Source organism: Cricetulus griseus, assembly GCF_003668045.3.
Source record: "Cricetulus griseus strain 17A/GY chromosome 1 unlocalized genomic scaffold, alternate assembly CriGri-PICRH-1.0 chr1_1, whole genome shotgun sequence".
Taxonomy (NCBI): domain Eukaryota; kingdom Metazoa; phylum Chordata; class Mammalia; order Rodentia; family Cricetidae; genus Cricetulus; species Cricetulus griseus.
Window position 1 is genome coordinate 166,492,549 of NW_023276807.1, and position 72,089 is coordinate 166,564,637.

Here is a 72,089-nt window from a genome sequence, read left to right on the forward strand (position 1 = left end):
ATGGTGGTTTAAGACTGCAAAAGATCTACCCCTACCTGACAAAGGAGATATCCAGGAATTGTTAGGAAGAAATGATAACTACATCTTCATCATTGGAACACTCCATCACAAACTTTTAAAAAGTCAAAAAGGTAACTTCTTGTATCCTGTCAGATGGCAATGGAATTGGAGTAAAAGTCACCCACAAGAGAAACTACAGAAAGACATGGTGATTGAGCAGTATGTGTTTTATGCAAGCATGGTTCCATATATGCAAATTAATAAAAGAAATTAAAAACATAACATAGTCAGGGATAAGGATGGAGGAAGTCTGAAAAATTGAACTCTATCAAAAACTTTACAAGCCCAGCTTCTAGGGTTTGCTCAGGGTTAAAAAAAAAAAAAAAAAGGGAACTACAAAAATCTGAGGGAAAAGGAATTGGCTCACAATTGCTCCTCTGCATGTTTTTTATTCTTCTGCTGCACTCTTTCTTTCTTGCTGATCTGTTTCTGTCTATCTCTGCATTTCTTTGTCTCTTGAATTATTTTCTTTCCTCAGTGCTTGAGGGTACAGGTATATATACATTTTCAACAGTAATTCTTTTTACAATATAATGTGAGGATTGAGTTTCTCTGGGTCAGCAAAGCAGATAAGATTTACACACAGAGTAATAAACTACAACTGCTAGAAGAAACTTTTAGCATCAATTGCTTAGGGCTGTAGGTCAAAGAGAGGGTTTAAATTTAATTTGCACAATAAACAAAACCAGATACCTTCCAGTGCTCTAGCTTCAGTGGTGGCACAGGCCTTCAGGAAATTTTCTTTTCCTTAAAGATGTGCAAATGGGCTGATTACCTTTGTCTTTAGCTCCTCGGGGGAAACAGGAGGGAACAGTAAATCTCTGTGATAAAATTTTGAGTTAATAAAACAAGAAGTTTATGGATCTTTTAGTGCAAAGTTAGTTTAGGTTTTTGCTTCTCTATCTGCCCGTGAGGTAAAATGAGGGCATGCTTATTTTTTCTATCCATATAGGCAACTATGAATCAACAACTTTGGGTGTGTAGCAATTGTATGTCCTTGAATATCTGGGGATGTCTTAGATGGGATGCTTTTACCTGGGCCCTAAACACTGACCAAATGTCTGTTAATAAGGATAATTGCAGGAAGGCAGATCTCTGCAATTACCATAGAGAGGGGAAGAAGGACCTTATGGTGGGAAACAGGTCTCATACATAGCTAAGGAATGTAATCAGTAAACTAGGACCTGTTAATGGAGGACAGTTATTTACACATAGCTAGGGAGTGAAATCAGTAAAACTCCAAATGCATAGGGGAAATTTGTACCCAGCAAATGATGAGATAGTGCTGAGCTGTGGGAAGTATATCCCAATTTGTTACAGAAAGGAATAAGCTACAGGAAGAATCTACAGCAAGAAACAGAGAATTCATTCATAAGATTATAACACCAAAACATAAGATTATAACAGCTTTTGTACTGGCTTCATTCATCAGGAGAATCCTTAATTCATCTGAGTTATCTCATGATTCATGGCTGTATAATTACTGTGTGATCTTGTGGTTTTTAGCAAAACTCATTCTTGTTTACAACTTGAACAAACCTAGAGGAGAACGCTCACACCTGCACATAATAAAGTTCACTGTGATAATCCTACCAACAGCCTTATACTGAATAAGTAAATTTGTTCCTCTAAATACAGGATAGAGCCAAGAGCAGCCATCCTTTATGTATTATTTAGTATGGAGCTTGAATCCTCAGAGAAATAAGACGAGAGAAGAAAAAGTGACCGAGATATAACAGGAAAGAAAGACGCCAAATTACCCTATAAGTGGATGAAATATTTAAAATCCCACAGAGCTGGCAGACTTTGCATAACATATGCAAGTCTCTGATTTGGTCCTCTGAACCACATACCAAGAAAACAGGTCTGAAACTATCCAAGATTCAGAAAGATGTCTCTGCAGGTAAACTTGCTGGCTGTACAAGACTGGAGATCTGAGTTCGATCCAAAAACACCATGAACGAGAAAATACAGTGGCATGCCTTTGAAATACCAACACAGCGGAACTGCCTGGAAGCTGAAGGGCAGCTCATCAGGAGTGCCCAGGAAAGATCGCTTCAACAAGTTGGAAGAACAGAACAAACTCTTCAAAGGTTTTCCTGTGATCTCCACACACAGTGTCCCCTGCCTCCCCCCGCCCCCCCAAACCCTCCACACACTGATAAGACCAAGAGAAGCTGTGGGAAAGCATTTCTGCATTTAAATAAGCAGGGTAGTTTATGGAAACACGCTTGCACACCCCATGAATATATCCATAGCTACAAATCATGCACTGTAAGTCGGTGAGGTATGTAATGTTAATTATACTCTAAGAAAGTTATTCCTGTTAGCAGGTACTCACTCCTGTCAGATGCAGGGGAAGAAGAGTCACCAGCCTGCTGCTCAGCTTCTCAGCTCTGCTTACATTGGGGAACTTCAGGGAAGACAGGCGAGTGAGCCTGAGCTGCCCTGGAAGGAAGGAGTGGAGGTAGCGCCACCTGGTGGTGAAGTCAGGATTCGTGCGTACTCTGACGTCTGGGAGCCTCTGGTCTGCACTGGGCAGTCTGCACTGCTCCCTAGGTCAGGGCCATATCAGTGCTGCATGTTGGTGAGCCAGTCCCTGGGAAGAGAAAAAAAGAAAGCAAAGACATCTGTCTGTCTGTCTTTTCTTTCTTTCCTTCTTTCCCTTTTCTTTAATACATTGGTAGTGGTAATAAACAGGAGGTGAATATATGCTTAACACAGAAAGGGACAAACACGGGAGTCCGGACAGCCGAGGATATGGCTTGTTAAGCATCCAAATTTTAATATAAATTGACTTATAGATTTATTTATTATCTAAAGAGACCAATTGAGGAATAATTTATTGTTCCCTATTGTAACTGCTGTAAACTAGAGACTGAGATAGAATGATTTGGAGTTTGGGTGCCTGAGCTAAATATTGAACTCTATTCCTAAAGAATAATAAGGGGCCATGGGACTAAGTGAAGACTGTTAACCTAAGGTGAGATGGGGCAGGGTGTGCAGTATAGGACTCTTCATAGACCAGAATGTTAAATGCTGAAAAGTAAGTCCATTTCCTACTCTAGTCGTCTCTAACATTCTAGCATGGGTTGAGGACGGTCACTCAAGCCCTCTCCCCTCCAGCTGAGGAGCTGTCGGTGGTTGACACTGCCAGGACAGGGCAAGACAGTTTTCTTTGGGAGTGTGGTCCTTTGTATGTTAACTATCCATGGGATTGCCCTACTCCCATGGGCACAGGGGCATCACTGACTGGACTCTGTGGGTTATTGAAGAAGGGGAGGAGAGGAATGGGGAGGGAGGGAAGGATGGGAAGAGAGGATACGGGAGGCAGTTGATGGGAGGGGGACTTTGGGGGAATTCTGCTGTAGCAGTGGAGGGTGAGTGAGGCTTAGTATGATTAAATTCATCCTATGTATGAAGTTCTCAAAATTCTCAAATAATAAAAGTTGTAGAAGATTTTGATGACATTAACTTTTATCAGAGTACAATAGACATAGAGAAAGTTCAGGCTGGGCAGTGGCCCCACTCTGTAAGCGTGAGAAACTGAGTTAGATCCCCAGCGCCAGGTAAAGAGCCTGGTAGTGGGAGAGGGAGGTAGGGGGACCCCTGGGTCTTGCTGACGAGCTCTTATAGATAATCAGAAACCCTGGCTCATTCTTCATGTTTAGTGTGAGAGTGAGGATCACACCAGTGTTTACCTCCACAGGAATGCACACCCATATACAGTCACACATGCACACACATACAAAATTATAGAAAATCATTTCTGGTGCCCTGCTTGGAGCCTCCTGAGGCCTGGGGACTGCACACTAGGCAACCCATCCAGGTGGTCCAACCCAGCCAGACTGCCAGCATCCTAGCCTGTTTCCAGCCCACCTTCCAATGCACTGCAAGAGCCTTCTGAGGCCTGGGGACTGTGCACTGGGGAGCCTGTCCAGGCAGAACTGCCCATCCAGAGTCTACCAATGTCCCAGTACTAGTCCTGCCTCCACCCATGGGAAGAGGAGAGCCATCGGAGTATTGGACCTGCTTGAAGCCACCGGAAGGGAACCTTGGACCCATACCCACCAGGAGAGGAAGAGACTCCACCTGCACCCACTGGAAGAAGGGATGGGAAGAAGACAATAGAAAAACACATTCAACACCAGAAAAACCAATATGACACCACCAGAGTCTAGGGACTCTACACCAGCAAGACCTGAACATCCCAATACAGATGAAGCAGAAGAGAAGGACCTTAAAAAATTCAATGCAATCCCCATTGAAATCCCAACATAATTCTTCACAGACCTTGAAAGAACAATACTCAACTTTATATAGAAAAACAAAAAACTCAGGATAGCCAAAACAACCCTGTACAATAAAGGAACTTCTGGAGGCATCACCATCCCTGACTGCAAGCTCTATTATAGAGCTTTAGTCCTGAAAACAGCTTGGTATTGGCATAAAAATAGACAGGTAGACCAATGGAATAGAGTTGAAAACCCTGATATTAACCCACACACCTACGAATACCTGATTTTTGACAAAGAAGCTAAAATTATACAAAGGAAAAAAGAAAGCATCTTCAACAAGTGGTGCTGGCGTAACTGGATTCTGGCATGTAGAAGACTGCAGATAGATCCATGTCTGTTGCCATGCACAAAACTTAAGTCCAAATGAATCAAAGACCTCAACATCAATCCAGCCACACTGAACCTCTTACAAGAGAAAGTAAGGGGTACCCTCAAACTAATTGGTACAGGAGACCGCTTCCAGAACATAAAACCAGTAGCACAGACACTGAGATTGATAGTTAATAAATGGGACCTCCTGAAACTGAGAAGCTTCTGTAAGGCAAAGGACACTGTAAAGACTACAAAACAGCAGCCCACAGAATGGGAAAAGATCTTTACCAATCCCACATCTGACAGAGAGCTGATTTCCAAAATATACAAAGAACCCAAGAATCTAGTCGCCAAAACACCAAATAATCCAATTAAAACGTGGGGGTACAGAGCTAAATAGAGAATTCTCAATAGAGGAGTCTAAAATGTCTGAAAAAACACATAAGAAAACGCTCAACATCCTTAGCCATCAGGGAAATACAAATCAAAACAACTCTGAGATACTCTCTTGCTCCTGTCAGAATGACTAAAATCAAAAACACCAATGACAGTATATGCTGGAGAGGATGTGGAGAAAGGGAACCCTCCTCCACTGCTGGTGGGAGTGCCAACTTTTACAACCACTTTGGAAATCAGTATGGCGGTTCCTCAGGAAAATGGGAATCAGTCTACCACAAGATCCAGCAATTCCACTCTTAGGCATATACCCAAAAGATGCACATTCATACAACAAGGACATCTTTTCAACTATGTTCATAACAGCATTATTTGTAATAGCTAGAATCTGGAAACATCCTAGATGCCCCTCAACTAAAAAATAGATACAGAAAATGTGGTACATTTACACAATGGAGAAAAAAGCAATGGAATCTTGAAATTTCCTGGAAAATGGGTGGCAGTAGAAGGAACCATCCTGAGTGAGGTAACCCAGTCACAAAAAGACAAACATGGTATGTACTCACTCATTTATGAATTTTAGACGTGGAGTAGGGGATTACCAGCCTACAAATCCACACTTCCAGAGAAGCTAGGAAAGGAGGACTCTAAGATAGACAAACATTTTCCCCCAGAGAAGGGGAAAGCAACAAGATCTCCTAAGCAAATTGGGAGCATGGGGGGAGGGGAGAGGGAGTTAGGAGAAAGAGAAGGGGCGAAGAGGAGAGGAGAGGAGAGGAGGGCATGAGGGAGCAGGAAGATTGAATCAGGGGAAGAATAAGGGAGAGCAAGAAAATAAATAGAATAGAGAGAGTCATAGGTTTAAAGAGAAATCTGGCATTAGGCAAATGTCCAGAGATCTACAAAGATGACACCTTCTGACAATCTAAGCAATAGTGGAGAGGTTACCTTAAATGCCTTTCTCTGATACTGAGATTGATGACTACCTTATATGGCATCCTAGAGCCTTCATCCAGTAGCTGATGGAAGCAAAAGTAGACTCCCACAGCTAAACACTGAGCTGATCTCCTGGAATCCAGTTGCAGAGAGAGAGGAGTGATGAGCAAAGGGATCAAGACCAGGCTGAAGAAACCCACAGAAACCGCTGACCTGAAGAAAGTAGAGCTCATGGACCCCAGACTGATAGCTGGGAAACCAGCATAGGACTGTCCCAGATACCCTGAATGAGGATGTCAGTTTGGAGATCTGGGCAATCTATGGGGCCTCTGGTAGTAGATCAGTATTTATCCCTAGTACACGAATGGACTCTGGGAGCCTACTCCATATAGAGGGATATTCTCTCAGCCTAGACACATGGAGGGGCTGCCTAGGCTCTGTTCCAAATGATATGACAGACTTTGAAGAACCCCCATGAAAGGTCTCACCCTCCCTGGGAAGCAGAAAGTGAATGGGAAAGGGTGTCCATAGTGGGCAGGGGAGGAGAGTAGGGAGGGAGAATTGGGATTGACATGTAAACAAGCTGGTTTCTAATTTAAATTAAGAATAAACACAAATATTATTTCAAATGGCAGCACAAAAAATTATACAAAATCTGCCTAGACATCTTAAGGTATATTTACATTGTGACACAGTTGTATTTGTGAAACTCGGATTTTTATATAAAATATTTAGGGTACTTCGGAAGTGCACACCTATAAACTCAGGATTAGGAATCGGGGTACACACCTATAATCTCAGGATGAGGCATAGTACACACATAAAATCTCATGATTCATTGCTTGAGGCTCAAGGTTTGCAAGGTGAAGGACAGCCTGCGCTACACAGAGGTTCCTGGGAGCCTGGGCTACATGATGAAACTGTTTCTGCCTCGTACCTTGAAACAAACAAACAAAAAGAGCAGGAAAAAAAAAGAGAAGAGAGAAGGAATGGAAAAGGACAGAGGTGGGGGAGAGGGGAGGGGTAAGAACAGCAGTGAGACACTAAGGGAGGACTGAGAACCACAGGAAGACCCTCAAGCTGCACCTTGGTCATCCTTTCCAAGGTCACTGTATTCTTACTGCCACCATGTGTGGTCTACTTCTAGTTAGTTTTTATTTCTATTATGTAGAAGTGCTGGTGACCTAACCCAGGGTCAGGCCTGCCCCATGTGTGCACTGACTTACATCCCCAAATATGAGGATTTGATAACTCTGTAATCAAACTTCTAGTTGGTTCTCTTCACCCCTAACCCTATCCTAGCCTTGCTCTAAACCCCAGTGGATCTGAGGTACCTGCCAAACACTTCCATGGCATCTGGAGTCTCCTGGACCAACAACTCATCAGGAGGTGTCCCACATCTCTGCCATGATTTTTGTGTTAAAACCCATGACTCTGGGAGCAGCATTATCCACTCACACAGAGAACACCCTTAAAACTTGTTTTTTTCAGATTATTTTTAAATTGGCTTTAAAAATTGTAGATTTCCATATGGCTTTTCCATACAGACGATCTCCCTTCACCCCCTCACCTCCTTCCCTTCCCTTCCCCCAGTAACCTTCATATGCCAATACTGCCTCTCTTTCTTCATACACCATGTGTTTACTGCTTTCCCTGCAATGACACCTTTACACTGTAGGTATCTAAGGCTAAACATTTCAAGATAGAAGAAACATTTGAGAGACCATTTTTCTTCCAAGGCCTGGATTACCTCACTTGGCATAATATTTTCCAGTCCCACCCATTTTCCTACAGATTTCATTTTCTTTATAACTGAATAAAATTCTTCCGCATACATATACTGAAGTGACTAAGGCAAAGCCATCTTGTCCTGACTCCATTTTGGTCAGCTGAGACATTTCTCAGTCCTCTATCCCACAGCAGTGATATCTGCCTTGGAAACACATTTGGAATTCCCATGATCACCCTGGTCCAAAATGACTAGTGATATATGAACTTAAAATATCCAAAGAAGGTGTAAGTCAAGAGGACTTGTCATGTTGTGTCTTAAATAACTATGTTCTGTCAAAACAGATGATTCAAGGTCACTCTGATCCTTATCCAACATCAGTGAAATTTTAGGTTTCACCTGGAAATGGCTGTACCTCTGACCTTCTGCACCAGGGGGCTATGAGACCTGAACTCACTCTCCATCAATGACCAAAACTAAAGGACTTATATAGCTTAATTGTCTAAATTATGTGTTGGTCTGTTCCTTCCTCACATGGATTAATTATAGTGCCATATTTCCAGTGTGTTCATCACCAGCGCCATCTTACACTGGACATGAGGCTATTTCCATTTCCTCTGTATGACTAGAGCAGCAGTGAACACAGATGGGCAAGTATCTCTGCGATAGGAGACAGAGGGCTTTGGTTACCTGTGGTGGGAGAAAATGTTCTCCAGCTACACACTTGACAGGGGGATAATAGCCAGAATACAGAAAAACCTGAACCCATCAAGAAAGCAAATGATACAACAAAAAATAGGCTATGGAAGTGAACAGAGTTCTAACAGGAGAGAGAGAGAGAGAGAGAGAGAGAGAGAGAGAGAGAGAGAGAGAGAGAGAGAGAGAGAGAGAGAGAGAGAGAAATGACCAATGGATAATAAATATTTTTAAACTGCTTAAATCCTTATCCATTTGAGGAATTGTAAATTAACAATTTGTGGTCGCTTTCAACCCAGTCAGAATGGTTATCATTGTGAAAACAAATGGCAACCAGTGATGGTGAGGATGTGGGAGACGGGGACTCTTACTCTCTGTTGGTGGAAGTGTAAACCGATACACTGCTGTTGAAAACAGTGTGGAAATTTCTCAGGAATTCAACATAGAACAACAGTATAAGTGAGTATATCCTGGTGGCCAATTCTATCTTATTGACATGCATATCTATGTATGTGTCCAGTTTTTAATACTATGGCTCTGTTGTATGTCTTGAAATATAGCATGAGGATGTCTCCAGAATTAGTATTTCTTCCTCACAGCTGTTTTAGAGTCCAGGGGTCTGCTATGCTCCAGTATAATAATCTTAGCATGCTTTTTCTATTTGTGTGAAGAAAGATGAGATTTTAATGTAGATCACATTGAAAAGTTTTGTTTGTTTGTACAACAGCCATTTTCACAACAGTATATTTTTCTATCTGTGTGCATGGGAGATCTTCCTTCTGGTAGATTCCTCAATTCTTTTGCCGTTTTGATGTTTAATTTCGGGCATCATTCATTTTCTTGGTTAGGTTTATTCCAAGGTGTTTTGTAGCTCTTTAGGCTGTTCTGGTTAATACTGTATCCTTGATTACTTTCTCAGTCCATTTGTCATTAGTTATAGGAAATTCCTGATTTTTGTGTGTTTCTTTGTACCCATAGCACTTTACCTAAGGTGTTTATGAGCTCTAAGAATTTTCTGGTGGAGTCTTTAGAGTCTGTTATGTGTGGGTTCCTGTTATCTGCATATAAGGACACTTTGACTTCTCCCTTTCTGCACATCTCTGTCTTTCTCTTGTCTTGCCGCTTTAGCTAAGATCTCAGGCACTGAACTGAACAGGACTGGAGAGTGTAGACTACCTGGGCTTAATCCTGATCTTAGTGGAAATGCCTTGAGGTTTTCTCCATGTGTCCTGATGTTGGTTGCAGTTCAGTAAGTCTGTATCATGCTGAGATATGTTTCCTGCATTCCTATTCTCTTCAGGGTTGTTTTCATGTAAGGGTGATGGATTTTTGTCAAGGATCTTTCCTACACTTATTGAAATGATCATATGATTTTTGTCACTGAGATTTTTTTCTGTAATGTATTACATTTATGGATTTGTGTATGTTACCCTCTCTGTGTCTTTAGAATGAAACCAGGTCATTCATGTTGAACAATTGTTTTCATGTGTTCTTGAAATCAGTTTGCAGGTATTTATGGAGAATGTCTATGTTCCCAACATTTTTTTAAATATTGCTACATTTTTGTCTGGTGTGGTTATCAGTTTAACACCAACTTCATAAAATGACTGAGGAAGTATCCCTTCCTTTCTACTTCAGGAAATCACTTGAGAAAACTTACTATTAATTCTACTTTGAAGACCTGGTAGAATTCTATCCTGAATCTATCTTAGCCTGGAATTTTTGGATTGGGGTGTTACCACTTCTATCCCATTTATATTCTTTATCTCATCTGTATTTATCTTTGTTAAGTCATACATGTCTAGAAAATCATTAATATTTTGGGGGGTTCCCCTCTTAATACAATATAAATTTATAAGATCTACCCTTATTGCTGTGAGGTATTCACTAGAGAAGACTACTTAGACATGGGTTTAAGACAATAGAAAGTCTTTATTAGCTAGCATGTGACTACATTGAGTGTTCTGAATCCCAATGTAGCCCTGAGATCTATCAGAGTGAGATTTAAGCAAGCGCGCGTGCACACACACACACACACACACACACACACACACACACACACACACACACACAGAACCTGATCTTCTGGGTTGACATATTTCAGTTAACAAGAACTGTTCACCAGAAGCAGAACTATAGAATCTGAAAAGCAATGCTAGTACATTTTGTGACTTTCCCAGAACTATATCGACTTTTATGTATTAGGCCTTTGTTTTAATTTTTTCAGGTGGTGCTGAGTCCCATGTAATATATTTTGATCATATTCTTCCCCTTTTACCAACTCCTCACAGATTCTCTCTCACTCTCTCCCTCTCTCTCTAACTAAAGAAGATCAGCAAGACAATAAATACCAAAACAAAAAAAATTAGACAAAGCAACAAGGATTCTGTTTCATGTTGGCCAATTAACAACACAAAATTACCAGCACACAATTACCCCTGGGCATGGGCCCTGCGCTGAAGTGTAATTGATATGATCATTGATATTTTATTGGAGAAAACTGATTTTCCTTTTCCTAGCAGATTCCAATTACACATAGCTTCTGTGTTAGGTGTGGGATTTTGTGTCCACTTCCCCTTTTCAGTGCCTGGATTTTGCCAGGTTGAGCTGTGCAGGTCTTGTGCATGCTGCCACAGTCTCTGTGAGTTCCTATGTGTATTAGTCCTATTGTTTCTGAAGATGCTGTTTCCTTGGATTCATCCACCACCTCTGGCTCTTAAAACTTTTTTACCTCCTCTTCTGCATAGACATTTGAGCCTCCATGGGATGGATTTGATGAACACATCCCATGTAGGGCTGTAAGAAACAAAGTCTCTCAGTCTCTATACGTTGTCCAGTTGTGGACATCCTTGTAAATTACCATCTACTGTAAGAAGACACTTCTCTGATGGGGTTTGAGCAATGTTCTAGTCTATAGATATAGCAATGTGTCAGTGAGAATCACTGTATGCTATGTTTCTTTAGACACATAATAGTAGGTTTTCCCCTAAGCCCAGGGGCCAATGTAGTCTCAGATTCTTGGCCACTTTAGCAGTGTCAGATATAAACTTCATCTCTTATAGTGGACCTTAAACCTATTTTTTTGAAACAGTGTTTCTCTGTATTGTTTTGGAGGCTGTCCTAGAACTCACTCTGTAGACCAGGCTTGCTGGAACTCACAGAGATCTGCCTGCCTTTGCCTCCCAAGTGCTGGGATTAAAGACATGCACCACCAACACCTGGATTAAACCTGTTTTTTAAGGTGGTTACAATCATAAGGTCTGTGCCACTATTGTACCAGCATTTTTTGCATGCATGTTACTGATGGAGGTCCCAGACTTTGTAACTGGGTGGTACTTGTTATTCTCTCCTCTAGGAGCCTTCAAATTGCCTTCAAGCACCATGAATGCTAGCAGTTGGGGTGAAGATTATAACAGGACCTCCTTGACTTTTCTGTGTTCAATGATGTAAGTATGTGGGGTCTTCAGCAATAGGGTCCTACTATCAGGTTTTGTGTAGCCTTTTAAATAATCTGTGGTGTTTGAGACCTATATGAAGTTCTTTGACCAATGGATAACATGATATAATCCATTACTTGCACTCAAGGTGACATGTTACTTGGTGACATGAAATGTCTTGTTGGGGCCTTGTCTCCTCTGTTACATTATGACTCCACTTAACTTCTTTTCATGTGTATATATTTTAGGGTGCTTCTATGGTAGTAAGTTTGTATATAGCTTTTCAAATAGCCTTATTGTTAGGTAACCCTTCCCTTATTCCTTTCACTTACCTTGTCTTCCCATATCCCTCCACATTAAATTCTCCTATTCTAGTTTTCCATTTATCTCTTTATAACACTATACTCTTATTTCTCCTTCCATAATAGATTCTCTCATCATCCCTGGTCCCTTACAAGTAGCTATTTAATGTCTGTTGTTATTCATATTGAAACAAAAATGTCTAAAGCTTAAAAGCTGATATCCACATATAAAATAAAGCATGCTCTTTTTGTCTTTTATGGTTTGGGTTAACTCTGTCAGAATAATTGCTTCTACATGTATTCATTTACCTGAAAGTTCATTTTTCTTAACCTCTGAATAATGTTCCATTTTTCAGAGATACAGTTTCAGTATCTCTTTACTGGTTGTTGAACATAGCGTCTGTTTTCAATTTCGGGTGTTATAAATAGAGAAGCAATGAACATGATGGATGAACAACTATCTCTGGAGTGATATGGAGTGCTCTTTGGGTCCATAACCAAGAGTATTCTAGATGGATCTTACAGTAGATGATTTTTCAGAGTTTTGATAGGGCTGCTGGATTCTGGAGGACACATAATGTGTTGGTCATGTTTGTGTTTTCTGCATTAGGATTTAGGCATCTAGAATTATGATATGCTTTTGGTTGCTATTGCCCACTGTGCTCCTAGCCAAGTGAGGCCAGTTTGTGGGTCCTAAATTCTAGACTGTTGGGAGAGCTGTTCTGCCAGTCAGCAGACAGTCACAGAGGAATAGAGCTTAGCTAGAAGGAGATACTGACAGGGTGGCAGGGAAGAGCTAGGCGATTACTGGGTCATTAACAAAAGACTGGGACCCTAGTGTGATGGGGGGGATATCTTCTCAATATATGTTTGTCTTATTGGTTGATGAATAAAACACTGATTGATCAGGAAGGAAGGATAGGCAGGGCTACCAGACAATTAGAATTCTGGGAAATGTTGGCAGAAAGGAGTTGCCATGTAGCCAGCAGTGAAGTAGCAGTTCCTGGGGTTCTCTGGTAAGGTAAGACCACTTGGAAATACATAGACTAATAGAAATGGATTAATAATTAAGACAGAGCTAGCTAATAAGAAGCTATAGTCATTGGCCAAAAGTTTTGTAACTAATATAGCGTCCATGTGTTTATTTTGGGATCAAGAACAGAGGGACCCAGATGGGCCAGAAAACTTATGCTACATTTGTGGGTGGGGACAGGCTTGGTGTGTGTGGTGGGTCATGTGGACAGGCTAGAGCAGGACTTAAAGTAGGTGTAGAGAGACCAGATTGGAGGACAGGAGGGAGGAGGAAGGTCCCCTACATGTACTAACCTAGTGTGGCAGCTTTGGGTCCCTGCTAGAGAGAGCCTGGGGTCAACAGAGTCACAAAGAAATGGAGATGGGCTAGAAGGAACACTGAAAGGGCCAACAGGAAGAACTAGGGTCACACTGAGTCTGTACCAAGAGCCAATCTGGACTTTTTGTTCCATTGTGCATCACTTTATACGATGTTTAAAACAGCCATATTACTAATAAGTACTTTCCTGTTATGGAAAAGGATTGAATGAAGAACTTATGAATATAAATTATAGAAACCCAAGGGAAATGATTATCTGTGAAGGTGCAGATACAGTCGTATTGTCATAACTTCTGGGACGGCAAAGGATATTGGGAACCAGCAGATCTGGAAGTGGGTAATTATTCCCAGAGGAAGTTTCAACAGATGCTGATGTGTAAGTCAGGACTCCAACATTTGTGTCTCTGCAATGTTCCTAAGGAGGGCCACTTGCAAATTTATGTACCACTGAGTTAACCCCAAAAAAGATCAGAGCACCCCTGAAAAGTCACAAGAGCCATTTCATATCACAAGGACCCTGTCTTTTACTGCTGCTGTAGTGAAAGGCCCCCGTGAAGACTCCTGAGTCATTGCATCACTACAGAGATGTATCCACCTGTCCTGGCTGGTTTTATGACAAATTGACACAAGCTAGCGTCATCAGAGAGGAAGGAGCCTCAGGTTAGGAAATACCTCCATAAGATCTAGCTGTAAGGCATTTTCTAATTAATGATCAGTGGGGGAGGGCCCAGGAACTGTGAGTGGGGCAAGCCCTTGAATGATGATCCCGGCTTGTATGAAGAAGTGGCTGAGCAAGCTGTGATGAGCAAGCCAATAATCGTTACCCCTCCATGGCCTCTGTATCAGTTCCTGCCTCCAGGTTCCAGCCCTGTTTGAGGTTCTGTCCAGACTTCCCTCTGTGATGATCAGTGCTATAGAAGTGCAAGCCAGTTAAACCCTTTCCTCCCCAACTTGCTTTTAGGTCATGGTGTTTCATTGCAGCAACAGGTACTCTAACAAGAAAGACACCATCCATAAATGTTATTTAATGAGCTTCTCAAAGATGTTTTTATGGTCACTCATTATGTGGGCTTTTTTGCTTTATTTGTTTTTGCTTTGTTTAGAGTTACAGTCTTTTGTAGCCCAAGGTAACCTCAAACATACTATGTAGCTTAGGTTGACCCTAAACTCCTGTCTTCCTACTCCAAGTGATGACAGCAAGCATGGACCAACACACCAAGTTCACTGATTTTTTTTTTAATTCTTAGCAGTAACACAGAGAATACTTTAGAGAATACTTTATTAGTTTTTGTAATCAAATCCACGTAGGTAAGACCTTACATATTTAATACAGTACGTTACCCCTGTACAAATGGAAAAAAATTAAGTTAGACATTTCTAGACAAATATGGCTGTCGATTTCTTTACAATGCCAACTCAACACGGTAAACTGGGGTACTTTTTTTCCAAAGTTGACAGCACAGCTAAAGTTTCCAAAAATTCAAATTATATATATATATATATATATATATATATATATATATATATATCCAGATGTTATGAATCAATAGCAGCAACAGCTTTTCCAGGTTCTGCAGTCATTTGAACAAAATTATAGAACCATCCAGCACACTCCATTAAAAAATAAACAACAAAAAAAAGTAAAAAACAAAATCCCAGAAAACAGCACAATTCTGTTACTCTTGTGGTACCTGGCACAAATTAGCTTCTCAATCATTATCTGCAAGGAAACCATTCTGAGCAACATCATTAAAAACAGCTCAGATAAAGCATGGTCACTACTATGAATAATAAAGAAGGTCCATATATGAGTGAGTACATATCATGTTTGTCTTTTTGTGATTGGGTTACCTCACTCAGAATGGTTTCTTCTAGTTCCATCCATTTTCCTGCAAATTTCAAGATTCCATTGTTTTATTTTTTTTCTGCTGAGTAGTACTCCATTGTGTAAATGTACCACATTTTCTCTATCCATTCTTCAGTTGAGGGACATCTAGGCTGTTTCCAGTTTCTGGCTATTACAAATAATACTGCTATGAACATGGTTGATCAGATGTTATATGAATGTGCTTCTTTTGGGTATATGCCTAGGAGTGGAATTGCTGGATCTTGTGGTAGACTCATTCCCATTTTCTTGAGGAGTCGCCATACTGATTTCCAAGTGGCTGTACAAGTTAGCACTCCCACCAGCAATGGAGGAGTGTTCCTCTTTCTCCACATCCTCTCCAGGATAGACTGTCATTGGTATTTTTTATTTTAGCCATTCTGACAGGAGTAAGATGGTATCTCAGAGTTGTTTTGATTTGCATTTCCCTGATGGCTAAGGATGTTGAACACTTTCTTATGTGTCTTTCAGCCATTTTAGATTCCTCTATTGAGAATTGTCTATTTAGTTCTGTACCCCATTTTTTAATTGGATTGTTTGGTGTTTTGGAGAATAGCTTCTTGAGTTCTTTGTATATTTTGGAGATCAGCCCTCTGTCAGATGTGGGGTTGGTGAATATCTTTTCCCAGTCTGTGGGCTGTCGTTTTGTCTTGCTGACTGTGTCCTTTGCCTTACAGAAGCTTCTCAGTTTCAGGAGGTCTCATTTATTAATTGTTGATCTCAGTGTCTGTGCTACTGGTGTAATGTTCAGGAAGCGGTCTCCTGTACCAATTAATTCAAGGGTATTTCCCACTTTGTCTTTTAGTAGGTTCAGTGTGGCTGGGTTTATGTTGAGGTCTTTGATCCATTTTGACTTAAGTTTTGTGCAGGGTGAAAGACTTGGGTCTATCTGTAGTCTTCTACATGTTTTCATCCAGTTATGCCAGCACCATTTTTTGAAGATGTTCTCTTTGTTCCAGCGTATATATTTGGATTGTTTGTCAAAAATCAGGTGTTCTTGGTGTGTGGGTTAGTATCAGGGTTTTCAACTCTATTCCATTGGTCTACCTGTCTATTTTTGGGCCAATACCAAGCTGTTTTCAGGATTATAGCTCTGTAATAGAGCTTGAAGTCAGGGATGGTGATGCCTCCAGAAGTTCCTTTATTACAGGGTTGTTTTGGTTATCATGAGTCTTTTTTTTTTCTCCACATAAAGTTGAGAATTGTTCTTGTAATGTCTGTGAAGAATTGTGTTGGGATTTTGATGGGGATTGCATTGAATCTGTAGATTACTTTTGGCAAAATTGCCATTTTTACTATGTTGATCCTACCTATCCAAGAGCATGGGGGAACTTTCCATTTTCTGGTATCTTCTTTAATTTCTTTCTTTAGAGACTCAAAATTCTTATGGTACAGGTCTTTCACATTTTTGGTTAGTGTTACCCCAAGGTATTTTATGTTGTTTGTGGCAATTGTAAAGGGTGATGCTTCTCTGATTTCTTTCTCCACCAATGTGTCATCCATATATAGTAGGGCTACAGATTTTTTTGAGTTAATCTTGTATCCTGCCACTTTGCTGAAGGTGTTTATCAGCTGTAGGAGTTCCCTGGTAGAGTTTTTCAGGTCATTAATGTAGACTATCATATCGTCTGCAAATAGTGAGAGTTTGACTTCTTCCTTTCCAATTTGTATTCCCTTGATCTCCTTTTGTTGTCTTATTGCTGTAGCTAGAACTTCAAGGACAATATTGAAGAGGTATGGAGAGAGTGGACAGCCTTGTCTTATTCCTGATTTTAGAGGAATTGCATTGAGTTTCTCTCCATTTAATTTGATGTTGGCTGTCAGCTTGCTGTATATTGCTTTTATTATGTTGAGGTATGTTCCTGTTATCGCTGATTTCTCCAGGACCTTTATTATGAAGGGGTGTTGGATTTTGTCAAAGGCTTTTTTTGGCATCTAGTGAGATGATCATGTGATTTTTTTTCCCTCAGTCTGTTTATATGGTGGATTGCACTGATGGATTTTCGTATGTTGAACCATCTTTGCATCCCTGGGATGAAGCCTACTTGATCGGGATGGATGATTTCTCTGATATGTTCTTGAATTCGATTTGCCAATATTTTATTGAGAATTTTTGCATAATGTTCATGAGGGATATTGGTCTGTAGTTCTCTTTCTTGGTTGTGTCTTTGTGTGGCTTGGGTATCAAGGTTATTGAAGCCTCATAAAAGAAGAGTTTGCTAATGACCCTTCTGCTTCTATTGTGTAGAATACTTTGAGGAGAATTGGTATTAGCTGTACTTTGAATTTCTGGTAGAATTCTGCACTGAAGCCCTCTGGCCCTGGACTTTTTTTTGGTTGGGAGACTTCTAATGACTGCTTCAATTTCATTAGAGGTTATAGGTCTATTTAAGTTGCTTATCTGTTCTTGATTTAATTTTGGTAAGTGAAATCTGTCCAGAAAATTTTCCATTTCCTTTAGATTTTCAAATTTTGAGGAATATAGGTTTTCGAAGTATGACCTGATGGTTTTCTGGATTTCCTCTGTGTCTGTTGTTATGTCCCTCTTTTCATTTCTGATTTTATTGATTTGCATGTTCACTCTCTGCTGTTTGGTAAGTTTGGATAAAGGTTTGTCTATCTTGTTGATTTTCTCAAAGAACCAACTTTTTGTTATATTGATTCTTTGTATTGTTCTCCTAGTTTCCATTTTATTGATTTCAGCCCTCAATTTGATTATTTCCTGGCATCTGCTCCTCCGGGGTGTATTGGCTTCTTTGTTTTCTAAAGCTTTCAGTTGTGCTGTTAATTCTCTAGTGTGATTATTCTCCTAATTCCTCATGTGGGCATTTAGTGCTATGAACTTTCCTCTTAGCACTGCTTTCAAAGTATCCCATAGGTTTGGGTATGTTGTGTCCGCATTCTCATTGAATTCTAGGAAATCTTTAATTTCTTTTTTTTTATTTTATCCTGGACCCATGAATTGTGCAATTGGGTGTTATTTAATTTCCATGATTTTGTAGGTTTTCTGTGGTCCGTGTTGTTGTTGAATTCTAATTTTAAAGCATGGTGGTCTGATAAGACACAGGGGGTTATTTCAATTTTTTTTTTACTTGTTGAGGTTTGCTATGTTGCCAAGTATGTGGTCGATTTTAGAGAAGGTTCCATGTGGCACTGAGAAGAAGGTAAACTGTTTTGTATTTGGGTGGAATGTTCTATAGATATCTGTTAAGTCCAATTGTGCCATAACTTCCATTAGTTCTTTTGTTTCTTTGTTAAGTTTCTGTCTGGTGTTCCTGTTCAGTGGTGAGAGTGGGGTGTTGAAATCTCCCACTATAAGTGTGTGCAGTTTTATGTGTGATGTGAGTTTTAGTAATGTTTCTTTTACAAACGTGGATGACTTTGTATTTGGGGCATAAATGTTCAGAATTGAGACTTCATCCTGATGGATTTCTCCTGTGATGAGTAGGAAATGTCCTTCTTCATGTCTTTTGATTTTAGTTTAAAGTTCAATTTGTTGGATATTAGGATTGCTACCCCGCTTGTTTCTTGGGTCCATTTGATTGGAAGATCTTTCCCCAACCTTTAATTCTTAGGTACCGTCTGTCTTTGAGGTTGAGGTGAGTTTCTTGTATGCAGCAAAAGGAAGGATTCTGTCTTCTTATCCATTCTGCTAATCTGTGTCTTTTTATAGGGGAGTTAAGACCATTAATGTTGATGTATATTAATGACCATTGATTATTGTTCATTCTTGTTTGTTTTTGATTTGGTGATGGTAATGAGATTATGTGTGGGATTCTGTCCCTTTTTTCCTTTTGGCTCTTGGTAAATTGGGATTATCTATTGCCCTATATTTTTCTGGTTGTAGTTAACTTCCTTGGGTTGCAGTTTTCCTTCCAGTACTTTCTGTAGGGTGGATTGGTGGATATGTATGGTTTGAATCTGGTTTTGTCATGGAATATCTTGTTTTCTCCATTTATAATGATTGAAAGCTTTGCTGGGTATAGAAGTCTGGGCTGGCATCCATGGTCTCTTAGTGTAGGTAGAATATCTATCCAGGACCTTCTAGCTTTCAGAGTTTCCAAGGGAAAGTCAGGTGTGATTCTGATAGGTTTGCCTTTATAGGCTACTTGACATTTTTTCTTTGCTGCTCTTAATATTTCCTCTTTGTTGTGTATGTTTGGTGTTTTGGTTATTATGTGGCGAAGTGACCTTCTTTTGGTCCAGTCTATCTGGTGTTCTGTAGGCTTCTTGTATTTTCATTGGCATGTCTTTCTTTAGGTTGGGAAAGTTTTCTTCTATGATTTTGTTGAATATGTTTTCTGCGCCTTTGAGTTGGATTTCTTCACCTTCTTCTATTATTCTTAGGTTTGGTCTTTTTACGGTATCCCATATTTCCTGGATATTTTGTGATAGGGATTTGTTGGACTTAAGATTTTCTTTGGTTGATGAATCTATTTCTGCTAGTGTGTCTTCAGCTCCTAAGATTCTCTCTTCCATCTCTTGTATTCTGTTGGTTATGCTTACATCTGTAGTTCCTGATCGTTTACCCAGCTTTTCTATTTCCAGCATTCCTTCATTTTGTGCTTTCTTTATTGTCTCTATTTCAGTTTTTGGTCTTGAACTTTTCCTTGAGAGATTTGTTGATATCTTGTATTTTTTGGTTAGTTTTTTCTTCCCTTTCTTTAAGGATTTTCTCATGTCTTCTTTGACGTCCTCTATTATTTTCATGAAGTTGCTTCTAATGTCATTCTCTTCTGGTTCATCTGCATCATGATGTTCAGGTCTTACTGATGTATGGTTCCTAGTCTCCGGTGGTGTCATATTGGGTTTTCTGTTGTTGGATGTGCTTTTACCTTGTCCTCTTCTCATCCTTTCTTCTGGTGGGTATAGCAAGAGTCTCTTGTTCTCCTGGTGGGTGTGGAACCAAGGTTCTCTTCTGGTAGATGCAAACAGATCCAATACTCTGATGCCTGTCGTCTTCTCATGGATGGAGGTGTCATTGTTCCCCGGGTGTCAGCAGTGTTCAGGCGTGCCGGGTCCCTCCAGGCTGGCAGTTGGAGGCAGAGCTGTCACCTGGACTCGTAGTCAGTGTGTAGGATCCTTCTGCTGAACTGGGTCCTGCAGGCAGGTCGCTTGTGTCAGGTGACTCTGAGCAGCGATGACGAACAGGGGCCAGAAACAGCTCCTGGCCTACCTGGGCCGGCAGATGGAGGCTGGGCTGCCTCTGGGAGTAACATAGTTTTTATAACATGTTTTTAAACCATGCTTTAAAACAGAATTTGTTCATTTCTTATGGAGCAGATAACAGCTGGTATAGGAATTATTGGCTATTACATTTGGAGGATGATACTTTATGTTCTCACTGTAAAAGTGAACAAACTGATCAAATGATCTCAGGAATGTAAGATTTTCTAGGACAAGTTCTCCTTTTCCAGGTCAAATAATTTGATTGGTTGCCTCTCATGATTATTATTGATGAGATGAACTAACATTCAATACTTAATAACATTAATTTGAGCCTAGCATTCTTTTACTTATAATTTAATGTGTTGTGTTTGTAAACTTTAATAGAAATAGTCATTGCTGAATTAAAGTATAACAGAAAACAAATAGAAAAATGTCTCAATTAGATAATTTACACAAAAGTTCTTTTTAATATTTATAATCATATTTTAAAAATTTGACAATTCCATATATATATACATAATGCATTCCAGCCATTCTCCCTCCCTCCTTTCTTATCTCCCATCCAACCCCTTCAAATGCCTCTCTTTATGAGTCCCTTTCTCACATTCATATCTGGGTATTATCTTGTGATCCACCGAGTTTACACAGAGCTGTCTGTGTGACCCTGGGCTTTAGACTATCCACTGGAATCTAGCTGCTCTCCCATGAATGTAAGTGTGAAACCAGAGACTGCTTGTCTTCCATAATTTACCAGTAGCAATAGTTCAGCAGAAGGGAGTATGGTCCTGTTGAGTCCCTGTCTAACGTTTGCTGTGATGATGAGAGACCCTGTCTTGTTCTGGTAGCTACAGATGTTGAGAGATAGACCATGACTGCAATGTCTGTGTGTGTCATGTCAACAATATAGCATTTTTCAGCCTTTCTTCTCATCTTCTGGCTCCTGTATTGATATACCCCTCTTTCATACAGCTCCAAACTTTAGAGAGGATGTAGCATAGGTGTCCTGTTTAGGGTGAAGCACTCAAGTGTCACTTACTCTGGTACCTTAAGAAGCCCTGAGTCTGTGCATTCATCACAGTTCATTACAGTGGGAATCTTTTTTGGGTATTGCTGGCTGTAGTATTTGTCCATGAGTATTAGTATTTAGCATAGTTTGGGATCACATCTTTTTAAACAACTGTTGAAACTTCCTCCAGCCAGACCTAAGAACTTCTACTTTCTTCTGTGGTATTAACTGCAAATAGGTAATTGATAAGAAGATAATGATTATACAAGATAAGGCCACATGATTCTGCCAGAAGCCCCATGGTGAGAGGTCAATGCCCTGGATCGTCAAGAATTCTTCACCAGTACATCTGTAATTGAACACAAACAAAAATAATGTCAAATCTCATTCAGCAATTCACTTCCTTCTAAAAACTCAAAGTTTCAACACATCATTAAAATTTTTTTCTTTATGTTTGAGAGCAGTAATGATGAACTTACTATTTTGTTATATATTATGAAATCTAAACTACTTGAATCAGGTCCCTTTGTTAATTTCAAGAACTATCCAAAGAGGTGTAGCTGTCACATCTATTTAAAAGCATAGAGGAAGTAGACTTAAGAAACTTAGTCAAGTTTACAGAATCATACTAAGATCCAACTTTGTAGTCTTCACTGTCTTTACATGTCATTCATTTCTCAATCTACAGTGTTGCTCTCTCTTCAACAGTAAAAGGCATGGATGAAGCACTTTTATATCCTAAAGGGAAAAACTCCATCTTCCTAATGACAAACACACACACACACACACACACACACACACACACACACACACACACACTAAGATATCAAAGCTTTGTGCAATTGAGTTGAATCAGTAGACAATCCAAGAAAACAACAGAGCATGATTCTAGACCGAGGACCAGAGGAGACTAAGGGTTTCTGACAGGAGTCAGTCAATTACTGCCAGCTCCTCTACTAAGGTAACAGTGACAACCATGTAGCTATGGAACATCCCTACAGGCCATGGCTACAGACAGAGCCTGGGTAGTGGTTGGAGCACAGCAGGATGCAGATTCACTGACATGGGATAGCAAAGCAGCTGCAGCTAAAAATTCTGGATGCACAGCAACTATCTCCTGTATGTCTTCATCCCTGTGTCTCCATGCCCGTGTGCCTCCATCCCTGTGTGTCTGAATTCCTGTGTATGTCCATGATATTGTGTCTCTATTCTGTGTGTCCCCATCCTTTGTATCTCTTAGGATTTAACAGTTCCAAAATCTGCTGAAATGGCAGATTTCTTCCTCCTTGATGATGAGGTCCATCCTCTGGTTTCACTTTTTTCCATCCCATACTTCTGACAAGAAACTGGTGTGGAATTTGTATTAGAAAACTGCCAGAACACACCAGCAGAGAGGAGATGTAGGAAATAAGATATTTTCCCTATACTTGCTTATTTATCAATAATTCAAACACAGATTTGGGTTACTATTATTCATTATTATTTTGAACATCCATGAGAGATTTAACATTTCAGCATGTTCTTCTCTCATATATCTCTGATATATCAATTTCAAATCAATGAGAACAATCATAGACAGGGATGTATTTTAATGTTAAAACAATACACCTTAATTTTATAAATCGGTGTTTCTATTTTAATGGCATTAAACAAAAATAAGATTTCCCTCTCAAAATACTGAAATATGTGTTTCTTTCATTGCAGGACATATCCTGTGAACATTTTACACACACACACACACACACACACACACACACACACACACACACACACACACACAGTCCTTTGCTTTCTAGAACTCTTACAGAGTGTGAGGCAGAGGGATGAGCCTGGAATCTGGAAGGCACAGCTCAGCCCTTTCTGCCCTTGCTGCCCTGACATTCTTGGGCTCTGCTCACAGGAACCATAATCTGCACTTGTGCAAACTGTATGCCTGTGTGAACTATCAGAACAGCCTATGTCAGACTCAAATGTTCTGAAACAAGGAACCCAAACCCACAATCAAGACACCAAAACCTTTTTTAAAGGCCCAAAGAACCCTTTCTGCACACTGTCTACACCACGGAGCAGTAGGATGGAAACACAGTCGCATGTGCACTGGTGACAATGACTCCCTGTGGGGAATGGCAGGGGACAGGGTGTTCATCCTGAATGGGTGGGTTTCCCCTCTAAGTCTAGGTGCGTGCTAAGTCCCCATTGTGACTCGAACTACAGCTTACATTACATAGTTCTGACTTCTATTGATTTCTGCTGCTTTGTGTTCTGGACAGAAGTTTTGTCCCAAAAATTCATTGTGCAGCAAAGCCTGTAACATAAACAAAAAGAGATAAAGACAAATAGTTTAATATTTTCATACGTTTCCAAAGAATAATGCAGCTATAACATCAAATTTAATGTTGACTGTAATTTCAAATGTGTGTGTGTGTGTGTGTGTGTGTGTGTGTGTGTGTGTGTGTGTGTGTGTGTGTGTTTCGAGACAGGGATTCTCTGTAGTTTTGGAGCCTGTCATGAAACTCCCTTTGTAGATGACGCTGGCCTTGAACTCACAGAGATCCACCTGCCTCTGCCTCCCAAAAGCTGGTATTAAAGGCATGAGCCACCACCGCCAGGTTCAACAATATTTTAAACAAACAACACCCCACCAAGGCAGTCTGCCCAGCAAAGCAGTGCTCCTCCCATACTCAGGAGGCTTAGGATTGAAATGAAGGAGCTTCCCAACTACTAAGAGGTGGACTTTAACTAGATTATCTCAGGCACCTCCTTGTCTGCCCAGTTCATAACCATGGAAACACTGTAATTGAAACAATATCATTGATTGATAGTAACAATATTTCTTGCTTGTTTTCATCAAAACCACTTGTGATTATGGGAATAAGAAAGTCTGTTAAGTAAAGACATACTTTACTGCAGAGAAAGCTTGGCAAAGCCAATATGGCTGTGGGTATCACATGGTTTCTGTTTCTTTTAGTTTCCTGATGTAAACTATATAACACAGTACCTGAACTGGGCATAATCACAACTGTATGCTTTTCATAATATCACCTATCTGTCCTCTTTACCCTGGGGTTTTTCACACCCTTCATTTCCCTCAAATACATGACTGGGGAAAACCCAAGAAGTCTTACTGGCCTTTGGTAAAACCAAGAGGAAAGTTCTCATGTTTAGCTTCTGGAAGGAGAATCCTGGGCAGCAGCTGGTTAGAGATTACAGCTGGGGAAAGGACTTAGTTGGGAATAATTTCATTTGCTACAGTTGGAGAAACCAAGTACAGTGACAGACAGGACAACTTACTGTGAAACCATAATGAGGAATGCTAATGTATTGAATGAGAGAAAGCACAGGTAGTAAGCTTCCTGAATATAGATCCAGAACTAAGAAAAGCTGTGAAGAGAAAAACCACAAATTAGAACAAGTCTGTTGACTAAGAATTCTGGACACGATCCCCCTCTTCAAGCACCCTTCATCCTTCTGAGCATTTCTGCTCAGACCTCTAGACATCATAAAGTGGAGTCAGAAATATGTTGATAACTAGTAGTTTATTGGGAAAAGTACTCACGAAAGGGAGCCAGTGACCAGGTTTGCACGTGAACAGGAAGGACCCAGAAATGCTTCCAAGTTCACACATCCAGGCAAAAAAGAGCCTCGTGGGCACCTCACCTCCTTCCTTCTTAAATCCTTCTTGCCTAACTCTGACCGAGCCCACTTGGGCATGGTCAGCGGTACCTGTGATCAGGGATTCTCCCTACACAGACCAGCTCTTTAAATCATTCTTTCAGTTAACTCTAAACAGAAACAGAAATTCACTCTGCAAAGCCAAGGGTATTTTTCTTTTAAAAACAGGTCCTGCCAGCCCTGTGCAGAAGCCAAATCTACAGAAATTACATTATATTTAAAATGGCATGCAACCTATGAACATTCTTTAAACTTTAAATATACTCAAACTACACATTTAAAATTCTCTTTAGATTCCTTATAAGATCTTATTTATGTAGCTATATAGTTTATACTGCATAATTGAGTTTATACTGTATTGGTGACATTCAGAGCAGAATAATCACTTGTTTCATATATTTTCAAGACATGATTGTTTGAATCTTTGACAAGATGACAGGCCAAATGTAGCGACAATTCTAATAAAACTGCTGCTATCTAGGAGCACATGCTAGAAGAAAACTGTCTTGGCTCATTTCATATCAACTTGACATAAGCTAATAATAGAGTAGGGACCCTCAATTAGGAAAATGTCTCTAGGGAGGGGTTCCATACTGCCTCAACTTCACGTGCCTTGCTTTGTTCATGCCCATGGGAGGCCTGCCTCTTTCTGAATGGAGACTGAGGAGAAGTGGGTGAAGGAGGGGGGTAGATGAGAATCAGAGAAGATGGAAAGGAAACTGGTCCATATATAAAATGAATAAAAATGTTAATTAAGTAAAATTAAACTAAGAAGAAGAAAATGTCTTTATACAATCATGTGTAGGCAAACCAGTGGGGCACATTCTTAATTAGCAATTGAGGTGACAAGGCCCAGATCAATTGTGTGTATTACCATCCCTGGACTGGCCATCCTAGGTTCTAGAAGACAGCAGACTGAGTGAGTCACTAAAAGAATCCAGTAACAGCACCCTCCATGGTCTTTGCATCAGCTCCTACCCCCAGGTTCCTGCCTGTTTGTGTTCCTATTCTGACTCCCTTCAGTGATGAGCAGTGTTATGCAAGTGTAAGCCAGATAAATCCTTTTCTCCTCAACTTGCTTTTTGGTCATAGTATTTCATCACAGCAATAGAAACTGTAAGTAGGACAAACACTGAACATCACATACCCACTTCTACTTCCAAGGATCAGTAAGTCTTGTTGCTTATGAGTTTTGTCTCTCTCTTCATGACATTAGGAGTAATTTTGGATTCAATTAAAATACCACCTTCAGACAACTTCAAGCCAAGAACTGGCAAACCACACAATGTGGTGAAGAACAGCACAAAAAGTGCCAAATCCTCTTTTAAAAGCTGCCAAACCACAGAAACACAATGGTGGTGCCAGAAATCACTGATGGGGATCCACAAGGACAGCTCCGGAGTTCACAATAAACTTGTCCTATCTACTCTTAAGTACACTAGACTATGTAAAATAGTGACTTGCTTGCCTGCCTTCAGACTGCAACTGACCATATGCTTATACAGAAAATACAACATTTGGTTTCAAAACTAATTTTAAGGTCCCATATAGAAACTTTATACAATAACCTGTTGTCTTAGTTCCTTTCCTGTGGCTGTGATAAAACACCATGACTAACATAGAGAAGTCAGGAGCTTGTCTAAGTACAAATTACCAACATAGTGTAAAAGAAATGAAGGAAACAATCTCATTCACAAAAATCCCAAAAGGGGGGGGGGGTAGGCTGTGGAACCTTGAAATAAATCTAACCAATGAAATACTTGAGTAATAAAAACTTTAGGATGTTGAAAAGAAAACTGAAGATAATAGATGAAGACAGACCTTCCATGCTTATAGATTGTAGGAAAAATATGAAAATATCCATCCTACCAAAAGCAATCAACAGATTCAATGCAATTCCCATCAAAATTATAATACAATTCACATAAATTGAAAAACAGTACTAAATTTTGCATGGAAATACAAAAGACCCTGATTAGTAGAACAAATCTGAGCTGCAAAACAGCTAGAGGTATCATCAACAATTGGGGATATTAGCACCATTTGTGAGAGAACCCATGCCCCTGTTGTGTGAGGAATAATTCATCTCCTCTATTGATAAGAGGCTTTCAGTGGGCCTGTATAGTAAGAAATTACCAATACGGAGTCAGGTAGAAATATAAGGGTATTTAATAGGGAAAAGCCTTACTTACAGAGCGAACCAGCCAGCCGGTGGTAGTCTGTACAGCAAGAAGCAAAGAGAAACCGAAACCGAAAACGCAGTCCCCCTACTCACTCTGACCACGCCCTCACAAGCCCTCAGGTACTCTTGTAGCCAGCCCCTAAGAAGGCGTGGCTACAGCTTCCCCTACAATTCCCCTTTTAGTCTAAAAGAGGATTAAAACTTAAGAAGATAACTATCTATTTTAACTAAACCCTAAAGTCATAAACAATAGGAAGCTATTTCTAACTAGGTATATACATTATCCTAACTGACAACAATGGGGAAAGGGGGCGTAGCATTTTTTAAGTTACTTTCTGCTGAAATGGGACGATGATAGTCATCCAGGAACAAGAGCAACAGACTCTGGCACACTCTACCATCCCATGTGTCCTCCTCTAAACAGAGGTCAATAACACACCATTTGCTCTAGTAGGACAGGGTCCTACTCAATGGAAAAGTATACTTGGGCCTGGGGACGTCCTGCTGCACAACAATAGCAATCACTCCTTGGGCACATGCTGTACAGTTCACAGACTTTACCCAACTATTCAATCTCTACATCAGTTTTATAAGCACACTTACTAAAGTAAAACCAAAGTGAACTCTACCAACACTATGTACTTTGGTGAATGAGGTATTGTTAGGTACCTTTTTTTTTTGTATTGTAGAAACAAGCTTCTTTTACATGTCAATCCCAGTTCCCTCTCCCTTCCCTTCCACCCTGCCAACCCACCCCCCATCCCAACCCCTTTCTTCTCCCAAGGGAGGGTGAGGCCTTCCATTGGGGGAATCTTCAAAGTCTGTCATATCATTTGGAGCAGGACCTAGACACTCCCCTGTGTGTCTAGGCTGAGAGTGTCCCTCCATGTGGAGAGGGCTCCTTAGGTTCCTTTTGAAAGTTAATTTTAAGGGCTACCTGGATGATCCAAAGGGGACAACTTGGGATGCATGTACTTGTCCATCTAAGAAAGCTTTTTCTTCCTTTCTTTCTTCTCTCTCTCTCTCTCTCTCTCTCTCTCTCTCTCTCTCTCTCTCTCTCCCTCTCTCCCTCTCTCTCTCTCTTTCTGTTTTTTTGGGGGGTCTTTCTTTGTTTTCTTACTCATCAAATTGACATTAGAGCAGTAGCCACAAAGCTTGGAAGGAAAGGCTGCTCCTTCTATCCTACAGACCATAATAAGCTTTAGCATAAGGCCTCATGTCCCATGTCCTGATGTGTCAAGCACGTACATGTTCAATAAGGACCACGAGGAAAATTTTCCTCTCAGAAAAACACAATTCACACTCACCAGCATGAGCCCAAAGTAAATCATCATAAGTAGTGTTGGTACAGCCACTGGGTTCTTCCCTGCTCCTATAGACAGGGGCAGGGAGCTGGCAGAATATGCCAACATCATGATGGTAAATAACGTAGTGAGGAAACCCTTTGCATCTGTTATTATTCCTTAAAAAGAAAAAAGTGGGGTTAGTTCCTCTACCTAAGTCAAGGGAATTTTACGTATTTCAGATAATACTGTAAAAACCAACAAGACAAGTAACAGCTTCACGGTCGCCCAACTTCTCTGGGCCTGCCATCTGTTACAGGATGGATGCTGAGAACCAAATTTGGGGACTTTGGAGGAGTAGCAGGTTCTCCTAACCAATGAGCCTTTCTCCAGCTCCATCAAATGGCTTTATTTTTATGCCACAAAATTCCTTTCCTTAGAGTACCTGTTCTCCTCTACACATAATTATGAGCAATTTATGGGATCCTGACATGGAGAGCTACAGGCAACACAACTGGCTAAAATTCTACTGCATTCTCTTACAGGAGAAATCAAAAGTAGAAAATGTTCGTGCCCACATTTCTGGTGTTTATATAATTATATTAGTAATGGAATTGGAATCAGGACTTACTGGTAGTTTTTCATCAATATAATACAAGCTAGGATCTTATGGGAAGAGCCAACCTCATTAAGAAAAAAATGCCTCCATTAGACTGGGGCTTACACAAGCCTGTGCCAGCATTTCTTGTTGAATGACTCATGTGGGCAGTCTTAGACAACTGTGGATGACGCTATCCCTAGGCAGGTGGTTCTGGGTTCTATAAGAAAGAAGGCTGAAGAAACCATTAGGATGAAGCCAGTAAGCATGCAAAATGTATGGATAGATATGTAATAATTGACTTTGCTCCACTGGCACTGTCTCAAATGTATGCTATTTATTCAGTCATTATGCTACACAGAATCTCTTAATTAAATTACAGTTTCACAAACAGCATTGGTAGTATTTTGTGATCAAGTCTTGCAGACTTTCCTCTCACTGAACACCTGTGTTAGATGGCACATGATGGAGACATGTTTTTCTACTTATGCTTCTCTACTTTAGGCTTGCCACAGTTGTACAAACCAAAACATGCTTCCCAAGAGTAAAGATGCATTCTCTTGCTTTGTCACTTACCTGCTATACTGAATACTATAGCAGTGAATATAATACTTGGCAATAACCTCCTGGGTAGCAGCTCAGCCAGCAATTTCCCAAAGAAATAGGATGCCACTTTGTAGTATCCACTTGTGTGCTCATGTCTAAAGAGACAAAGATCATGTTACACATCCTTAGATTAGTTCAGAAGGCACAGTTGAGATGTTGGCTATACTGACTTCTGCTACCACAGGGAACCTAACAGGACTACGCTCCTATGTTCCAGGCTGACTCCCATACAGGTCCCCATTGTAGGGACCAGCATATCTAGGCTTATATCCTTATGATATTCTCACCATCAGAGAACTGTCCCCTCTTTTGTCCACTCCAGCCACACAAAAGCCCCTCCAGGGAAAGAGTCTGATGAGCCCACTGTTCCTCAGAGTCTCTGACCTCTGAAGCTGGCTCCCTGAGTAGAAGCTCATTGTTCCTCACCTCAGACAGTGGTAATGGAGACTTGTCTCCTTTCAGTTCTCATGAAGAAAGTGACAGTGTCACTCTGAGGTCACAGTGCTGATTCAGCAAAATCCATCCTTCTCTTCGGCTACTCTCACTTTAGGACAATATGTATTCCTTCAATAGTCTCTTTTACAACTACAAATGTTTTCCAGATACCAGACCTAATCCTTTCCCTTCCTGGCCCTTCCAAATCCCAAGCTCTTCTCCTCCCAGTGAGTTCATTGTAACTCTGATTATTTTTGTTTTTATGCAGGATCATCTGTGCAGGCTGGGTTTAAATTCTATGTGTATCCAAGAAGGAACATTCTCCTGCCTGTGGCCCACCCCCATATGGCCAAGCTCAGGTTTATGTGGTACTGTGAATCTACAACACTCTACCAACTGAGAGTGGCCCTCAGCTCCTCTCTGATGCCTCCTTGCCTTGGCATGTCCTTGTGCACATCTTGGCCATCTTTGTGAGCAGTGAATCCTAAGCACAGGCCACCCAAAAAAAAAGGTTCTTCATGAGTGAAAAACATAGGAGGCAAACAGCTCTTTCTACACAGCTGCAGTCTGGCTCTTTCCACCCCTCCATCACCAGTCTGTGTACACTCTCATTATTATACAGTTGTACCTCTCCAGCTCCAATGTGCTGCTGAACCCACTACAGGGAAGCTCTATCAAACTCCTGACATCAACTTTGTGGGGGTCACAAATTTCCTGTGATTTTCAGTCCCCTAGTACTGTGTTCTCTGCAACAGTGAGATCTGGTAACCACACCCCAAATTTAAAACTTTCTCTGAGCAACAGACACCTCTGCTCCTTATTTCCTATCTAGGTTTCATTAATATCAGTAATCTCTTTACAGACTTCAAAAATCATGATGCCACAGGATAAACACAAAATTTCGGAATGTGTCCATTTTCAATTAAATAAGTAACTAAAGGGGGGATTACTGATAATTCATGAAATGACATACTAGGCACACCCATGAACATAATCAACTTGATCACCAGCCCCTGTTGCCTGTGCCTGGGGCAGAAGCTACTCACAGAAATCGATCCCTGTCGATCACAAAGTGTTCCCAGGGAGTCATGCTTATGATACATTGGAAGACCGTGAGGGAGAATAGCAGGCCTACTCTGCCAGAAGGGAAAGGAGACAAAAGCAATAGTAAATTCAACATTAGGAATGATTTTTTGTAACACATCTTGTTTTGTAGATTGAATAACATTACACAGAAACATTCTTTTTAAAAAACCAGTACTGGAGAGATGGTCAGCAGTAACGAGTGCTTGTTGCTCTTGCAAAGGACCCAGGTTTGGTTGGTAGCACCCACATGGTGGGTCACAGACATCTGTCACTCTAGTTCAAGGGAGCCTGTGCTAGCTAGTTTTATGCAGACAACTTGACACAAGCTAGGGTTATCTAAGAGGGAACCTCAATTGAGAAATTGTCTCCATAAGATGCACTTCTAAGGCATTTTCTTAATTACTGATGGATGGGGATGGAACCAGCCCACTGTGGGTGGTATATCCCTGTAATTGGACATTTCTCTCCCATCTGCCATTTCCTGAATAACCATTCAGAGGCTTAATAAATGTTTGGACAATTGCTCAGGCTTATTGTTAGCTAGCTCTTACATTTAAATTAACCCATTTATGTTCATCTAAGTATTGCCACATGGCCATGACATTAACAGTCGGCTGGCATATTGTGTCTTGCAGCTGGGCCCCATCTTGCAGATTCTGTACTTCTCCTGAATCTATGCTTGTATTTCCTGCCTGGCTTTATCGTGCCTTGCCATGGGCCAAAGAAGTTTTATTTATCAACCAATGAGAGAAATACCTATTCACAGATTACAGAAAGGCATCCTACACAGTACATCCCTGACCTGGTGGTTCTGAGTTCTATAAGAAAGCAGGCTGACAAATGGATCAAAGACCTCAACATAAATTTAGCCATACTGAACCTCCTAGAAGAGAAAGTAGGTGGCACCCTTGAACAAATTTGTATGAGATACCGCTTTCTGAACATAACACCAGTAGCTCAAACATTGAGATCAGCTGAGAAGCTTCTGTAAGGCAAAGGACACAGTCAGTAAGACAAAATGCCAGGCCACAGAATGGGAAAAGTTTTTCACCAACCCCACATCTGACAGAGGGCTGATCACCAAAATATACAAAGAACTCAAGAAGCTAGCCACCAAAACACCAAACAATGCAATTAAAAGTTGGAGTGCAAAACTAAATAGAGAATTCTCAACAGAGGAATCCAAAATGGCTGAAAGACATACAATAAAGTGCTCAACATCCTTAGCCACCAGGGAAATGCAATTCAAAACCACTCTGAGATACCATCTTACTCCAGTCAGAATGGCTAAAATCAATAACACCAATGACAATCTATGCTGGAGAGGATGTGGAGAAAGAGGAACTCTCCTCCATTGCTGGTGGGAGTGCAAACTTGTACAACCACTTTAGAAATCAGTATGATAGTTTCTCAGGAAAATGGGAATCAGTCTACCTCAAGATCCAGCAAATCTTCTCTTGGGCATATACCCAAAGAATGCACACTCATGCAATAAGGACATATATGTTCATAGCAGAATTACTTGTAATAGCCAGAACCTGGAAACAAACTCAACTGAAAAATAGAGAAAATGTGGTACATTTACACAATGGAGAACTATTCAGCAGAAAAAATACAAAACAAAACAATGGAATCTTGAAATTCAAAAGCAAATGGATGGAACTAAAAGAAACCATCCTCAGAGATGTAACACAATCACAAAAAGATAAACATGGTATGTACTCACTCATTTTTGATTTTCAGACATAGAGCAAAGGATCACTAGTCTACAATCCACACTGCCAGAGGAGCTAGGAAACAAGAGAAGATTGTATAGTCCCTCGAAGAAGGGGATGTGTACAAGAACCCCTGACCAAAGTGGGAGCCCAGGGGCAGGGAGAGGAAGGAAAGACTTCATCCAGTTGCTGTTTGAAGTAGAAATCCACAGCTAAGCACTGAACCATACTACTGGAATTCAGTTGTGGAGAGGGATGAGGGATGAGCAAAGAAGCCAAGACAGTGCTGGAGAGACCTGCAGAAACAGTGGACCTGAGCTACTGATAGAATGGAGACCCTAGTCATAAAGCTGGGGAAACAGCATTGGACCAAACCAAGCCCTCTGAATGTGGGTACCAGCTAGGAGGCCAAGACAGTCTATGGGACCTCTAACAGTGAAATCAGTCTTTATCCCTAGATTACAGATGGACTTTGGGTGTCCATTCCCTATGGAGGGATACTATTGCAGCTCAGATACAGCAAGGGGGGCCTAGGCCCTCCCCCAAACAATATGATAGACTTTGAAGGTCCCTAGTGGAGGGCCTCACTATCCCTGGGGAGGAGTTGGGGGTTAGTTTGGGGGGGTTGGTGGGGAACATGGGAGGATGGAAGGGTGAGGGAATGGGGGGATGGATATGTAAATATGAGTAGTAATTAAAGAATTTAAATAAAAAATAATTAGAGACAATTAGAAAAAATAATTAGAAGAGAGAACATTAAAGAGATAAAAATGAAAGAAAGGGAGAGAGAAAGAGAAAGAAAGAAAGAAAGAAAGAAAGAAAGAAAGAAAGAAAGAATGAAAGAAAGAAAGAAAGAAAGAAAGAAAGAAAGAAAGAAAGAAAGAAAGCAGGCTGAACAAGACATAGGGAGCAAACCAGTAAGCAGCACCCCTACATGGCCTTTGCAGATTCCTGCCTATTTTGAGTTCCTGTCCTGACTTCCCTGAGTGATGAACTACAATGTGGAAATGTAAGCTGAATAAAACCTTTCTTCAACAACTTGGCTTTTGTTCATGTATTTAATCAGACCAATATTAACCTTAAGACAGGATCCAATGCCTCTTTCTGATAGCTACACATCTCACGGCACACACATGGTACAAAGACATACATGTAGGCAAACACTCGTACACATAAAAATAAAATAAACATTTAAAAAAATAAAGAAGGAAAATGTGGAACTGTTCTTGCTAAAAGGACAGATTTTATGAGTCCCATGAATATTTTCCTCTTTGTCTCCACAGTGGTATCTATTAATTGAAGTGTGTCCCTTAATATCTAACAGTTTGATAACAACACTTAATATAATGATCCTAAAGTATGAAATTTACATGTTACTTGGTTTTAGATGAAATCATGAAAGTGGAAATCTGTGTCCTCATCATGGGAAGAAACAGAAATGTAGTGTCTGCCATGAGAGGGCTGAGATAAGGTGGACAGACAGGAAGACCTGGGAGAAGATCCTCACCTAAGACTCTCCCACTGCAGTGTGGAGATACATTTACTTTTAAGTCCACTGATTACTTTTAAATCACTGTATTTAGTGATGGCAGCTTAACCCATCACTTCAATTTAACTAACAAAGTTGGTAAGCATCTTTCCTAATGTATAAAGAGAGAAACACTTTAATCCCAGCACTCGGGAGGCAGAGGAAGGCAGATCTCTGTGAATTCAAGGCCAGCCTGGTCTCCAGAGAGAGTGCCAGGATAGGCTCCAAAGCTACACAGAGGAACCCTGTCTTGAAAAACCAGAGAGAGAGAGAGAGAGAGAGAGAGAGAGAGGGAGAGAGAGAGAGAGAGAGGGAGGGAGAGAGAGAAACATAAAGACAAATAAAACTCCCAGGGGTTTTCATATTCCGTTGGCCACTTTGATTTTACAGAAGGGTAAGAATGAAAATATGAAACAGTAGGGGAATCCCCACTCAACAGCTTACTGCAGACATGGACTGTGGAAATATCGTTAAAGCCTTGATTATACCTAAAATAGGTCAACAACATCCTGCATGGTTTCCAAAGAGCTCAAAAAATAATCCAGTCATGATTACTTATGAAGAAATTGTTTCATGGGATAAGGGATAGTAAGCAGGAGGAGGGGGAACAAAAGGCCCTCTTCAGTTATCTGTTTCTTGGACACACATGTCAGTTTCCTCTAAGACAGACTGCATGAGTGGTGTCTAACAGCCTGTTACATAACACCTTTTCAACTGACAGTCAGATGTCAGTGACTTTATCTAGGTACACAGTGGTGGTTAGACTTCAGATCAGATGGGGAGGATTTTATTGGAGAATAGTTTCCTCTTGCATCAAGAAAAATTTCATTTGATACCTTACCAAAGGCCAGGATGGAAATGGAAAAGACAACCTAAGAATGAGTGAGACTCTGAGAAGATCAGAAAGCCTGAACTCTATGACTCCTGGAAATTGGAAGACAGAGGCAGGAGGACTGCCTGGGCTACATGACAAGTTCTGTAACTGTCAGGTCACAACTGTGGCCCTGCTTTAAAGGTCCAAACATTGAGCACAGGGTATGGGCACCCTGAGCACAACTGAGCAGAGACCTGGTCACTTCATAACCAGCAATAGAGCAGAGGACCTTGTTCCTCCTTTTTTCCTAAGCAGCCTGTCTTACTTTCAAGGATCATCTGTTTAACTTTACTAAATGCATACTTTCTCTCTCTACACTCTTCCATTCCCACACACAACCATTCCCTGGTGACCAGGGAATTCTCCATGTCTCTGTCTCCAATAAATTGTCCTCAAGTTCCATTGTGCTTACTTTCTATGTTTTTATGAATAAAACCAGGAATCTTGTCTCCCTGTCTATACTTAACCATATAAACTACATCTGGTTCCTGCTATGAGTTTTTAGATATTAAAACTATACATTGGCAACCTATAGCTACACATTTAATGTATAAAAGTAATGATTCATGAATAATTTTGTAAAATAATTATATCAAACTAAATTAGGTGATGTCCATCACTAGAAATATGCAACATTTTTATGGTCACGAAACTTTGAAATGTATATTAATGTTTGCTGGATTGAATGTGCTGTACAATTTACCTCAAAAGAATAAAATCTTACTTCTCATATTTAACAGATTTTATACTCTTAGCCCATATGAGTCTCCTCCCTCCCCACTGCCCTGGCAATCACTAGTGTAAGCTATGCTGCCTGGAGGTCAATTGCTTATAATCTGCACCAAGTCATTAAAAACATAGTAAGAGACAACACACAGAATGGAAGAAATGCCTGTAGATCATGTGTCTGGTGGGGGATTCACATCTAAGAAAAATAAATATAACTCAATGGCAGGGAAAATTGAGGGCCATGGAAAGTTAAGAGAGTGTTCAGCAGGTGAGATAATGGCCACCAAGCTTGATGACCTTGAGAACAATCCCTGAAACCCGGGTGGTGGAGGGATCAGCTCTTGTGATTGTCCTCTGACCACCTCATGCATGCTGTAAGACACACATGCCCACACATATGCACACTAAAAATAAATAAATTTGGAGTGAATAGAAAACATTTCTATTTAACACAGGAAAATGGGTTCTGCATACACTTAATAAAGACTTCAGTGGATCACAAATTATTTTTCTTAGGCATCTTATTGTAAACAAGGAAGAACATAAGTTGGGTGAGGATGTGGACATACTGGAGCCCCTGTGTTCTGCTGGTGAGGATACAAATATTACAGTGGAGTTGGAGACAGGACAGCAGTTCCTCAAACAATTAACATAAGAGCCTATGATTCATCAGGTCTATATTTCTACCTTAAAGAGTAAAGTCCAGGGCTCAAACAAATGTGCTTGCACACTCAACCGCATGGTTCACAGCAGCCAAACATGAGAGCAAACCACATGTCCAATTACAGATGAATGGGAAGCAACACAGCAAATACACACAATGGACCATTATTCTGCCTTACAAAGCCCAAGAAATCCCCACACAAGCCACACTTTGATGGGCCCTGAGGACATTACAGAAATAGAAACAAGCCAACCAAAATTAACAAGAACAAAACCAAAACACCAAAAGACAGATGCTGTGTGACTCCAATTCAAGGTTCCACACTACTCATATTCAATGACAGAAAGTAGAATGGTTGATGCCTGGAATCAGGAGTGGGTAGTATTGGGATTCTTCTTTCAGATCTATGCCATTCCATTCTGGAAGATGAAGAAATGCCCTACATTTAGAGTGTGGTGGTGGTCGAATAACATGAAGCTACTCCATACACTACAACTGGTAATATGTGAAATGCGTGATGTTTATAGATTCATACTATCTACACACAAACATAGGTGAAAAAGTGAGTTCTTCCACTCAGCCTTCAATGTAACAACACATTCTATCACATTGTAAAGTGTTTACTCTTTTCTTGTAACAAATCCCAATTATGATTATTATTATTATTTTTGAGACAGGGTTTCTCTTTATTGCTTTGGGGCCTGTCCTGGCACTCTGAAGTCCATGCTGCCATCCAGCTCCACTTGCCTCTGCCTCTTGAGTGCTGGGATTAAACGTCTGTGCCACTACCACCTGGCAAATTCTAATTCTTAATGGATTTATAAAGTTTGAACAAAGTAACAGCATTTTCTCATTTGCTTACCTCCTATTGACTTCACTACAATCATCTGGTAGGAAATTGAAAATGGTACCCACAAATACGGCAAACATGACTAGGAAAATTGCCTTTCAAATCAATACAGGGGAAAAAAAGAAAAAATTCCATTAGAAATAGAAATTATTTTACACATTGTCCATTGTTTTAAGATATATGGTTTCCTAATCAGATCTCTCCATTAAGATAAACACTGTATTATGTCCAGAATCCCTGGGAGAATATAAAACACACATGTCAACAGACTGCTTGGATGTTAAATTGAAAATTAAGGTCTCTGAAATCTGAGGTTCTGACAGGAAAGACCCTGGAAAAGCTAAGACTTCTCCCAGAGTCCACAAGGAAAGGCCAGTGAAGAGCTCAAGTCAGGTACTGAACTCAGATGACACAGGGGGAAGAGAATTCAGGCACCTGGGAGGTTAGGGGACACACCGAAGTAAGTGACAAAAGTAGTCACCTAAACTGAGATCTCAACACTGGTGCCAGTGAGCATGGGCAGGTTTCTACTTCAAGTGACTAAAAGGAACTCAGGCTCTCTTTACTCTTATAGTTAGAAACAAGTACACCCCAAGTTGGCGACAGCTCAGGGGCAGAGCCCTGCACAATATACAGGAGATGCTAAACTCCTCAACTGCAAATCAAATAACAAAATTAAAATTTATTCATAACACAGTTTCTAGCAATGGGATTTTGTGCTAAGAAGGGATCTAGTGGTCCTCACCTGTGTCACCTCTGGGAAATCTGTGCCTGTGTGAGAAGGAACACTACTGCTGTATTGTTGTCACCAAAGTGTTCACATAGCATCCTCTGGGCTGCTCGATGCTCCCATTGCCCATTGTCTCTGTTACTGCTGCTCCATCAACCTCACCCAAAGCAGCTGTGCTCAAGTCTCATCTGAGCTGCCAGCTCCTCCAGCCCCTCATCTCCTGCCATCAACTCAATATTTGCAGGCAGTCTCATGGAGTCTGCACTGCTTTGCTTTTGGGTTAAAATGGCTTTAAAGGGGTGCTTCACTTACCAGAGGTGTAAGGCTACATGATGCAGTAACTTATTTGAAATATTCTATTATACCTCTGATAATGTTTAGAATATTATTATCTAAGGAAAACCATCCTACCATTTAATTTGATAATTTAGAAACCAAAGTCCTGGGGCTTGGAGATATGGCTCAGCTGATAAGAACATTTGTTGGGGCTGGAGAGATGGCTCGGAGGTTAAGAGCAGTGTCTGCTCTTCTAGAGGTCCTGAGTTCAATTCCCAGCAACCATATGGTGGCTCACAACCATCCGTTATGATTTCTGGTGCCCTCTTCTGGTGTGCTGATATATATGGAAGCAGAATATTGTATACATAATAAATAAATAAAATCTTTAAAAAAAAGAGAGAGAACATTTGTTGTTCTTGGAGAGGACCTGCAATTCAGTTCCTAGCACCACAATAGCCCCTAACAACCTCCTGTAACTCCACATCCAGAGGATCTGGTGCTTTCTTCTGGCCTCCATGGGAACCATATGATGGGAAGTTATACAAGCAGGCAAAACACCGACATACAATAAATAAATAATTAATTAAAACATTATTCCACCATTCCTAGCATTGCTAACACACAGGCAATTTTTCCCTCATGACAATGCTCACTGTTGAACAAAATGAGTAACCCATTTTGATGAGTGAAACTCACCTTTTTTCAAATCATATCTAAATCTTTGGTTGTCAAAGAAATCAGACATAAAAAATGCCTTTTATGATAAAAATATACAAGATTAAAGACCTGAGTATTTGGACCAAGAGACATTATAACTCAAATGGAAAGAGTATTCACATACACTCAGGGAAGGCAGCAATATTTAAATATGAAAAGAGCCATACTCATATTTAGAACATTGTTCCATTACAATCAACATCACAAGACCTTTCAGTATTCAACAGAAACAAAATGCCTAAGAATAAAATAACAAGGCACTAACACCAGAAATGACTACAAGATCTGGCTGGATAGGAGCAGGGATGTAGGCCCAGGGTAGAGTGTTTAACAGCCCTCTAGTGGCTAAGGCCCCAGGATCAATAACTAACAGTAGAATCATCAACATCATGAATAAAAATAAATGAGTAAGTGATGGCCCAATGACCTTGAGAAACTTCATTTCTGTGTGACATACAGTTAAAATAACAGACATGATGATACATGTTACAGAGCCAGTTTAAAGGAATGTAGAACTTTACCTCCTCCCAGTTCCCATATAGCTGACAGGGCAGAGTGAAGTTCAGTCCAGTTACTTTTTGTGTGTGAACTGCACTCTTTGAGTAGCTATTGCTTTCACATATTAGACTCCAATAAGGGAAGCGCATCCCATGGTAGACTCACCTTTCAGGCAGTAGATGCACAGTCTCCCTCAGAACTGTCCAATGGCCCTGTTTCCTCACCTCATGATGTCAAATACAGATCAACCCTCCTTCCCATTTCCAGTTATCCTCACCCCTTCTGTACTTTAGCTTTCTCCAAGTCCATTCTCCCATCTGACTCGCTATAAGTTCATCTATTTATCCAGTTACCATCCATGCACCCACAGGAAAAGTTGCATCAGGTAAAAAGCCTTTTCCTCATTTACTCAGCCCTGGACTTGAACTTGTAGGATACACAGGTTGAAGGGACCAGCTCCCCATTTCGGCACCCATAACAGTCAAACACATACTTGCCCTGACCTTGCCTTGGTCACTAGGAGGTCAGATGCCTGCCTCGTGGCAAGGAACCAATCAGAAGTTAGCTGGTGGTGCTATGCTTTATGGCTCTGGGTGTGCTTTTCGGACAAGTGCACAGCAATGACACGCAGAGCATAGCAACCACCCTGGGAGGGCCTATGGGCCATAACAACCAGTTGACCAATCAACACAGGGCAAGCCCTCCAAGCCTGGAGGCACACCAATCCTGAGCCTGTGCGTACCCCTAGACACTCCCCTTACGCTGCCCTATAAGATCTCTATGCAGTGGCTTCGCTGCATCTTTCCTAGCCATCGGCCATGGTGGGTGGATGAAAGACCCCAGCTAGGTTAGCTCGTTAAACAATTGCAATAAAGCCTCTTGCTGTTTGCATCAAGTTTCCACCTCTGCATGGTGATTGGGGTGACCCTGGTCCTGGGCTAAGATCCTGGGGCCCTGAGCCTCCAGGGGTTTTCAAGGTGAATTAAAGTAGACAGATGTGAGGAACTTTCAGGTTTGCTGAAATATCTTTCCACTCCCTGAATTACATTTACTACTTGGTTTAGTCACTATAGCTCCTCTAAATAATATCAATTCCTAAAAACATTTATTAAAAGTGAAAATTAAGTTGGGTTGTACTTGCTTTATTGAATATTTCTATATGCCAAGTAGAGAGGAGAGGACAAATACATGGAAGGGAGGAGAAGATGAGTGTGACCCTCAAGTACACTCACTCACAATCAAATTGGTCCCACTTGAGTTTTTTGCAATACAATTAAAATAACTCATCAGATTACCTGAATCATAATGACCCATGAAAAACACTGGAAGCTTGTGAATGAACGAGAGGTAATCCACCAGAGCTGATGCCAGAAAGGGGTGACACACGTGATCTCCTCCAAGGCTGAGCTCCTCTTGGCCTTCTGTTCTCCCAAGAGTAGATCCAGTTCAATTCTCATTACTCTATATAAGAATGACTGGGCATACATATGGGCTAATTTTTCTGTGACTTGATGCTGTCTCTCAGAAATCTCTTTGTATTTGTCGGCTTTAAGATAAAAGTGGATAAAGACAAGAAACAGACAATTTAACTGATTTTTCTGAGACGCTTTTCATGAATAAAACATAAATTGTGTATCAGTTTTTCTCTGAGACAGTCTAATGTACCCTAGAGTGGCCTCAAAGTGTCTATAAAGTCAAGGGTGACCTTAGACTTCTTCAGGTCCTCTTGTTTCTGTCCCAAGGGCTGAAATTACAAGAATGCACCTTCATGCCCAGTTATGTGGTACTAGGAACTTGCTCCCTGTGGCCTGCTCTTCTTATAGAAGCCAGTACAACCAGCCCTACACACAATGGGCTGGGCCCTTTTTTGATCAGACACTAATTGAGAAAATGCCCTATAGGCTTGCCTATGGCCCAATCGCATGGAAGCATTACCTTAACACCAGTTTCCTCTTCTCAGGATTTGTGTCAAATTAGCTTGTGTCAAATTGATACAAAATTAGCCAATTTACCCTGTAACACCTGTACTTGGGATGTGAGTGAGAAGGGACACACATTCAAGGCCAATCCGGCTACAATAAGCAAACTATTTAAAACATTATAAAGAATAATAGGACAAACAATGAGTACATTTACTTTTATAAGTTAAATAAAAAACAGAAATCACAGAGAGCAATGACTATTATCTAATTTGAGGACACTGAATTAACATAAAAAGCTTGATTCTAATGAAGCACAATTGTGTTTTAATGAAATCAGTTAGGCAAAAATCTGACTCTAAAAGACTCACATACCTTTCTGGCCACCTTCTTCTGTGTCTAAAATAGCAGAGAAACCTCCATTAATGATGTCCAAGAAGAAGTCTACAGGGTTGAGGTGGGAATCATAATTGTAACCTACAAAGAAGGTAGGCCATGAACACAAACCTGAGGACCCTCTTTCAAAGAGTGGGAAAGGGGAGGGAAGACAAAATCTAACAACTTCCTCCTCTTGTCCCTCTTCCCACTAATTTATCCTTTCCATATATATATATATATATATATATATATATATATATATATATGGAAATAATATATATATATTATTTCTAACATATCTGATTCCCAGTCTAATATATATATGTCTATACATTTATGACTATATATGCATGTTTTTGTGTATGCTATACATGCATATGTGAACTCTTCTTATGAAAGAATCATTTTAATGTGACCTACATTTTTATAGGACTCAAAAAAATCACAAATGTTTACCAATTTTAAATGACAAAGATTAATCAAAAACAAATAAATAGTAATAGACAGAAAATACTTAAATGTATATTTAGAGTCAAGAGAATTATCCATACTCATATTTCACTAAGATGAAACTGATAGCATAAATCACTAAAAAGCATGTCATCATTGAATCTGACTCTGAACATAGCAAGCAGAGGAAAAACAGGAGTCACAAAACTAAGTCTTGAGCCTCTATAGCCTCCAGCATTGCCTAAACCTGAAATGCAAAGTTACTACAAAATAAAGTAAGGTCTCCACAGCTCCTCAGTCAGATCAAGCTAAGGGAAAACTGAAAACCACTATCTGCTTCCTGAGCAAGAACATGATGGCCCCGGGCCTTTCCAAAGATCTTCCAATGAGGGATAACTGTACCTGCTCCCTGCATGTTAATCAAGAGGGTCACCACAACTGGGAAGCAGAAAAAGTGAGTAAAAATACTGTAACACAGACATGATACAGGACAAGAGAAAGAAGTCAGACCTGAACAACAAGCCCATGCCTCACAACTAACAGAATCCTGTCACCGCATTAACCAAAGGTCTTTAAAATGGAGAAACCCACACACAGCATGTCTGCATGAGGGACAAGCTGCATTCCCTAGAACCCCTGCCCTTCTCCCAGATCCCAGGAATGAAGGAGCTCTCACAGCGAAATCCAGACATACCTGCAGATGTGAAGTACTCCAAGGCCTCCTGTGCAGGGCCATGAAACATGACTTTTCCTGAGGCCACTAAGGTGAGGCTATCAAAACATCTGAAGATGAAGTACGGGGGCTGATTAATGGAGAAGATGATTGTCCGTCCCCTCATAGACATCCTAAGTTTAAAGAGGGAAAAACCATAAGTTTCATTCCTGAAGTTACACTCGTTGTCCCCATTTCAGCTAGAATTTTCCTTAGAAACACATCTCACTTGCATTATGCACCTGATGGGAAAGCAAGCTGAAGCTTTCATTTAAAGGATTAGGACTAAGCTGGGATGTAGTGGCGAAAGACTTTAGTCCCAACACTTGGGAGGCAGAGTCAGGTGGACCTCTGAGTTTGAGGCCAACCTGGTCTACAAAGCTACAAAGAGAAACCCTATTTTGAAAAATCAAAAATAAACGAATAATTGAAAGATTAGGGCTTCCCACAGTTGTAGTGTCAGTAGTCCAGGGTCCACTAAAGTGCTACTGACAATGAAAATCCCTGGCAGTCTTCTAGAGATTGAGTGGGAATATCTAGGAGTCAGTGCAAGGAGTCCATATCATGACTACGCAGTCCAGGCAATGGGCAGGTTCAGTGAAGCTTGAGAACCAAGGACAGAGCAAATATTACAACTATGATTGTATGCACAATTCCCCCTAATTATTTACTTATGCCTCATCAGGAAGTGGTTTTCACTTTTCTGAAAATGTGATTCACAATTCTAATCTTGATCTCCCTGCTAAACACTTCAACAATAACCTCATTTCAATCTTACAATATCAGCATAAGGCAATTCTAATATAATTTCTCCTTTCTGTTTTCTAAGGCTTAAAATGTCAAGCAAAAGACCAATGGGTCACAGTTAGTGAGGGGCAAGCCTAGGATTTGATCATTGGTTTAATTCCATGATAGGAAATACTAAACTCAACTACCACTTTAGGATGTTATATCTTCTGTTAGGAGAACTGTAGGGAGAAACCCTGATTATAGGTATCGCTGGCCTCACCCTTTTGGGCATGGTCACAGTTATGTAGCAAGGGTTTAAGAAGGAGGGAGCTGAGCACGCAACTCTTTCACATGGCTGAGCTGACTGGGAAGCATTTCTGGCTCTGTCCTACTCAGGTGCAAACCTGGTCACTGATTCCCTTGCATGAGTATTTTCCCCCAATAAACTACCACTTATCAACCATCTCTGACTCCACTTTGTAATCATCAATAGAGAACCAATATCAAATACAGTATTGAAAACTGCTATGAAAATATTTTGTAAAAGCTGGGTATGGCAGCATATCTGTAATATCCTACCACTTGAGAGGATCAGGAGTTCAGGGCCCACCTAGGTTACATGAGACCCTCTTTCAAAAGACAAACAGAATGAATGAAAGAAAGAGAGGGTTTGGATGTGAGGGAAGGAGGAAGTAAGAAGGGAAGGAAGGAAGGAAAGGAGGGAAGTGGGAGGGAGAAAAGGAAAAGAGAATGAGAAACTGAAATGTGGTACACACCTTGAATGCCAGGATTTAGCAGGCAGAGGCAAGAAACTGAGATCAGCCTGGGCCACACAGTAAAATGAAAAACAAAATCAAACTTCAAGAAAAGCATCTCATAAGCATATACTATGAGGTGTCAATGTGTCCAAAGAGAGACTGCCTCAAAGACAATCAGGCCAAGTGGTAATATCAGCACAGGTGGAGCAGAAACATGCAAGGATTGCTTGTAAGCAAAATAAACTTGCAACCCTGACTGAAGGTAAAACAGTGTAATAAGAAGAGAAAGAACCAGCTGTACACAGTAGGAACTAACATGTCTACCCAAGAAACTATGAGAGCTCACTGCTATACAGCAAGGACTGTGTGTGCCTGAATGTGTTTGAGAAAGGGAGAAAGTAGGGAGAAGGGGAGACAGAGAAGAAGAAAGAGGTAGATAAAAAAGGACTGAGGGAAAGAAAAATAACAGGTGTGGAATTAATATTAAAACAGAGTAGGAAGAGCAGCTTCAGTGCAGGAAAATCCCTTCTGTCATAAGCTGGAACATTAGGTGGATGGTAGGAGAGAGCTTGTAAAGGTTCAGAGCAGAGAGCAGACATGACAGGAGCCTTCCTCAAAGTAAGGTCTAGACCTCAGTATCTGTGTCCTCAGTATCTCCTCCCACAGCATTTACTTAGGAATTCTTGGCAGTGTCAGAATCCCAGCTATGGGATCACACCTACAGGATCACACCTACTGGCAGAATCAGACCTACAGAATCATACCCACAGAAACCTACAGAAACCGAAAATGTTTTTTTTTTAATGAAAGTAAAATTTTGTTTTAAAAATGTGTATCCTTGTCAATGATTTCTTTAAGAAGTACTTATTTATTGTACAGGGTGTTTTGTCTGAATGAATGTATATCATGAGTCCCTGGGACATGCAGATGCAATAAGACTGCATAAGATTCCCTAGAATTGTAGTTACAGATGGTTGTAAGTCCACGTGTGGTTGCTGGGAATTGAACCTGAGTTCTCTGGAATGGCAGCCAGTGCTCTTAACTGTTAATCCATCTCTCCAGCTCTGTCAAAGATTTAACTTAAGGGCTGGAGAGATGGCTCAGCAGTTAAGAGCACCGACTTAACCACCTTGAATGAGATCTGGTACCCTCTGGTGGCATGCGGGCAGAAGACTGTATACATAATAAATAAATAAAATCTTTAAAAAAAAGATTTAACTTAAACATTTTTATTTTAGATATATAAAACCATTTCCAAGGAAAGAATAGGACTGAAATATATTGTGTGAATTTTCTTAAAAACATCACACTTAAGGGGCTTCCGTTAGACATACTGGATTGATTTAATACTTAAAGAAGAATAATATTACAGATCATTGTACAAAATAGGAACTGAGAAGAGAAACATTTCCACACAGAAGGTCATGTCACCTTCTGAAATAATTAACACAAGAACAGAAGTTACTTATTCACGTGGCAGTTGATTGTTAAAGCAAGATAACAACAGAATATTGGCACAACAGTGAACTATTTTCTCTGAGAGAACATTAATAAGCCACAAAAGGGAAAACTGAAATTTCATATCATATAACCCAACAACTGCCAGAATGATTAAAAGATCAAGTTTCAAGCCAGGGAAATGAGATGGCCCAATGGGAAAAGAAACTTACTGCCAAGTCTAAAGACCTGAGTTCAGTCCCTGGAACCCACTAGGTGGAAGGAGAAAACCAAGTCTCTGGAGTTTACCTCTTAACTCTACTATAAACACACACACACACACACACACACACACACACACACACACACACACACACACACTAATCCCACAGATAATCCTATTGATTCTATATTTGAAACTACCCAGAACCCACAATTTTCAAGAAAATGAACCTCCACACCTCAGGCTCCTGCTGACATTTTCACATCCCATGGTGCAACTGGACAACCTTCTCCATGATATATTGCTCTGATCTAAACTCCCACCTCCCACCATGGAAAAACTTTAAGGTGACCAAGTGGTCTAGGCAATCTACACCCAACACACCCATCCCCGCTCACTCCACTTGTGAATGTGGAAGGCTGAATTGTGTCCTTCAAAGACTCATTGGGGAAGACTTCACATCTAAGAACTTAGGATGTGGCTATCATGGAGACAGTGTCTTTTAAAAAGGTAATTATGTTAGAATGAGATTACTAATGTGTCCTAATGTAACTGGCGTCTATTTGGAGATCAGGGCACAGACACATAAAGAGGGAGAAGACACAATCCACAATGAGTGACCCAAGCTTCAGCAGACACAGCCTGTGGATATCTTAATGTCTGGCTTTCTGATCCAGAACTGTAAGAAATTTAACTTCTATCAAGTCACCCAGTCTGTGGCATCCTTGGCAATGTATTAGCAATTTTTCTTCCTCTCAGATCACTAGGTTCCAGCCAACTTGGTCTCGCTAATGTTCCAGACACACCAAAGTGCTTTGCTTCAGAACAACTGAGTTTTCCCTCCATCCAGCACTCTGTTCAGCTCTCACCCACTCACCCCAGCTCCCTTGTCACATGCTTGAGGTTTAAGGGAAAGGCTACTTAAAGCAGTACTCCACCTTTGACACAGCCATCTTTCCCTATGCTTTTCTCTCATTGTTCTGAGTGTGTTTTCCTTATTAATGTAACTTTCCCTCTAATAAACAAGGAAGAAATTCTGTTGCTTACTTCTGAATCTCTTGCACCAAAATGCACACAAGTGATCATGTATTTAGTGAATAAAACTAATGTTTCTTTGGCACTTACTTTTTCAGGACTGAGATGACATCAGTAGTTGTTCCCAAGTCTAAATCAGTGGTGGGATCATCCAGGAACAAAATGGGATGCTCAATGACCAGCTCCATTGCTATACTGGTCCTCTTCCTGAGCTCCTTAGATCTAGGCTAAAGCAACAACCACCATCATTATCAACAAAAACAACTACAGTCATCGTCATTTGGTGAACTAGCCCATCCCAGCCATAAAGGGTTTTGTTATAACAATATCCTGAGGAGTAGAGTGTGGGCATCAGGAAGAAGAAGGAGGATGTTCCTCTTTTCCAAAGAAGTAGAAAAAGGCTCAGGTCAGAGTTGACATGAAACTTGTGACAATTACTGTTTGTTCTTTAACAAGTTACATATTTGAGGGCAATGAGTTTTCAAACTCTCAGACTGGCACAGTGGAATCTCTGTCTAAGGAATGAGGATGAAGGGACAGGAAAAGATGAAGTATGTCTCATAATTCATAGTCATTTAACACCCTCCCAGCACACACACACACACACACACACACACACACTCACACACACACACACACAAACAGGGAGAGAGAGAGAGAGAGAGAGAGAGAGAGAGAGAGAGAGAGAGAGAGAGAGAGAGAGAGAGAAACCTTTTTGAAAGTTATCATTTAAAAGTTATGGGGTAACACTAACCAAAAATGTGAAAGACCTGTACAGTAAGAATTTTGAGTCTTTAAAGAAAGAAATTAAAAGAAGACACCAAAAAGTGGAAGGATCTCCCATGTTCTTGGATAGGTAGGAACAAATAGTAAAAATGGCAATCTTGCCAAAAGCAATCTACAGATTCAATGCAATCCCCATCAAAATCCCAACACAATTCTTCACAGACGTTACAAGAACAATTCTCAACTTTATGTGGAGAAAAAAAAAAGACTCATAATAGCCAAAACAACCCTGTAATAAAGGAACTTCTGGAGGATCACCATCCCTGACTTCAAGCTCTATTACAGAGCTATAATCCTGAAAACAGATTGGTATTGGCCCAAAAATAGACAGGTAGACCAATGGAATAGAGTTGAAAACCCTGATACTAACCCACACACCAACGAACAACTGACTTTTGACAAACAAGCTAAATTTATACGATGGAATAAAGAAAGCATCTTCAACAAATGGTGCTGGCATAACTGGATACTAGCATGTAGAATACGGCAGATAGATGCAAGTCTATCGCCATGCACAAAACTTAAGTCCAAATGGATCAAAGGCCTCAACATAAACCCAGCCACATTGAACTTATTAGAAGAGAAAGTAGGAAATACCCTAAAACGAACTGGTACAGGAGACTGCTTCCTCCTAACTCCTGTAGCACAGACACTGAGATCAAAAATTGATAAATGGGACCTCCTGAAACTGAGAAGCTTCTGTAAGGCAAAGGACACAGTCAGCAAGACAAAACGGCAGCCCACAGACTGGGAAAAGACATTCACCAACCCCACATTTGACAGAGGGTTGATCTCCAAAATTTACAAAGAATTCAAGAAGCTAGTCTCCAAAACACCAAATAATCCACTTAATAAGTGGGGTACAGAACTAAATAGACAATTCTCAGTAGAGGAATCTAAAATGGCTAAAAGACACATAAGAAAGTGTTCAACATCCTTAGCCATCAGGGAAATGCAAATCAAAACAACTCTGAGATACTAGCTTACTCCTGTCGAAAGGCTAAAATAAAAAACACCAATGATAGCTTATGCTGGAGAGGATCGGGAGAAAGGGGAACACTCCTCCATTGCTGGTGGGAGTGCCATCTTGTATAGCCACTTTGTAAATCAGTATGGTGGCTCCTTAGGAAAATGGGAATCACTCTACCACAAGATCCAGCAATTCCACTCAAAAGATGCACATTTATATAACAAGGATATCTGTTCAATCATGTTCATAGCAGCATTATTTGTAATAGCCAGAACCTGAAAGCAACCTAGATGCCCCTCAACTGAAGAATGGATAGAGAAAATGTGGTACATTTACACAATGGAGTACTACTCAGCAGAAAAAACAATGGAATCTTGAAATTCACAGGCAAATGGATGGAACTAGAAGAAACCATTCTGAGCGAGGTAACCCAGTCACAAAAAGACAAACATGCCTTTGTCCAGCAACTGGTGGAAGTAGAAGCAGACACCCACAACTAATCACTGAACTGAACTGGAATCCAGTTGCAGAGAAGGACGAGTGATGAGCAAAGGGGTCCAGACCAGGCTGGTGAAACCCACAGAACAGCCTACCTGAACAACAGGGAGCTCTTGGTCCCCAGAATGATAGCTGGGAAAACAGCACGGGACATATCCAGACCCCAGGAATGTGGGTGTCAGTGAGGAGACCTCAGAACTCTATGGGGCCTCCTGTAGTAGATCAGTACTTATCCCTAGCATAGGTGTGGACTTTTGGAGCCCATTCTACATAGAGGGATACTCCCTGAACCAACACACACGGGGGTGGGCCTACACCCTATCCCAAAGGATATGACAGACTCTGAAGCACCCCTATGGAAGGCCTCACCCTCCCTGGGGAGCAGAAAGGGTATGGGATAGGTAGGGTTTTCGCTGGAAAGGGTGGTAGGGGAGGAGGAGAGGGAGAGGGAACTGGGATTGACATGTAAAACAATCTTGTTTCTAATTCAAATAAAAAAATGGAGACAAATGTTATGTTGAAATTTTTGCCATCTACTACATTTCATGACTAGAAAAAGGTAGTAAACACCTTCATATGTTGTCAATTAAAAATCAATTAGAGCCCATCCCACTTGAAGGGATGTGCTCTGTCTCTGAACACATGGGGAGAGGCCTAGGCCCAGCACAGGAAGATTTGGTGGACTTGCTGGAGCCCCGGTTGGGGGCCCTACCCTGCCTGGGGAGTGGTGGGTGGATGGGTGGGGGGTAGGTTGGAGGTGGGGGAGAAGGAATGGGGGTGAGGGGAGGGAGAGGGAGAGGGGAATTACATGTGAAACAATCCTGTTCCCTAACTTGAATTAATAATAATAATAATAATAATAATAATAATAATAATAATAATAAAAAAAAAAGAAAAAATGGCAAAAAAATCAATTAGAAATTTAGGACAATGACTGGTTATTCTTAAACATAGAAAAGAAAGTATTTTATTATAAATATAAACCAACATTAAGAAACAGAGCCAAAGCACACAAAAATTCCACCAATCATATAAAAAGAAAGTGTGGGAAATGTCAGCTTTTCTATTGTTCTTTCCAAGAAGACAAACATCTCATAAATGACTGTGGAGATGTATCATGGTAGTCAAGAGCCAGTATCTTCCTGTTCCCCACTGCCTCTAAGGAGGAGCCAGCACAGAAGTTAATCTGTGGTGATATCTTTCCTGCAAAAATGAAGCCTGTCTGGGGGTCAGAGAATGGAGCTTGCCACTAGCTAAACATAGGGGTCCTGGAGGTCTGAACAGACAGACTGGAAGTGATGTAGCTGGGCAGAGACTGCCACTATATACCATAGAGGTCTGGATCTGTACAAACAGGCAGGAAGTGACATAGCTGGTAACTATGGACATTAATGGTAACTAAACAAGGACAAACAGAAAATCGCTCTCTTCTCTGTGGAGATGCTTAGGAGGTAGGTGTGCTGTGGCTTGCTCCTTCTCTCTGATCTCTCAGCATTTCTCTCTATATCTGATTCTGGCCTTTTATTATCTAGACCAATTAAGGACTCCTATTTCATATATCCATGAGAATCCTAGTCTGGAGATACCATTTTCATCCATACCTCTACTTGTCTGCTCAGCAGACATCTACATATAGTCTTCTCAATAGGAAACAAGGACACAAGAAGAAGGAAGCAATCTTGACATTATAATCTCTGAGCATATAAAAATACAGTAACTATCAGATTCTACAAACAACATAATAATAAGAACATTTGGGGAATGTGAATGGTTATAACCCTGACAAAGCTGAAGATATCAAGAATTTGTTCGTCTTGATAGTTAAGTGTGGAATTTTTGAGATAAACAACTGTCCCTGTTTTTGAAAAATTAAGAAAAATTAAGGATTCAGGAATACAGGATTGTATAATATTCTAATATGTCAGTAAGAACTAGTTAGACGTGAGGTTCACCTCTTGTCTATTATCCTTCCTGATCCTGCACAAAACCTCATAAGAATCAACAGGTCCATTTGTTGTGGCTCTTGCTCATCTGTATCATTAACAACTAACACAGGAGATGGCAATTAATATTGACAAAAGATAAGGAAACGGAGTGTGAGAGCAAAAGGATATCCTAGGTTTCGATTTACTTGCAAAGATAAAATGATCTTACAAAAAGTAAACAGGGAGCAACAGTTTTTACTTCTACACAGTTCAAAAGTACAGTTCCTCCATTGCAGGAAGCTGATGGAGCTGGTTACATCCAGTCAAGAGCACAGAGAGGATGAATGCATGCATGTCTGTCAGTGCTCAACTCACATTCTCCATTTTTATGCAACCCAGGACTCAAACCCAAAGAATAGTGCGGCCTATGATGGGCTGGGTCTTTCCACATCTCTTAACTTAATCAAGACGATCACATACAGAGATGTCCTGAAGGCAACCTGACTATAATTCCTCATTGCGAATCACCTTCTGGGTGATTCCTTTTGATTCTAGACTGTGTCGACTTGACAGTTAAAACAAGCCACCACAGACAGGATAGGAGATAAACACAAAGAGAATGGCTACAGGAAATAACAGGCACCAGACAAGCAAAAGTAAATGCTAAAGAGGCCAAGTACAACCCTGAAGGGAAATGAATGCAGAGTGAAACACAGAGCCAGAGTCCTCCATCTCACGTCCTATGTCAGTCCAGAAATAGAATCTAAAACAACAAAGGAGCAAGTCTTGTAGGAGAAGAGACAAGAAACAGGGGAAAGCCCTTGTCATATTCTCTAAAGATTCAAGAGTTTCAGGCTGAAGGAAGAGGAAGCTCATGTGAGGAACACACGAAAATGGCCATGTGAGGAACACTTTTTCCTCCTGCATCACACTCTATTCCCAGGCTTGACCATTGCTTAATTTCCTCTTTACGTCACTCACTCGTAAACACAGAGAACAGAAATCTTGACACACTCGCTATAGGATACATATTATCCACACAGAGATTTTTTTTGCTCTGAATTTTTAAAAGACTTTTCTTCACATTACCTTGACATTTGACTCCTCATCCAGATGCAGAAGTCCAAGGACCTCATTAATTCGACTTCTTTTTTCATCTCTTGTTATAGACGTTGGAAGTCGAAGAGCTGCTGAGAACTCTACATTTTCTCTCACACTCACTGTGTGCATCACCATGTCATTCTTAAGGTTAAATGGAATTTTAATTAAATATAGTTATCAGAAAGACATCACACTAACAAATGTAACCTAATCCTCATGGAAACAATACTCTAATACTCTACTGAAAAATAGTATTTCAATGTTACTAGTTTCAACTACAGAGCAATCATTTTCATCCCCCTCCTATTTGCCTTCCAAGTAGAGCTCTGGGATTTGGGTGACTGCTACCTACAATTATTGCAGAAAACATCTAAGCAGTGGAGAAAGATGAAGGAAGGGCAAGGTTTGACAACAGTAGTCCTGTGTAGAATTAAATCACAGCTGAAATTAATAATACTGTACCATAAATGTCACAGTCAATCCCTCCCCATCTTCCTATTTAATAATGCCAGCCTCAGGCTAATGAGTCATTAAGAAAAGATGTTGTAGAGAAAGTTGGGCCTATAAACGTGTCATATAATGAACTGGAAACACACAAATATACAAGCTGAGCATCTAACCATACAGGGAAAGAAGAAATATAAAATTACAAACCCACCAACACTTACTTGTGGGACATAACCAGAAGTACATTTAAAATTAGCAGGTCGAGGTTTTCCATTTATCAATATATCGCCTGTTAATCCACGTGGATCTTTCCTTGCAGCTAAGACATCTAGTAACCTACAGAGGGTTATATATGTTATGTAGTTTTCTTTCTCACTTCAGTAATAACCTATCACCTTAGCCACTAAGAGTTAAAATTATTCATGTCAAAAGTTTAGCTGAAAACACACACACACACACACACACACACACACACACACACACTGTCTCACATACTACTTTCTTCTCACTATGTGCTCTAATACAGCCCAGAATTATGAATGCAAGACAATATCCATACGAACACCCAGCCCCTCCATGCTATCTGACCTTGGGGACTAAAATAGGTAATGTCCTTCTGTATTTTGAAAATTAGGCCTGGTGATACTTTCTTTTCCCCAGAAACTTCTTCTTCATCTTTCTACTTTTAATAATATCTCCCCCATATTAAATAATAATATGAACCCACAGCAAATGCCAACTGCTCTATCATTTCCCATCAGTAATTGACCTAGTTTCTTATGGTGGTAGAAAATGAGAATGCACCCTCCTGCACATTATCTACAGCACATGGGACAGACTCACACATATACACTCACACAGTACTTAGATAACTCATATAGAGGTGATTTTACAGCAGGGAAACTGGATGCAAAGGCCTTGCACATGCTTTCTGTTATACTCACAAAGATCTGCTCCCGTCCTGAGGTCCCATGATGGCATTGAGGCCAGGTTTCATGATCCCGCTGCAAACACAAAATCAAACTGGGTGATTTTCATATCTAAAAGAAATTAATTACCTTAGTGTCTACACTTAATATCCTACTGAAACTAGATGAAACTGTACATAAAAAATAAGCAAATACCCATAGAAAAATAAAATATTAATAGAGTTCTATCTTTTATAAAAGATGTCAATTGCTACTGGGGAGTTACCAGAAAAAATGGTTCAGACATCATAAAATCACTTTTGTTCATTATTTAAATGACTGATTTGTTTTGATATATGGTACATCTATATTCAGTGTTCCGTGAAATAAGTATCAGGTTCTCATGAGGACTCCATTACTCATACATACTGCCTGTATGGGTCATGTATGTAATATCCTCTTGCTAAAATTTGATGATCAGTATCTTCATATAGCTCTGCTCGCTGCCTAGTCGACCTCATCACATGAATCAACAAGTCAAGGGATATCAGTAGATGTGTCCTTACTATTAAAATAGAATCAAATCAAAGTCAATGCATCTTATATAGAAATCCAAACACTAGAAAGAAGTGCTCCAGAGGACAGAAGACCATTGCCAAGTTTAACACTCAAAACAACAAGAAAACCATCTGACTCAAAACAGAAAAGCTAAACACATACATACAAAATGGTAATTTCCTTCCCTGACAAAGAGATTAGAATATGCTCAGTTTAGAGTTGGGAGTCATCCCTCACAGAGAGGACATTCTTCATTGATGAACAGGACAGCACAAATACAAGTTGTGCCGGAAAACTGATTCAGAGTAGTTAGTATTCAGATTGAAAAAAGGCTTTTTCTTATAGAAAATTTAGCTCTGTTCCCATTTGTTGTTTCATATCTGGACAATGTGTTAATCATTTCCCTTGCCATTCCCCTCTTGGTTAGAAAATGATGGAGTTTGTAGGTGTAGGAGCAGAAACAATAGTGCCCAAGAACAGAGGCAATGGTTGGTTTGGGGACAAAGTGTCTATGCAGACTGAGCTGGACAATTCTTGGTGTGTGTGCTCTGTCCTTAGAATTGGTTGGAAGTCTGCCTTTTCTATTTTATGCAACAATGTGTAGAATGTTGACTTTAGCTCTTTATAGCTCTGGATGAATTTTGAGTAAACACATGAGGACACCCACTTTCTGCTGTTGGGACTTGCTCATTGCTTCCATCTCATCTCTTGTAACTGCCCCAGTCAGCCTGTTATAAACTCTCAAGTCAGTTTTGGGAGTACATGATCATATAGAATCCTATACAGTCTTTAATATACTCAAATATCTAGGAATTAAATTTTCAATATTCCCTTATCATCCTTTGGTTTTAACAGGGTATCTTTGATATTATCACTGATTTTATTGAATTAAAATCATTTCTATGAATTTTTAAAGTATATTTTAGAGATTGTCAAGCTTTAGAATAAACCTGTTTTTGTTTTTGTTGTTGTTTTGTTTTGTTTTTTTCCAGTAAGGGTTTCTCTGTGGGTTTGGAGGCTGTCCTGGAACTAGCTCTTGTAGATCAGGCTGGTCTCAAACTCACAGAGATCCAACAGCCTCTGCCTCCCGAGTACTGGGATTAAAGGCCTGTGCCAACACCACCCGGTTGAAGCAACTTTTTATGTCATTAATCCATTATATTGTTCTTTTAGTTTCCATCTCATTAATTTCACTGTGACCATGAGTCTATCTGTATGTATGAGAAGATGTACCTGGGGGAAAGTTCAATGGTTGAAGAACTTCCGGTGTGAGAACCTAAGTTGAACATCCAGAATACACATAAAGTTGGGTGCAGTCCTGGACACCTGTAAATTCATGCTCCATGGAGAGATGAGAGACAGAGACAGGGGAATCCCAGGACTCTTGCAGGCTGCTAGGCTGGAATATACCTCAGTGGACAATTAGAGAGACTGTCTGCTACAGGGTAGAAGGTGCACACCAGTGCTCAAGGTTGTCCTCTTATGGCCTTGTGCCATGGTGTGTCAATGCATGCACACATCTGCACATGTGAACATGCACACAGATACAATTATATACACACATACACACAGTAACACATGACTACAGACAAAGGCATGAACAATATACAGAATATTAATAATAGAGAAGTCTATGCTTGTTGAAAAATTTGTTCAGTATACTTATCTCTTCAGTTCATGCACATACCTGATATTTGATAGTCTTTCTATCACACAAGTTTCTTTACAAAATGGAAAGCCACTCTGCACTGTTTCTCCATAGCTGATATTATGAAAACTTAACACAGCCTCTCCAGTCAATGTCTCAGGGTCCCTGGTGTCCATTACAGGAAGGTCACTGGAAATTCTTTCTATCATTGGGATTACAACAGGGTCATTATTGGAAGACATCTTGAGAGGTTCTTCCTGTAGAAGGAACAGCAATAGTAAATTGATGGATACACAAACAACACTATGACACAGGACAGCACACTTACAGATTGTATTAACTGTGCAGCCACAAGCACATTCCTTCCAGATGAGAAGCAGACATAATGGAGTACATACACTCCCCTTAGATATCAAATTTCTAGGAAACAAATGACCCCAATTGAGTATAGTATAAATTTTGGTATTCATAAGTCATAAAGGATGAAGGGAACAGATAGAGGGTCAGATTTCTTTAACAAAAAGCATATTATGATATTATATAAGCTCAGAGGTAGAATACATGACTACCATTACCACATCTCTTATGCATATATTCATATATTACAGTTCAGAGTTTTAGTTCATTAGCATCATGGTGGGACATAGTGGCATAGACGCACACATTTTGCTGGAAATGAAGCTGAGAGTTCTACACAGGAAGCAGTCTGTCTCACTCATATATGAGGCCACAAAGCCTACCTCCACAGTGATACACTTTATTCAACAATACCACACTTATTCCAACAGGCCTTACCTCTTACTACTGCCAATTCCTTTGAGGGGCATTTTTTTCAAACCACCACTGTCACTGGCAAGGCTTATGTGCCTCTCCTACAACCATAGGGCCATTGTGCAGGTTATCATTGATGTGATTCATGAGTGTCATTGCTAGATAGTGTGGACTGGTGTTGTCTCTCTCCTTTGGAAGCTTTCATTATGCCTTCTAGTTCCATGAAAGATAGAGGTCAGGGCAGGGCAGGGAGGGGAGGGGAAGCATCTAAGTCAGTTAGAACTCAGGGGCTTCCAGGTACTGTGCCTGAAGAGCATGGTGTCTTCAGCAATGTGGAATTAGCATCCACCTTTGGGGGATAACTAAGGGAAACAGCAATAGACTGTATGTCTTAGGAGGGTCTTAGACAGACCTCACCAACAACTCAAAAGAGGGCTGCTCATGTGTGATATTTGTTTTTTTTTCCTTAGGTGGTCTTTTCGATTTCTATCAGCCTAGATAAGAAAGGTTCATTAAAACTATATATGTAAATGTATACAGTGAATTGTGGGCATTATAGCTTATATTAATTTAGGGAAATAGTTAATAGTGTGATTCCTTGAGGCTATCTCATCCATCCATATTGGTATTTTGCATTCATCCAAACTTCTTCTGTGCTTACCTCACTCCCCCTTTCTTAAGGAAAACACCTTTTTTCCTATTAGATAAATTGTATCCTAAAAATATGAATCCTTCACAAATTTGTGTGTCATACTTCCGGAGGGGCCATGCTAATATTCTCTATCTTTACCCTTCTCCAATCCATACAATCTCTAGGCACCCACAAGTCAATAAACAGAGTTAACTGTGCTGTAGATCAAATGGTCTAGAAGACTTCTCCAGAGCCTTACCTGAGAAGTCACTGAAGAAATCAGCAAAGGTCATGCCCTACAGATTTTTTCTACTTGTCTCTTGGGATGCTCATCAGAACTGTAGTTGTTCAGTTAATCAGTCAGTAGAATCCATAAATTAGGGAAAGTGTATGGGACTTTTGTAGCTTTAAGCATATGAGTGTGTATTTATTCAGTTGATTTGGGATGCTATTGGTATCTTTAGGTATAAGACTCATATAAATCTATGAGTTTACATCCTCCTCAACAGCTCATCCATTTTTGCCAAGACAGATCACATCTTAATCTGTAAAGCAAGTTTTAACAAATAAAACCAGTAATTTTTGTATCCTACCAGATTGTAATCTCAGTAGATAGTCTTTGAAAAACTAAATGCATTCTTGATTACAGCCCTGAACAAACTAGAAAGAGAAAGTTCACACCTGCACAAAATGAAGGTTACTATGAGAATCCTACCAACAGCGTTATAAAGAATAGGAAATAACTCAAATTAGTTCCTCTAAATACAGGATAGAGCCAAGGTTGACCATCCCTCAACTATTATTTAATACAGGGCTTGAATCCTCAGAGAAGTACAACTAGAGAGAGTGTGGGAGCCCACAGCTGACTCAGTTTCCACCTGGATTTTATTCTGACTGAAGACATTAGGGTTAATGTTGCTTGTTTCAGTCTCCTTGAGAGCCGTTAGAAATTTCTGATTAAGCCCCAGAAAAGAGCATATTATCTAACTAACAAACTTCTGATGCCCGCCAAAAGGCACCTAGTGATAGGGAATGCAGCTGCTTGCTGCTAGCAGGACTCATGTGATGGATAGTGAGCCCGGATGCTCCTCGAGCCAAGGAAAGTGCAGGGAGCTGGTTAATTGACCATGCTTTGCCTCTAGTCTGTATATAAGCAGTGTCTAAATTAAACTAGGGGTGTCTGGTGTGGTGAAAGGCACAGACTGGGTCAGTCCTCCTGAATCTATCCTGTGTTTTTTGTGTCTGTTTCTTTATCTGCCATTTCTCAATCCTCATGCCCCTATTCAGGTAACCCAGCTGACCCTTTGGAGAAGCTCTGAGTAGAGAGAAAGAGAAAGAGGACAAGAAGAAATTAAATTACCTTATAAGTAGATGAAATGATTCTATGTTTAAAATCCCACCATGTCCGCAAAACACTTGCCTAACATATAGAAGAATCTGAATTTGGTCCTCTGAAACTCATACCACGAAAAAGTCCCTGAAAACCATCCTGATCATACAGTGTTCAAATGCACTGAGATGTCACGTGGTACTCCCCAAATACATGCAATATGGCTACAAGGTAAGTATTTAACAAATTATTAAAGAGCATGAAATTTACATAAACCATACAAAACCTTATTTATCTTTAATTAAGACCTGCTCATCAAGAGTTCTGTAACAATCAGGGAAGGAAATGACAACTTCAGGTTACCTTAGCAGAGGCACTGCAGCTGCCATAGCCTTATTTTGAGTCTCTTCCCCGTCTCATATTAACACACACAAGAGATGTTCCCTCTCAGGCAAGTCCAGGAGAAGCTTCTATGAAAAGACACGATGTTTCCCCTTCTTGCTCCTGAGCTGTGTGACTGATTGGCCCTTTACTCACTATGGTCTCAAGAATGCAACTTAAGGGGCTGGAGAGAAGGCTCAGCAGTTAGGAGCACATACCACTCCTGCAGAGGACCTGGCTTCCATTCCCAGAACCTATATAGGAGACTTCCAACTGTCAGCAACTCCAGTTCCAGGGGATCCAGTGCCCTCTCTGTCTTCCAAGGGCACCAGGTATGCATGCAGTGCCCTTATACACATGAGAGCAAAACACTCATATGCATCAAATAAAAATGAATACATCACTGAAAATGTAACTCAACTGAGCATTTGAAGGCCCCTAAATGTATCTTGTGCTCTCTGATGTTCTGTCTCATAACAACTCTCCATTTTACCTTTTATTTTATTTTCTACTCATGATATTTATCCTCTTTCAGATGTTTCACAGATACTTAGCCACAGTTAAGTGCAGGAAAACATTCTGCCTGTGTGTGCCTTTTAATACACATTGAGTGAAGAGAATACACTGTTGGAGAGGCATGTGTCAATTCCATTAAGTAGGGAATTCAGTGCAAAGACCCAGTCCTGGGCACATGGCACTTCATAAGTATGTGTTACTATTAAACTTTCCCTATTTATAAAACTAGACAAGCCATTACATTTCTAGTAGTACATTTCACACAGGAAAAGAAAAGAAACTAGCATTATAGACACACATTCCACTGAAAGGTTTACAATGTACTTGTTCTGGCCTTTAATTTCTCTGTCTGTTCAAACTGTTTCCCTACTATCTGAGTAAGAGAGTAAGAGTTGTAAGAAGTTGGTGAATATCTGTATAGCAAACTAGAGGCTTGTGCACACATTTTAAATCAGGAGATTAAAAAAAAAGAATGAATTGTTCATTTCCCTTAAAATACCAGTGGCAACACATTTCCTTTGCACTTGTGTTAACTTCCCTACTTGATAAAACTTTTAGCAACCCAACATCAACTTTATTTACCTTCACTCATTTGGAAATCAGCGATTGTACATCTTTAACCCACCCCAAACACCATAAAGTCTCTCTACAGACAGATGACATGAAGAGTAGTTTGCATTTCACATTTGCAAATGAAGCTACAAAGGATTTCCCAGCCCTGTCTACCCACACTCACCAGGGTCAGGTGCGGGGGCCCAGTCAGCTTGTGCACAGGATGGGAGGAGAACTGAAGCTCTGGCTTGAGGCTCAGACTTTTGCCCCACAGGTTCCAGGAGGTGATGCTTCCAGGCTACCTTTGCTGCCCGCCTTCAGGGTGTGGGGACCTGGGTGCCTCCCTAACAGAAGAGGAAGTAGAGCACAGGACTGGATGCTATGGTGGAGGGAGTGTGGAGGAGGGGCTCGTTTGGATGGGGGAGGGGCATAGAGTTATAACAAAACAAGGATATACACCAATGGGAAAGAGTAAGAGGCTCAGAAATAAATCCGTGAATTAACTATCACCTGATGTTTACCAAGAGTGTCAAGAACACACACAGCAGGAGGACAGTGTCTTCAACAAAAAGTGGTGGGGAAACAGGGCATCCAATGCAGAAAGGAGAATTAGACCCTATGCACACTACACAGAAAAGTCAGCAAACAGATACAGAGTTCAGTGCTAAGATGTGAACCTGGACACAGCAATCCACCAGTGTGCGTGTACAAAGGCCATCAGACCAGCATAGGACAGGAATAGATGCAGTATTCAACAGCCAAGGAAGGACTCTACCTGCAGTGATGATTGGAAAGGAAAACACGCCATACATTTGCAAAGGGACTCTGATACAGACATACAAAACAAGAAATCCTGTGATATAAACATGCAGATGAACACAGCAAGCATCTAGGAAAGTGGAATAACTGGGCACAAAAAGACAAATTCCACAAGGTCCCACATACATACAAATCTTAAAAGTTGACTACAAAGAGCAGAATGCTGGTTACCCCTGTCTGGAGGAAGGGATACTCTATGAGGTATTAGACAAAATCCATAAAATTCCAGTTGCATAAGAAAGGAGATGTACAGAAAGCATAAAACCATGAGAAGAAAAAACAGTTTCTAAACATTAATCTGGACAATGACATTTTTAACTATGACACATTATGTTGACAACTCAAAGGCTGTCACAGGTTGATAAAGTCAGTTTGGTTTTTTTTGAGACAGGGTTTCTCTGTATAGCTCTGGGTGTCCTAGAACTTGCTCTTTAGACCAGGCTGGTGTCAGACTTATAGAGCTCTTCTTGCCTCTGCCTCCTGAGTGCTCGGATAAAGGTATGCACTGTTACTGTGTAGTGGCCAGTGATATTATATTAAGGAAGACATGCTTTTATACCTTGCCATTTGGGTAAATTACTTCAATCCAATAAAAGTTTATTTAGCAGTTAAATTTCTGGCTTCTAGGCAGAGTAGTTAGATATTAGTGAACAAAACAAAGGATTTTCCTTTTGAGAACCCTCCTAGTTTCATTGAGATTTCCACCTGTGTGTACTCTGGTATAGTCCAGTACCTGGAAAGTAGCATAATGTAGAGAGAAAGAGCTGTCATGGGACAGCCTCTGACTTCTGAACTCCAGAAGGAGAGCTGGGCTGGAACTTTTGAGCTAGCCTGTGTTGGGTCAAGGGTGTTGAGTCTCTATCTCTCAAGCCTACCCACCATTGGAAGTCTGCCCTGGAGGCTTTTGTCATTCAAAAGGTGGCATATGAGAGCTGTTGCTCATCAGCATTCCCATAACTGGGGGAGCAAGGTCTTCCATCTTGAAAGGTGACCCAGGCAGCATAGTGTTACTTTAACTAGGAGCAGTTAGGTGGACAGATGCTTTGATGTGATGGTGGATGACATCAGCCCATCTCAGTGGATGAAGAATGACTTCTGTCTTGTCACCTGAGATAGCTAGGGTACATTTTGGGGATGGGTTTAAGTAGTTACGTTTTTATATTTTTTCCAATTTTAATTTTTTATTATTTAATTAGAAGATTATTTTACATGTCAATCCCAGGTCCCTCTCTCTCCCTTCCTCCCCTCCCCGACCCCCCCGCAACTAACACCCTACCTATCCCATACCCTTTCTGCTCCCCAGGGAGGGTGAAGCCTTCCATAGGGGGTCTTCAGAGTCTGTCATATCCTTTGGGATAGGGCCTAGGCCCACCCCTGTGTGTCTAGGCTCAGGGAGTATCCTTCCATGTGGGATGGGCTCCCAAAGCCCATTCCTATGTTAGGGATAAGTACTGATCCACTACAAGGGGCCCCATAGATTTCCAAGGTCTCCTCACTGATACCCACATTCTTGGGGTCTGAGTCAGTCCCATGCTGGTTTCCCAGCTATCAGTCTGGGCATCAAGAACTTTCCCTTGTTCAGTTCAGCTGTTTCTGTGGGTTTCACCAGCCTGGTCTGGACCCCTTTGCTTATCAGTCCTCCTTTGCAACTGGATTCCAGTTCAGTTCAATGTTTAGCTGTGGGTATCTGCTTCTACTTCTTAGGTTTATATTTTTGAGAGACATAGTTTTATTTTATGTAGTACGTGTGTCTGCCTGTGGTATACGAATGTGAATACAGGTATCTTTGGTGTTTTGAGGCTTTGGATTCCCTGGAACTGGAGTTACAGAAAGTCAGAAGGAGCCTGGTGTGGATGCTGGGAACAAAATTCTGTCCTCTGGAAGAACAGCAAGTGTTCTTAGCACTAAGGCGTCTGCCCAACCTTTTGGGTTCACATTTGTTTTTTTAATGGTGAAACTTATCAACTGTCCATGGGCATTCTGGAAGTTCTTGAGAGAGCTAACTCTGTAGTGTGTGTCTCATAATAACTACTTAGATGAATTTGGTTTTCTTAAGTAGTTGAACTGAGTGATTAAAAAAACAAAAAACAAAAAAACTACTGTTATTGTATGTGAGATGTTATGTGGTTCATTTTGTGGCTGTGTGTGTGTGTGTGTGTGTGTGTGTGTGTGTGTGTGTGTGTGTGTGTGTGTGTGTGTGCCTATAGGCACATGCCACACCTCTTTCCACCTTCATCTGGGTTCCAGAGATTAAAATAAACTGTTTGGTTGGTGCAGTTGGAACCTCTCCACCCTACTTCATCTTGCCTGCTGATTCATTTTTTTTATTCCTTCCCTTGGTTTTAGACATCTGAGAGCAGTGTCTAAATTCACAGGTTTCCCATTTTCCTCAGAGAGGCATTAGTAACACTGCATTTTTGTATTTGGCTCATGTCATTTAGTCCACTGCTCTAAGATTTATACATAGTGTTTCCAATGGCAGGATTTCTCTCCTTTTTAAATGCTGTGTTCCTATTCCATATTGTCTTTACCCATCCAGCCACTGAGGAGAATTCATAGACCATCAACATTTTGACTGTTCTGAATTATTTTGAAAGAAACATAGTGCTGTCTTTTGCTGCAGCTTTGGTCAGTGGAACTTCAAACTCAACAAACCACTGACAGTTTATTGGGAAAGGGAGCAAAAGGAGGGGTATGTGTTAAACATGGATCAGGTCCAGAAATGGAAAGAGAAATAACAGACTGCAGGGGCTTGCTTGAAAGGGAAAGGGAGCTGCTTAAAGGAGGCTCAGCCTTCTCTATTCCTCCCTGGACTCCATCTTTCTGAGCACTCATGAGATGCTCCCCCCATCCCTTCCTCCTACCACCCTCTGCCTTTGCTGCCTCCCCCTCCCTTGCTCCCAAATTTCTCAGGAGATCTTGTACCTTTCCCCTTATCTGGGGGACCATGTAGGTCTCACTTAGTGTCTTCCTTGTTTCCTAGCTTCTGGGGCTGTGGATTATAGGCTGGCAATCTTTTGCTCTATGTCTAATACCCACTTATGAGTGAGTACATACCATGGGTGTCCTTCTGTGTCTGGGTTACCTCACTCAGGATGGTTTCTTCTAGTTCCATTCATTTGCCTGCGAATTTTCAAGATTTCATTGTGTTTTTCCACTGAGTAGAAAGAGAAAGAAAGCAAGATAGGAGGTACCTTAATAGAGGGAGCCATTGTAGGTTTAAAGAGAAATCTGGCACTAGCAAATGTCCAGGGATCCACAAAGATGACGACAACTAAGAATCTAAGCAATAGTGGATAGCCTGTGTTAAATGCCCTTCTCCTATAATGAGATTGAAGACTACCTTAAATGCCATCCTAGAGCCTTCACCCAGTAGCTGATAGAAGCAGAAGCAGAGATCCACAGCTAAACACTGAGATGAACTCCTGGAATCCAGTTGCAGAGAGTGAGGAGTGATGAGCAAAGGGGTCAAGACCATGCTGGGGAAACCCACAGAAACAGCTGACCTGAGCAAGTGGGATCTCACAGACCCCAGTATGACAGCTGGGGAGCCAGCATAGTACTAAACCATGCCCCTGAAAATGGGTGTCAGTTGAGAGGCCTGGGCAGTTTATGGGGCTTGTGACAGTGGAACCAGTGTTTATCCCTAGTGCAAGAATGGACTTTGGGAGTCCATTCCCTATGAAGGGATACTCTCTCAGACTAAATACACCGAGGCAGTCCTAGGCACTGCCCCAAATGATGTGAAAGACTTTCATGATCCACCATGGGAGGCCTCACCTTCCCTGGGGAGCGGATGGGGGGTGGGATGGGGGTTTGTTGGGTGGCACAGGAGGACAGTAGGGAGAGGGAAGTGGGATTGGTATGTAAAATAAGCTTGATTTTTAATTTAAATTTTAAAAAAAGGAGACTTAACAGTTGGGGCCTTTGAAACAGAAGTAATGGAGCTTCAACAGACCCAGCTGTGCATGGCCCCAGCTCAGCATGGTTTCTGCATACAGAATCCTTACACAGCCAATTAATGCATGCACAATGTAGCCATGCAACCTTTGACAGCCTTTGAGTATTCAGCATAATGCCAGGATATCAACAAGGAGTAAGGTGAGGATTGATCACCCTGTGAAGATGGATACTGGGGCAAGAGAAGGTTGCCCCATGGCAGGGAGAGAACCAGAGGTATAGAGAAGCCCCATGGCCAGGAAATGTTCCCTAAGAAGAAGACTCAGGAACAGAAGAGAGTTGGCATGGAGTGACAGGCTGGTGAGGAGGAGAAACCAATGGGCTGGAGAAAGAAAGAAGTCAGGAACAGAAACAGGGTCAGGTTGCCCAGGACCCAGCGAGAGGCAGAAGCCAGGATATCAACACATGGGTGAGCCTGGGCCTTGAAGATTGTTCCCACACCCCTGGATTTACATTATCTTATTTATGTAGCATCAATAATTAACACCCAGAGACTGATATTAGTGTTCAAGCTCCAAACTGAAGATAAGAGAAGCAAAGCAGGCAGCCACTAGCTCTTACCTCTACCTCAGACTGAAATGGTGATCCTGTCTCCAGTCCCAGAATGCTGCCTTTCCTCAATGTGGCTGGAGACAAATTCTCTAAGCCTCACTTTGCTTCTTCTTTTTATAACTCTCAAATCCTAGGATTAAAAGAGTGTACCACCACTGCCTAGTCTATACCTAACTAATATGGCTGCTTGGATTAAAAGTATGTATCACCACTTCCTGGCCTCTATACCTTGTGGCTGACTTTGAAACAGGAACCCTCAAGCAAGCTTTATTAAATCATAAGTAATATATAGCCATATATCTACTTTCTGTTTCTGTAACCCTATCGCTGACAACAAACAAACAAAAACAAAAAACTAAAACCTGACCCACAGGAGAAAGGGTTTGTTTTGACTGACAGTTCAGGAGGAAACAGCCCATTGATGCAAACACCAGGACTATGAGGCAGTTGGTCACATTTCATCTACAATCCTGAACTAGAGGAACAAAGGCCCATGTTCAGTTCTCTTCCTCGTTTTCCATGAGCTTGAGACACAGCAAATGGAACACTACCATTCATCTTTAGGACGAGTCTTGCACACTACCTAATCTAGATAACACCTCATAGAAATACCCAGGGATTTGTTTTCATGATGATTTAGAATTCCGTCAAGTCAACAATGAAGACTAACCATTACTTATACATAGAAATAAGATCTCTGGATCATACAGAACTTGTATTTTTATTATTTTAGGAAATGCTCTAATACACTCCAGAGTGGTTATACCAATTTATGTCCTATCCAATAGCAAACAGGGTACACTATTTTTCTGTACCTTCTTCAAGACTTGTTATCTTTGGTCTTTGTACTGATACACACCTAAAGACCTTTGATGATTCTTCGTTTCAGTTTTGACTTCCAGTTCTTTGAAGATCAATGATGTTCACTATCTGTCCATAAACTGAATAGCCAGTTGTGTGCTGTTCTTTTAGAGATACTTATTCAAGTTCTTTCTCATATTTAATTGGGTATTAGAGTTGTTTTGCTGTTGAGTTATATGATATTTTTATGTATTTTGAATAGCTCCTAGAAAACATGTGGTTTGCAAACTTTGCGTATCCAATCTGGTTTCTATTTTTCATGATTATTTCCTCTCCTGGCAGGAAGCCTTTGAGTGGGATTCTACCCTACTTGTCTTTTTTGATTTGGTTTCTTGTACTTTTTTGTCATAGCTAAAAATGTTATTGTGCAGATTAATGTCTAGAAACTCTGTTTTTTCTTCTCATGGTTTTATGCTTTCTGTACATTTCCTTTTTGTGCAACTGGAATTTTATAGATTTTGTTCAATAACTTCTGAAGTATCTCCTCCTCTAGACACAGGTAGCCAGCATTCTGCTACTTCTAGTCAACTTTTTAAGATTTATACGTACATGGGATCTTGTGGAATTTGTCTTTCTGTGCCCTGTTTTTCCACTTCCCTAGATGCTTGCTATGTTCATCTACATGTTTATATCACAGGATTTCTTATTTTGTGTTTCTGTGTCAGTGTTACTGGGAATGAATGGAATGTTTTCTTTTCCATTCATCGCTGCAGATTGAGTCCCTCCTTGGCTGTTGACTACTGCAGCTGTGTCCAGTTTCACATCTTAGCACTTAACTCTGTTTGCTGTCTTTTGTGTGTAGTGTGCATAGGGTCTAATTCTGCTTTCTGCATGTGGATGCCCTGTTTCCCCACCACATTGTGTTGAAGACACTATCCTCCTGCCTTTTGTGGCATTCTTGAATTGAACTCAGATTGCCAGTCTTGTGGAGCCAGCTTGTTAATCTGCAGAGACATCTTGCTGGGCCATGAACAGTTGTCAGGAACTTTTTCTTGGTATGGAATTCAGAGGATCAAATCCAGAGACTTCTATGTTGGGCAAGCGCTCTGACCCCGGTGGAATTTTAAACATAGAAGCATTTCATCTTATAAGGGTAATTTGACTTCTTCTCTCTCTCTCTCTCTCTCTCTCTCTCTCTCTCTCTCTCTTCTCTCTCTCTCTCTCTCTCTCTCTCTCTATCTCTCTCTCTCTCTCTCTCTCTTTCTAGCCATCTCCTCCTGTAACACAGGTAGCCAGCATTTTGCTACTTCAGAGTAACTTTTTAATCTATTTATACGTACATGGGATCTTGTGGAATTTGTCACTGAAACAAGCAAGCTTGAACCCTAATGTCTTATGTCAGAATAGACTCCAGGTGGAAACTGAGTCACCTGTTGGCTCCCACACTCTCTATTTCTCTGAGGACCCAAGCCCCATATTAAATAATAGATGAGGGATGGTTGCCTTGTCTCTATCCTGTACTTAAAGGAACTAATTTGAGTTATTCCCTATTCTGTATAATGCTGTTAGTAGGATTATCACAGTAACCTTCATTTTGTGCAGGTGTGAACTTTTTCCTGCTGGGTTGTTCAGAGCTGTAATCAAGAATGAATTTAGTTTTTCAAAGATTCCATCTATTAAGATTACAATCTGGTAGGATATAAGAAATTACCTTTTTATGTTAACACTTGCTTTATAGCTTAAGATGTGATCTGTCTTGGCAAAAATAGATGAGCTGTTGAGGAAGATGTGAACTCACAGATTGTATAGAATATTCTGGAGTTCATTTCATATACAGCACAGTTAACTCTGAAGTTTGTGGACTTGCAGGTAGAGAATATTCGCATGGCACCCATGGAAGGATGACACACAAATTTGTGAAGGATTCATATTTTTAGGATACAACTTATGTGATAGGAGAAAAGGTGTTCTCCTTAGGAAAGGGGGGGTGAGGTAAACACAGGAGAAGGAGAGATGCATGCAAAATAACAATATGGATGGATGAAATAGCCTCAAGTAATCACACCATTAACTGTCTACCAAAAACAATAAGAACTATAATACCCACAATTCAGTGTATACATATAAATATATAGTTTTAATGAATCATTCTCATCTAGGACGATGGAGCTCCCAAAGACCATGTAACAACAACAACAACAACAACAACAACAACAACAACAAAAACCAAATATCAGATATGGGAAGCCCTATTTGACTCATTGGTGAGGTCTGTCTAAGACACTCCTAAGACAATCTATTTCTGTTTTCCTTAGTTATTACCCATAAGTGGATGCCAATTCCACATTACTGAAGACACCATTCTCTTCAGACGCAGGACCCGGAGGACCCTGAGCTCTAACTGACTTAGATGCTCTCCCTGATCTGCCCTGACCTCTATCTTTCATGGAACTAAAAGGCATAATGAAAGCTTCCAAAGGACAGAGGCAACAACAGTCCAGACTGTCTAGCAATGAAACTCATGAAGCACATCAATGATAGCATGGACAATGGCCCTGTGGGTATAGGAGTGGCACATAAGCCTTGCCAGCGACTATGGTGATTGGAAAAAATTGGCCCTCTAAGGAATTGGTACTAGGAAGAGGTAAGGCCTTGTTGGAATAGGTGTGGTCTTGTTGGAGAAAGTGCATCACTGTGGAGGTGGGCTTTGTGGCCTCATATATGAGTGAGACAGACTACTTCCTGTAGCCTGTGTAAAATGTAGAACCCTTAGGTACTTATTCAGAAAAATGTGTGCCTCATGTCACCATGTCCCACCCTAATGATAATGGACAAAAACTCTGAACTGTAAGGCACCCAGATAAATGTTTTCCTTTATGAGTTGTCATGGTCATGGTGACTTCACAGTAACTAAGAGAATGACTAGCAACTGCATGAGGCAGTTTCAGAAAACAAAGAATCTGCCAGCACCTGCTCAGAATACTCAGGCTCAGCAGTCATCCATCCACAGGAGCCATGTCATCTCTCGTTAAGAAGGAAGGACTGCCAGTCCTCATGCCTCCAGAGCCTGAGCTACGAGTGTCTGTCAGTCACTCCCACCTCCACTATTGCTCCTCAGGGCTACCTACCAACCAGTGCATCCCAGGACACCATGACACATGCTTGATGATTTTGGATCTCCACCACAGCTCAAACTCAGAGAATAGAGCTCCAGGTTCTAGCACTGTGAGAGATGGAGGGTGTAGAGGTCAGACTGTGCCCACCTGTGTTCCTTGTATTATATAGGACAGTAAATTTTAGAGTGTGCCTTTCACTGAGTGACTCCATTTCATATAACAGTGGGTTGCTTCATTTGAAAAGCAAATGCTGAGGCAAAATGACTCTGTACCTTATGTGTGCAAGTTCAGAACAGAGAATAAACATAGGTTAATAAATAAATTATTAATACAAATAAATTATTCTGAAATATAAGCATATCAAGCCAGGAACACCCAGACACATGGATGTTAGAAGATCTTGTCCAAGACAACAAGCTTGTGTGTCCAAAACACCAGAGCCATGAGTGATGCAATGCCTTCACTTGGATCATACTCTGAGCCATCATCAGGCCACTTGTTGTATGCATCAGTACATACAAGGCAACAATCTCTCAACTCTGTCCCCAGGACTTCTGCTCACCATGATCAGTCCAAATTGAAATGCTACTTGAGCTCATAATTGTTCACACCCCTTATGCCTGGAGTCAGCTCTGTGCTTTGAAGCACTATGCCCCCTGAACCTTCTCTATATCTTGAACTGAAACCAAGCCTTGAACCAACTGTGTAATTTGACCAGCCTGTTCCAAATAACTCTCTCTACATGTGCATATGATATGTGATTTTGCCTTCCATGAATCCACACATATGTAGAGGTGTGCATGTGCACACACACACACACACACACACACACACACACACACACACACACACCAAATCTCATGTTCATGCATAAGAAATGTGGTAATGTTAGTTATGTAGTCCACCTCTGAACTTATATAACATCACAATATGCTTTTGAAAGAAGAGAAATTGACCCCCATCTGTTCCCTTCATCCTTTATAAATACCAACATTTATGCTCTACTCAGCTGGGCTCATTTGTTTCTTTTGAATTTGATATCTAAGGGGAGTGTATGTATTCCATTATGTCTGCTTCTCATTGGATCCTTAGGTAATCACAGTGGTATGTAGTATTCATCTGGAAGGAATCTGCCTGTCACTGCACAGTTTAATACAATCTGTAAGCTTGCTGTGCTGTGCCATGACGTTGTTTGTGTGTCCATCAACTTACCATTGCTGTTCCTTCTACAGGAAAGAAGAACCTGTCAATATGTCTTCCAATAACAATCCTGTTGCAATCACAATGGCAAAAAGAAATCCCAATGAGCATCCTAAAATGGACACCAGTTACCAGAAGACTTTGACTGGAGCGACTGTGTTAAGTTTTCATAACATCAGCTATCAAAAAACAGTGAAGACTGGCTTTTCATTTTGTAAAAACTCTTGTGTGATAGAAAGACTATCAAATACCAGGTATGGGCCTGAACTAAAGAGACAAGTATATTGAATAATTTTTTCAACAAGCATAGACTTGTCTATTATTAATATTCTGTGTACTGTTTCTGCATTTGTATGTATGGTTACTGTGTGTATTGTGTATCTAGTTGTGTATGTGTCCATATTCACATGTGCATATGTGTGGATGTGATGATATACCATGGCACATGGCAGTAAGAGGACAACCTTGAGCATTGGTCTTCACCTTCTACTCTGTAGCAGACAGATTCTCTCATTGTCCACTGAGGTGTATGTAAGACTAGCAGCCGGCAAGAGTCCTGGGATTCTCCTGTCTCCATCTCCCATCTCTCCATGGAGCATGAATTTACTGGTGTCTAGGACTGCACCCAACTTCATGTGAATTCTGGATGTGTAACTTCGGTTCTCACCCTCACTCAGGAACTTCTTCACCCATTGAACCAGTCTCGCCTTGTTATACATACAGATGGACTCATGCTCATAGTGAAATTAATGAGATGGAGACTAAAAGAACAATATAATGGATTAATGACACAAAAATTGCTGTTTTGAAAATCTTGACAATCCCATATATATATATATATATATATATTATATATATATATATATATATATATATTTGGTTTTTTGAGACAGGGTTTCTCTGTGTAGCTTTGGAGCCTATCCTGGCACTCGCTCTGGAGACCAGGCTGGCCTCG

At 40.7% G+C, this 72,089-nt stretch overlaps 1 protein-coding gene and 1 pseudogene across 1 annotated transcript; both read right to left on the minus strand.

Annotated features, from left to right (window-relative positions):
- Nucleotides 1-21,730: 21,730 nt before the first annotated feature.
- On the minus strand, nucleotides 21,731-56,747 carry LOC100764293 (ATP-binding cassette sub-family G member 3). Its single transcript, XM_035453061.1, has 15 exons — nucleotides 56,545-56,747; nucleotides 54,336-54,395; nucleotides 53,613-53,727; nucleotides 52,933-53,085; nucleotides 47,755-47,891; nucleotides 43,465-43,616; nucleotides 42,318-42,419; nucleotides 41,319-41,569; nucleotides 37,812-37,894; nucleotides 31,400-31,489; nucleotides 29,889-30,013; nucleotides 28,739-28,893; nucleotides 24,869-24,958; nucleotides 23,797-23,882; nucleotides 21,731-21,926 (listed from the first exon to the last, which is right to left on the minus strand). Exons 1-15 carry the CDS (start codon nucleotides 56,745-56,747, stop codon nucleotides 21,731-21,733), a joined length of 1,998 nt encoding a protein of 665 aa, XP_035308952.1.
- Nucleotides 56,748-57,993: 1,246 nt separating this feature from the next.
- LOC113832451 lies at nucleotides 57,994-58,092 on the minus strand (annotated as a pseudogene).
- Between the last annotated feature and the right edge of the window lie 13,997 nt (nucleotides 58,093-72,089).

What these genes read in the sequence shown, in the direction of transcription:
- LOC100764293 (XM_035453061.1), bottom strand. Translation starts at nt 56,747, where the DNA reads ATGTCTTCCAATAATGACCCTGTTGTAATCCCAATGATAGAAAGAATT. An exon ending in TATAGTATTCAGTATAGCAG is followed by an intron (nt 28,894 to 29,888) that starts GTAAGTGACAAA and finishes TTTCTTTTTAAG; the next exon opens with GAATAATAACAGATGCAAAG. An exon ending in TTCCTCATTATGGTTTCACA is followed by an intron (nt 23,883 to 24,868) that starts GTAAGTTGTCCT and finishes TTTATGTTACAG; the next exon opens with GCTTTGCTGCACAATGAATT.